Raw genomic sequence first — 72,089 nt, forward strand, 5'->3', positions numbered from 1 at the left:
CACACACACACTACACACACACACACACTACACACACATTGGTTTGTTATAAATTTTTCTGTTTTTTAGTTATAGAAATGTTAGAAATTATTCTGTTTTTTAGTTATATAAATATTAGAAATGTTAGTTATATAGAAATGTTATAATTTTTTTTGTTTTTTAGTTATAGAAATATTTATAGAAATGTTAGCAATTTTTCTGTTTTTAGTAATATAAATATTAGAAATGTTAGTTATATAGAAGTGTTATAAATGTTTTCTGTTTTTTAGTTATAGAAATATTTATAGAAATGTTAGCAATTTTTCTGTTTTTTAGTTATAGAAATATTAGAATTGTTATAGAAATGTTAGTTATATAATCAGGAAATTTTAGAATTAGTTTTAGTTAGATGAATTAGATTAATGTCAAATTGTTAGAATTTGCATATATATAGAATTTTAGTTATCACAATCCAATCATTTAAAAAATGTTACTTTTTGTGGGCATATAGTATTTGTTCTCGACGATATGCCCGGCCCGCATCCTCGCCATCGACCCATTCGCGACGACGTCCTGCTTCAGAGGACCCATGTCCGGGAATGGGCTCCGCTGGGCTAGCACTGGGAGGTGCTACCTGGAGGGGCGCGCCGCTTGGTGAGGAACCCGACCTCGGGTCCCGTCGTCGACCCTGATCTCCTTTGGTGGCGTTCGCGTGGGCCACATTTGGTGCAGAGGCAGCCGGCCCCGCCGGAGGTGGTGCGTCACCGTGTCAGGGAGGAAGATGAGCATGTCCATCGCTACATGGCTGCTATGGACGTCGTCAGGTTCTCCACTACTTGGCAGGTTCTTTGGGCAGATGACCGGAGATATGATCCAGTGATGGTTCCTTCTCTTTGGGTGTCCACCGCCCGCACCCCAGGAACCGCGAGTGACGCCCTAAATTCTTCTGTAGTACTCGATCTTTATTAGATTCCTAGCCAGTGATGTATTCGATATATAATATTCGAGACGATGTATTCGAGATTATATATATTAAGACGATGATGTATTCGAGATTATATATTCGAGACGATGTATTCGAGATTCAGTTTTTCCTTATTGATTAATTGCATCCATGCATTGTAATTTGAATACTAAATTGTTTTATATTTCTTCTGTATTAGTAAAGTAAAAGCTATGGCGGCCAATACCGGCAAAGAGAGAGAAGAGGAATTGTTCGACATCATACGCAGCCCTCACAGGCTAGATGATCTGAATGAAGCAGATGACGGCTCCCAATATCTGAACAATACCGGAGAGGGTGATGAAAAGATATTCGATCTCGACGACCGAGCTGATGAAGTCATGAACTATGATTATGATTATGATGACATAGACAATGTTTGTGATGACACAGACAATGCTGATCTTCAAATAACAAAGACTACTGGCAAGGTATATTTATATAAGCATACATCATGGTGATCATCACATGTTTTTTTATTGAAGATATATTAACGAATCAATCTTTCTTCTTTCAGCCCTCCGGATCGAGCAAATCTGCTTCTACAGATAGCAAGACAAAGCGAGGCCCGGGCAGATTGTTGGAGGATGGTGTAAAGTACCACATCGAATCCACCAAACTTAGTGGCGAACCCCTCACGCCTAAGAATGTTGCGGACAAGTGGACTCGTCAGTGCAGAGTTCTTTTGAAGGACAAACTCCCGATCTCCATTCAAGAATGGAAAGAGCCAAAGACTAAACGTCCAGGTGTTACTTGGGTCAACGACAGAGCAAAAAAAGACCTTTTGAAATCTCTGATGCAACATTTCACCCTACCAGATCATTTCACTGAAGCAGATGTGGAGAAAGTCAAGGCCGCTGCTCTTAAGAAGATGGCAATTGCATTCAACACCCACAAGAAAACTGTATGGGCCAACTACCTCGCTAATGAAAGGAAGACTCCAGATTTCACGGGAACACTGGTGAAGCAAAGAGAACGGTGGGACAATTTCGTGACCTTCAAGGATTCAGAATTATCTAAGGAACGGTTGATGAAAAACAAGGCAAATGCCGCAAGAAAGACGCAGTTCCATAGGCTGGGTCCAGGTGGCTACGTGGTGGGATTGCCTAAGTGGGATAAGTATGAGCAAGAGATGGAGGATGCAGGGGTCACTCCGGTTACTAGGAACTGCCCCCCCTAGGTGCAGAACTCGGTTCTATGCGCATGGGGGGGCGTTGGACCCGAAGACAGGCGAAGTTTCACGGAAGGCAAATCTAAAAGGAGCCGAACAAAAGATAATTGACGCAATAGAAGAAGCTCGAAGGGGGGGTGTTCACGCCCAACAAAGAGAACGACGAGCTTATGCGCGCCCTGGGAAATCCTGAACACCCGGGAAGAACACGAGGCAAGGGCGTTATTCCCTGGTATGAGGGCTTTTCAGAATGGAACGAGGACTACAGGACCCGTGCAAGAAGGAAGATGGAGGAGGAGAAGAAAAGGAAGCTGGAAGAGGAGCAGAGGAAGCAGGACGCAGAACGCCTTCAAGGTCTAGAAGCAAGGCATGCGGACCTGGCACTAAAATTCCAGCAGCAGCAACAGCAAATCGACTCACTTAGCCAGGAAAGGGGGTCTCAGCAGCGGCAGCAGCAAGCGGATGATCGTCCAGCATTGGATAGCACCGTACCATCCATGCCGAGAAGCAGCGTTGGTTCTGCCCCGAGCGACACACTGCTGGATACATACCCTGTGGATGACATCATAGAGAACACTAACTGTGAGCTACACTCCAAAATGAAGAACATATCCATGAAGGTGGCGGACGGCGTTGCTTTTCCAGTTACCCCCGAAGCAACCTTCCATTGCATCCCGATTCCAGAGGGCTATGCTCGTGTCATGGTTGATGAAGTGGTGGACCCATATTCGGGGCTACAGCTTGACATTCCTGGAGGTGAAGACGAGCACACACTGGGAGAGGCCATACATCGTATCATCCTATGGAGAAAGGATTGCATCATCTTTCGAAGTCCACCGACACCGTGTCGTCTGCCGACTCCTCCTCGAAGTCTGCCACCGAGTCAGCAGACTACCGCTCCTCCAAGTCCACGAACGCATGAGACGACTCCTCCTCGAAGTCCGCCACCTCCTCCAAGTCCCCGAACGCGTGAGCTGACTCCTCCGGTTTCAAGTCCGGCACAACGTCATGCCACTTCTCCGGTTTCATGTCCGGCACCGTGTCAGGCCACACCTCCTACTTCAAGTCCGGCACATCGTCAGGCCACTTCTCCTGGTCCAACTCAGCCACGTCAGCCGTCTCTGCCATCTCAGCAATCACAGAAGAGACATGCCGCAGCTTTGGTGCGTAGCGGTACGAGCCGAGGTAGTTCAGGAAGTACAGGAGGAGACAAGCGATATAAATATGGTCCAAGCCTCACTCCTCTTGCTCAGAGGCCTTACGACATGACTAAGGAGCAAAACGCAGCCATAGTGCAGGCCCAAGTGGACGCCCATTTGGGACCGAAACCGGCACCACCGCCAAAGGAGAAAGTGCCTGAGAAAGTAATTGACCACTTCATTCATATGGCTAGAGAACCAGCTCCCAAGCCTGTTGACTCGGACTATGAGGGCCAAATCAGGAAACTACATCGAGAACGGCTAAAGAAGTAAGCGAGCTCGAGCTCGAGCCAACAAGCAGCTGGCAAAAAATGCGGGAAAACCGTTCCCCAGTTGGGAGAACAAGCGGCGCAAGCGATCCCGCCGCTTGTTGTGCCAACAAAACATGAGAGGAGTATGCGCGCCAAATATTATTGTGGGCAAACCGTTAGTGTTCCCCAGCATGGCGATATGGTAATAACGGAGGATCATATAATGCAGGCTGAAATAATCAATATCTCTGTTGGACAACTCATCAAAATCGAGCCCATGCCTCCGCTTAGAGAATCGGAAATAAAATGGAAATATGTCCGGGGCCAACCTTTGGTCCATCCAGACAAGGTCAAGGACCTCCCAACGAGAATGTATGAATTGCATCAATGGTACATGAACATTACCAAGATTTCCAATCGAGAGTCCCTCATGGTGAATGTCAAGCATGAGCATTATTACCATGAGAAAGCTCTGGCCATTGAGTATCCAGAACTATTTCAGTTATACAATCATGACGCACTCGACAAGTCTATCGTCAGTTGCTATTGTCTGTAAGTGATTTCTTTCTGTAATTTAAGTCTCAAGCTAGTTATGTAGTGATAATTTTGATCAATCATTACATGTAATTATCATCACTATATTCTTTTTCTATGGTATTATATACAGGATGAAGATGTATGAAATGAAAAAATCTGGACGCTGTGGCATTGGGTTCATTGACCCAAATACCATTAATGAGGACATATGGCAGATTTCATATTATCAAGAAGGTGTAGAGGAAAGAATGCTAGAGTTCTTGAAGCGTCTCAATACCAATGAAGATATACTACTTCCTTACAACTTCCCGTGAGTCACACTGTCTTGTACTACAAATTCTATTTTTTCTTACTAGCTAGCTAGATGTTAATAATTAAGTGTATACGGTTTACGGTAGTTGATTAATTTTATGCATATGCCTGCTTAATTAAGACATGCAAACGTGTGCGCATGCAGTTGGCACTGGGTCTTGTTAGACATTAAAGTTGACGAAGGAAAAGTTGAATTACTGGACTCACTAACTAAAGCAGATAAAGACTTCACCATCATGAAGGGGATAGTCAACAGGTAATTTCAATCATTATTAACTATATCTCGGTCTATTATTAGTTTGTCATTTCCTGGTATGAACTATTTAATAACCCCTTTATTAATTTTCTTTGCCGGCTGGCAGGGCATGGGCAAAGTTCATCAAGGTGACTCCAGGCAAGTGGGCAAAAAAGTTGTTTTGGCATCGACCAAAGGTAAGTAATTAAGTAGTACTAGCTAGCTACCATCTCTTTAATTCTTGTTTCAATATCATTGATTAATTATCATGCTTGATTAATCATTATCTGATTCAATTCCATTCCCGTAAAGGCCCTGAAGCAGGCGCCGGGGAATAATCTGTGTGTATTCTACGTTTGCGAGAACATTCGCATGATGACGTGCGAAAGGAGCAGATCTGATAGACAGGACTGGGTACGTTTGTCAGAACACTATTCACACCATTATCGATATCTAGTCACACAACTAACACACATGCATATTGATCTCCTTCTTAACAGTTCAGAGAGGTGCGGGATAAGCTCCTATCATCGGACCGCATATTAGCACTTCAAAAGGAAATAGCCAGATTTTTGCTCGACCAGGTCATAGATCCCAAAGGAGAATACTATTACCCGCTACCGCCCCCATGAACCACTTGTCATCATGCTCCGGAGGCACCAAGGCAACATATGTAGGAGAAATTGTATATGTATATACATGTGTATGTGTGAATAATTAATGGTGTTGGTTGTGAGACATTCGATGATATATATATATATATATATATATATATGCGTTCTACGTACGAGAACATCTATTTATATATATGCATAACGTGTACAATTTGTAGTATCGTGAAATACCAGCAAACAAAAAAAAATTGAATGGAAAATAAAGCCACCCCCCCAAACATTTAGTACCGGTTGGTGTTATCAACCGGTACTAATGTCCTACGCGCACACGGGTCTGGCTCGTGCCACGTGGTGTCACTTTAGCGCTGGTTCGTAACGAACCGGTACTAACGGGGGGGGGGGGGGGGGAGGGGGCTTTAGTCCCCACTAAAGGCCGGTTCTGCACTAGTGCGCAGTATCTTTTCAACAATTCTCTTCCCCATGATGAAAGTTATCGCAGTATTTGTATCTAAGTTATCTGGTATGTGGTGCGTATATTATCATGCTACTTACAAAGACTTTACCGTGGGTATGTTTTCAACAACTTTTTTCTCGGGTCCAAAAATACCGTGCTGTTTGCACCTACATCATCAGGTCTGCATTGTGCATATTACCATGTTATTTACACAAAAGTTACCGTGTGTACTTTTTCTACAAATACAATAGAATATGGACATGGTTAATACGGGCAACATATGTTCATGGCACCTCAAGCAGAAACGAATAAAATATAATTTTGCTTGTTTAAAATGTCATGCTAAGATGCTAACCCAGGTCAAGTACTCTCACAAAAAATACTCTGACGTAAACATGTTACTTTATAGAAGGCTAATGCAGGTTCTGCATATGTACTAGATGAAAAATGTCACCATCTAGCATTGGATGGTTCTCTGAACAAGCAGCAGGATGGGATCAGATGGCCACATCCAGAACAAAGGTTGGACTTTCATTTTCTTGTTCAGAACATAAATTTAACCCACTATATAAACTATGAGCTAATCATGTGCACGTCGAAGACAATTAAAACTGTTGAGTACCGTATGGATGACTGAAGTGAATCATGTCCAGATGTGTGGGAGAAACCATACTCAATCAGACGGAACTATAATATTTGGGAAAAAGAACAATGGCAAATAATCTTGATTATAGTCTGTTCTATCAAGGCAGATTAGCAATAGATCATAATAATGTGGTTATGCCACTGATGTATGTGCTACATCCGTGCATGTATCAATCATTTTTGCACACCGGGATCAAGGGACACTTAGATGGCTTATTTTCTATACTAGTTACTCTGCTAAGTCATCAGAATTCAAAGAAGTCACCTACCTAGAGTTCATATTTACCTAGAATTTAAACCTTACGATTGACGCAATGGAGGGTTGCAGCCAGTGCCCGGGCCTATCAGTCCACCAAGGTGATGTCTAGCTTCCGCACCTACACCTTCAGAGTTCAGACTACTGTTGATATTGTATGGGATGAGCAAGACAAGGACGAGCTCGGACGTATGTAGAAGGAGGAGTCTCCTCGCTAATCTCAAAGAAACAAGAAGGACAAGTATGAGCATGGATGGGAACCAGGACAAGGAAGAGCTCGGAGGTCAGCTCGACGGGGAAAGAGGCCAGGCCGGCGGCGAGCGAGCAGAGGTGAGGTCGAGGACGAGCAGCGGAGTTGAGATCGAAGTCAAATTACTGGGTGTTGATGGCGAGGTCGACGGGGAGGACCGGCCCGGCCGGTGGTGGGCTCGAGGATGAGCTACGGGATTGAGGTGCAGACTCTTGGCGACGGCGGCGAACAGGAGTTCCATCTCTATCGCGGCATGGTGAGAGAGGAAAGGAACGGCGCGACTTTGATCGAACGAATCGGTACGCTAGGTTCAGTTTGTGGTGGGATGCATGCGTAAATATATCTCAACTTCATCTTCTCTGTTTGCAGCGCCCGAGTGGTGAGATCGAGACAGTGCCATCTACAAACGGATGACATCCAGGTCGGTTGGCAGTTTTGCAGAAACGATCTGGGTTGCCATATAATACATATTTCGTATATATACATGACACACACACATATAAAGAACATAAGGTTCTCATTTCATCTCTCTTCCCACCATCCTTCGTCCAACCTTTTCTGTACAATAATCAATCAACTGAATTTACTTACCTTCTGAAGCAATTTCACTTTAATTTGCTTACCAAACTTCTGATCAAAATATATGGTAATTCACGAGCAGAACTTAATAAACATTTATTTACACAATCACATTATAATGGACAGGTAAATCACAAGCTAATGTAGTAGAATATTTATATCCAGTTGCAACACATGAGCATTGTTCTATGCAATATTATATGTCGAAAAGATGGGGGCAATTTCTCCATATTATATATGCAATTATTTGTTGATGTTGAAACCCGTGTCGGCATATTCATTTGGAATATATAGCCCCCGTACGTCTCTCCTCCTAAGGAAAGACGGCTAGGGGTTTTGCCTCCTGTCGGTGGTGCCGCCGATCGGCCACGTCTTCTTCGGTGGCCTTAGGGCCATGGGTGCACGGTGGATACCTTTATTGGTGGGAGGGCTCAGTTTTTAGGTGTTTCTTCGAGTTTTGTTAGGGTTTCTGTCCTGCTCAGGAAGACGAGACGGCAACAGCTTCTTGAAGATGGAATCAGGTTCTTCCCGCCTAGCCCCCGTCCCGGTGGTGCGTCTAGCATCGTCGGAGGGCGTGTGGATGTGTCCATGGCGGATCATGCGGGATTCAGTTCGTGGTTGTCTTGGTGGATCTTCTCGGATGCGGTCTTTGTTCCTCTTTGTTCCCGTGCCTTCAGGTTAGAGCCTTTCAATCTAAGCTTCTGGCTCCTGCGAGGGAAGGGCGATGATGGTGGCGTACCTTCGGTTCGCTTCAGTACTTGTAGTCATCGCTTGGTGGTGTACAAGTCTACATGTAATTTTTATTATTTCTGGTGTTCGTTGTACTGCCATGATTCATGATTGAAGATGAATAGATCAAATGTTTCCTGGGAAAAAAGGAAACAAGTTCGGCATGACAAAATCTTTGTCAACTAGCAAGAAAAAGAGCACCATATAACAGCCGATAACAATAGTTAAAATACACAATAACATTGTACATGGTGCAGTTAAAAAAACATTGTACATCGTGCATTACATATAGAAAGTGAGATTAAAAAAATTACTCGGCCTTATTAGGTTTGAAGCCAACAAAAAATTGTACAGGAATTGAAGGTAAAACACTAAATCTTTTTTTTTAGTTGTTGATTGCTTTTGAGATAGCTATCCACTTATTTCAAGGGGTGGTAAAACACTATATCTGAACCGAACATTGACATGAGATGGTAGTCCATTGGCATAATATAGTCTCACTTAATTTGTGTAGTCACCTCAGACCCCAGTCACCATTTTGTGTCTTTTAAGACAAGGTTACTCATAATTTGATCTCCCCCTGCAGTATTCAATGATAATCCGCGCAAGGCTCGAGGGACCGTGTATAGGAGGAGATGTGAGCAACTCCCGGCTGCCGTCCTCAAGGTGGTACAAATACATCTGCATCTCTTTTTCCTTGACGTTGTAGTAGTAGATGCAGTTAGCTTCGATGGCAGGAAGATGGTTAGCGTCGATGGAGAGACAGTGCCCGAGACCTAGGAATATAGCACGGTTTCCGATGCTCTTGATCGGCTCCAAGGCTTTCCTCTCGAGGTCAAGCCTGAAGACGTGCATGCGCCTTACAAACGGCGAGTACCGTGGGTGGCCTGGCATCGATGGTACAAGCAATAGCTCCCCGACGTTATCCACGAGGAAGCTTCGCTCTGTTACACTATTGTGTTTGATGATGGTAGTGATCTCAGGGTTGGTATGCGGCCCCTTGGGGCAATCCACGGCCTTAACTGACCCACCGACATCGGCGATATATGCGTGGCCTTCGAAGGACAACACGTTAAATGAGCATGTTGACCGGACTGCGTTGGGCACTAAACCACCGGGGGAGAGGGTTACTCGGATCATAGCACACTCCGCTTAAACAGCCAAGAAAGAGAAAGACGAGTGGCGCCGTCGCGTCGGCGGTCACAGCGACGCGGGAGCATAGGCGACGAGACGAAAGGCCTGTAGGGAAGCGGAGGATCGAACCCGTGAAGGGGTTGAGGATACACATGTCGTAGCCATACCCGGTGTCCACTTCAAGGAGGATAAGACTGCTCACAGTGAGGAGTAACATAGAGTAGTAACTTGCCGATGTTACTAGTCTATGTTACTACCTTTATAGTGGGTAGTAACATATGAGTGGTATCATGAAAGAGTTCATTTATTAGGCTATAGACTCATTATGTCTTGAAATGTGTGATGTTACAGTAACTAGCTAAGTTATCACAAACCCCTCTCTCCTCATTAATTAGCTGCCACATAAGCAATCTTGTATTGAAATATGTGATGTTACTAGTCAAGTTACTCCCATTGTGACTAGTCTAAGACCATCCGCCGCGCCGACATAGGTGTAGGCCCCGTCGTTGAGGAGGGGCACGTTCTTCCGTAGGAAGCGCCCAGTGTCGATGTTAAGAAAGAGGCGGGAGTCGACGTGACGGGAGAGATCGTCAAGCATAGCCCATCTATGAGGACGGAAGCGGCGGCTTAGCCCGCACGGTTCATCGGTGGCGGCACGCCAGCTGCGACACACGGCACGGAAGGTCATGTAGGAGTCCACGTCACCGGCGGAGAGGAAGATTTCCCCAACGCAGCGGACGAGGTCGGGGGGGCAGCGACGACCAGCCCACGGACGCCGCCGGCATGGTCTTCGTGCGCGTGCGCCGCTGGCCCGGCATTGCTACTTTCTCTGTCTGGTTGTGTGGTTGATCTCCAGCTGAATCTACGTCCAGGCCACGGGGTACGTCTGCTTTTATTGTGCATCTGTGCCCGTGTCCAAGACAGAAACGGTCGGTCTTTCCTCTTTCTATTTGAATTTGGTTCTGTCTTTTTCTCTCCGTTACCGACGGAGGTTCTTCAAACAGTGTCCGGCTCGCACTATAATTAGAATTAATCACCGTTTCTTATCTACTCCCAGATTGAACGTGAGTTTGCTTGCCAGCGAGGCGATCCAGCGGCCTTTGTTGTGTCTGCTTGTGCGTCTCGCCGGAATCAACTCGCACACTCGCCATGTCGGCGTCCTTCACCGGTGTTTCTGTCGTCTCCGGCACCGGCGAGCTGTGCCCTTGCGCCGAGTTGTTGACCGACACCAACGCGGATTATGGGTACCACCTACTCGCGGTCCAAGACTACACCGCCACCAAGAGAGCGACACCCACCGGCCAGAGCATCAACTCGCGTCCTTTCATCGTAGGAGATCACGAGTGGTACATCCGGTACTTCCCTAACGGTGACAAGCCAAGCTGCGCCGACAGCTGCAGTCAGACCCCCGCGCCGCCCTTCCAGGGCGTCTCGGGGGCGAAACCCTAAATCGCCGCAGAGTCCTCCCCTTCCCGTCTCTCACCCCTCGCCGCCGCCGGGCAAGCCCTTGGCGCCACCGAGGAAGGTGGCAGCGGGGCATCTGCTGCTCTGCTTTTCGCAGGGAGCCACGGGATCTGGGGCAGCGGCCTCGGTCGGAGTGGTACCACCGGCTCTGCAGCGAGCGGTGGCGCGGGCGTGGTGGCGGTGTCCCTGGCCGCGAGGGCGGTGGGGATCCGGTGGGCGTGGACTTGGCGCGGTCCTGGCGGTCGGCGGCACCAGATCTGGCGTCCCTTGCATTCTCCGACGTGGTGCGATCCCTCCCCTCTGGCCTGGGTCGGCGTTCTTCTTTGATCTTCGGTCTCCATGCTGCGGGTGGGGTGGTGGTGTGGAGCCAGACCAAGAGAAATCCATGGGCGGCCATGGCTGGCCGCCACGGCGGCGGCGCCCGAGGGCACCATTCTTCCTCCTTGGAGGCGTTTGTCAGGTCTGACTCCCTCCACCCACCTTCCTCTAGCCTCCCGGGTGAAAGCCCTAACCACGGTGAGCGGCGCTGGCGCTCCCGCGTCATTCTCTCACTAGTAGAAAAGGGGGCAAAGGTCCAGGTCGGGTCAGCCCATTAGTCCCGGTTCAGTCTAGAACCGGGACCCATGGGGCATTGGACCCGGTTGGTGAGCCCCGGTGGCCGGCCAGGCCACGTGGGCCATTGGTCCCGGTTCGTCTGGACCTTTTGGTCCCGGTTGGTGGGACGAACCGGGACCAATGGGCCTCGCTCCTGGCCCACCACCATTGGTCCCGGTTGGTGGCATGAACCGGGACCAAAGGCAGCCTTTGGTCCCGGTTCATGCCACCAACCGGGACCAATGATGTGCCTATATATACCCCCTCGCGTAAGAGCAGAGCACACTGCTTTTTTTTCTGGCCGCCGAGGGGGAGAGGGCTTGGTGATGCTCTAGCTCACCTCCTATGCACACAAGGTGTTCGATGGAATGCCCAAGCCACATTACTTAAGCTTTCTCCATTTTCCTCAATATTTGTCTAGGTTTAGCGGTCCATCACGCCCCGTCCCCGTCTTCACCACAGTCGATCACTCACCTCGATTTCATCGCCGGCACCACCGTGGTGAGCCTCTTGTTCTTATCTTCTTTCTGAAAGGAAAAATATTCTTGTATGTTTAGATAGATACTTGTATTATTTTCTTACTTTTATTATTGCATCTTATACAGTGCGGTGGTTTTGGTATCCGCCCCCGTCGGCCCTCGTCCTGTCTATGATTCGGATGTGGTATATATTATCTTTTCATAACTATTGATTCATTTATTGTTTATGACAATTATGCCGACCAACGTGACATAGATTTTATTTATCTAGGAGGTTGTTGAACCGGAAATTCTAACCGACCCTATTGTCGATAGGTTAAATTTAGTTGCAGAAGAAAACAATTTCTTGAAGGAAAAAATAAGAAAAATTTAGGAGGAGAAGATGATATTGGAGTTGCATGTTGCGGATGTCGTCGATGATCACAAGAGCAAGATGGATGCAATGCGCTTGAAGATTAGAAAGATTAGAAAATATGTCATTCATACCAAGGCTTGGTATCATTATGCCGTTGGATCAGTTGTTACCTTGGTTGCGATTATGATCGCATTTGTTTTCGCATTGAAATGTTTTACATAGTTTCAATGTATGGTTTAATTAATTTAGATGCTCTGCAGAGCTTTATGTTGTTAGATGAGAACTATGTATGTACTTTGGTTTTAATGTGATGATGAAACTCTATTAATTTGGTCACTTAATTATCTATTCATGATGTTCTGTAATGGTTTTTGACACACTTAATTATATATAATACACACAGATGAACCGGCAATGGATGTACGGTGACAGACACACCTCCGAGTACATTAAGGGCGTGCATGATTTTCTCGAAGTGGCTGAGGCAAACAAGCAGAATGGTTTTATGTGTTGTCCATGCCCTATATGTGGGAATACGAAGTCTTACTCTGACCGGAAAATCCTTCACACCCACCTGCTTTACAAGGGTTTCATGCCACACTATAATGTTTGGACGAGGCACGGAGAAATAGGGGTTATGATGGAAGACGGCGAAGAAGAAGAGTACGATGACAACTATGTGCCCCCTGAATACGGTGATGCTACTGAACATCAAGAGGAACCAGACGATGTGCACGATGATGCTGCAACGGGCGAAGCTGCTGAAGATCAAGAGGAACCAGACGATGTGCCCGATGATGATGATCTCCGCCGGGTCATTGTCGATGCAAGGACGCAATGCGAAAGTCAAAAGGAAAAGCTGAAGTTCGATCGCATGTTAGAGGATCACAAAAAAGGGTTGTACCCCAATTGCGAAGATGGCAAGACAAAGCTCGGTACCATACTGGAATTACTGCAGTGGAAGGCAGAGAATGCTGTGCGTGACAAAGGATTTGAGAAGGTACTGAAAATATTGAAGAAGAAGCTTCCAAAGAATAACGAATTGCCCGACAGTACATACGCAGCAAAGAAGGTCGTATGCCCTCTAGGATTGGAGGTGCAGAAGATACATGCATGCCCTAATGACTGCATCATCTACCGCAGTGCGTACAAGGATCTGAATGCATGCCCGGTATGCGGTGCATTACGGTATAAGATCAGACGAGATGACCCTGGTGATGTTGACGGCGAGCCACCCAGGAAGAGGGTTCCTGCGAAGGTGATGTGGTATGCTCCTATAATACCAGGTTGAAACGTCTGTTCAGAAACGGAGAGCATGCCAAGTTGATGCGATGGTACAGTGAGGACCGTAAGAAAGACGGGAAGTTGAGAGCACCCGCTGACGGGTCGCAGTGAAGAAAAATCGAGAGAAAGTACTGGGATGAGTTTGCAAGTGACCCAAGGAACGTATGGTTTGCTTTAAGTGCAGATGGCAATAATCCTTTCGGGGAGCAGAGTAGCAATCACAACACCTGGCCCGTGACTCTATGTATGTATAACCTTCCTCCTTGGATGTGCATGAAGCGGAAGTTCATTATGATGTCAGTTCTCATCCAAGGCCCTAAGCAACCCGGCAACGACATTGATGTGTACCTAAGGCCATTAGTTGAAGAACTTTTACAACTGTGGAATGGAAACGGTGTACGTACGTGGGATGAGCACAAACAGGAGGAATTTGACCTAAAGGCATTGCTATTCGTGACCATCAACGATTGGCCGGCTCTCAGTGACCTTTCAGGACAGACAAACAAGGGATACCACGCATGCACGCACTGTTTACTTGACACCGATAGTATATACCTGGGAAGCTGCAGGAAGAATGTGTACCTGGGCCATCGTCGATTTCTTCCGACCAACCGTCAATGTCGAAAGAAAGAAAAGCATTTCAAAGGCGAGGCAGATCACCGGAAGAAGCCCGCCATGCATACCAGTGATCACGTACTTGCTATGGTCAATGATTTACACGTAATCTTTGGAAAAGGTCCCGGTGCACTAGCTGTTCCGAATGACGCTGACGGACACGCACCCATGTGGAAGAAGATATCTATATTTTGGGACCTACCCTACTGGAAAGACCTAGAGGTCCTCTCTTCAATCGACGTGATGCACGTGACGAAGAACCTTTGCGTGAACCTGCTAGGCTTCTTGGGCGTGTATGGAAAGACAAAAGATACACCTGAGGCACGGGAGGACCTGCAACGTTTGCACGAAAAAGACGGCATGCCTCCGAAGCAGTATGAAGGTCCTGCTGAAGGAAATATGCCCTAGAGGCAATAATAAAGTTATTATTTATTTCCTTATATCATGATAAATGTTTATTATTCATGCTAGAATTGTATTAACCGGAAACATGATACATGTGTGAATACATAGACAAACTTAATGTCACTAGTATGCCTCTACTTGACTAGCTCATTAATCAAAGATGGTTATGTTTCCTAACCATAGACATGAGTTTTCATTTGATTAACGGGATCACATCATTAGGAGAATGATGTGATTGACATGACACATTTCATTAGCTTAGCACTTGATCGTTTAGTATGTTGCTATTGCTTTCTTCATGACTTATACATGTTTCTACAACTATGAGATTATGCAACTCACGTTTACTGGAGGAACACTTTGTGTGCTACCAAACGTCACAACGTAACTGGGTGATTATAAAGGAGCTCTATAGGTGTCTCCAAAGGTACATGTTGAGTTGGCGTATTTTGAGATTAGGTTTTGTCACTCTGATTGTCGAAGAGGTATCTGTGGGCCCTCTCGGTAATGCACATCACTATAAGCCTTGCAAGCAATGTAGCTAAAGAGTTAGTTACGGATTGATGCATTACGTAACGAGTAAAGAGACTTGCCGATAACGAGATTGAACTAGGTATTGAGATACCGACGATCGAATCTCGGGCAAGTAACATACCGATGACAAAGGGAACAACATATGTTGTTATGCGGTTTGACCGATAAAGATCTTCGTAGAATATGTGGGAGCCAACATGGGCATCCAGGTCCCGCTATTGGTTATTGACCGGAAATGTGTCTCGGTCATGTCTATATAGTTCTCGAACCCGTAGGGTCCGCACGCTTAACATTTCATTGACGATATAGTATTATATGAGTTATGTATGTTGGTAACCGGAAGTTGTTCGGAGTCCCGGATGAGATCATGGACATGACGAGGAACTCCGGAATGGTCCGGAGATAAAGTTTGATATATGGGATAATAGTGTTTGATCTCCGAAAGGGTTCCGAAATTCACTGGAAGGGGTTCCGGATGTTTCCCGAAATGTTTGGGTACGAGAACACGTTATTTGGGCCAAAGGGGAAAGCCCACAGGGTTTTTGGAAAGCGCAAAAGGAAGTTTTGCAGAGTCCAGGGGCCAGACGCCAGGGTCCCTGGCGTCTAGCCCTAGAGTCCGAGAAGGACTCTTGCCTTTTGGGTGAAACCGACTTTGTGGAGGCTTTTACTCCAAGTTTCGACCCCAAGGCTCAACATATAAATAGAGGGGCAGGGCTAGCACCAAAGACACATCAAGAAACACCAAGCCGTTTGTCGGCAACCCCGTCCCCTCTAGGTTATGCTCCGTCATAGTTTCCGTAGTGCTTAGGCGAAGCCCTGCGGAGATTATCCTTCACCAACACCGTCACCACGCTGTCGTGCTGCCGGAACTCATCTACTACTTCGCCCGTCTTGCTGGATCGAGAAGGCGAGGACGTCATCGAGCTGAACGTGTGCAGAACTCGGAGGTGCCATGCGTTCGGTACTTGGATCGGTCGGATCGTGAAGACGTACGACTACATCAATCGCATTGATAAACGCTTCCGCTTAGCGATCTTCAAGGGTATGAAGATAAACTCCCCCTCTCGTTGCTATGCATCACCATGATCTTGCGTGTGCGTAGGAATTTTTTTAAATTACTACGTTCCCCAACACCTGCCAGCTACGCTCTTACGAAAGAAGAGAAAGAAATCTTCTTTGAATGCCTGCTCAGTATGAAGGTCCTGACTGGCTTCTCATCGAATATAAAGGGAATAATAAATATGCCAGAGAAAAAGTTCCAGAACCTAAAGTCTCATGACTGCCACGTGATTATGACACAACTGCTTCCGGTTGCATTGAGGGGGCTTCTACCGGAAAACGTCCGATTAGCCATTGTGAAGCTATGTGCATTCCTAAATGCAATCTCTCAGAAGGTGATCGATCCAGAAATCATACCAAGGCTAAGGAGTGATGTGGCGCAATGTCTTGTTAGTTTCAAGCTGGTGTTCCCACCATCCTTCTTCAATATCATGACGCACGTCCTAGTTCATCTAGTCGACGAGATTGTCATTCTGGGGCCCGTATTTCTACACAATATGCCCCCCTTTGAGAGGTTCATGGGAGTCCTAAAGAAATATGTCCGTAACCGTGCTAGGCCAGAAGGAAGCATCTCCATGGGCCATCAAACAGAGGATGTCATCGGGTTTTGTGTTGACTTCATTCCTGGCCTTAAGAAGATAGGTCTCCCTAAATCGCGGTATGAGGGGAGACTGACTGGAAAAGGCACGCTTGGAAGGGACTCAATAATATGCAGTGATGGATATTCTTGGTCTCAAGCACACTACACAATTCTATAGAACTCTACCTTGATGACCCCGTATGTTGATGAACACAAGAACAGTCTGCGCTCCAAACACCCGGAGCAGTGTGACGACTGGATTACATGTGAACACATCAGGACTTTCAGCAGTTGGTTGGAAACACATCTCAGAGGTGACAACACTGTTTGTGATGAGTTGTACTTGTTGTCAAGGGGACCATCTTGGACTGTATTGATTTACAAAGGATACAAGATAAATGGGAATACATTTTACACGATTGACCAAGATCAAAAGAGCACCAACCAAAACAGCGGTGTCCGCTTTGATGCAACAAGCGAGAGGGGAAATGACACATATTATGGTTACATAGTGGACATATGGGAACTTGACTACGGACATGATTTTAAGGTCCCTTTGTTTAAGTGCAAATGGGTCAATCTGTCAGGAGGCGGGGTACAGGTAGACCCACAGTACGGAATGACAACAATGGATCTGAAAAATCTTGGGTACACTGACGAACAGTTCGTCCTAGCCAATGATGTGGCACATGTTATCTATGTGAAGGACATGTCTACCAGACCAAGAAAAAGAAAAGATAAGGAAGCGAATACATCATACGATGAGCCAAAGCGCCACATAGTTCTTTCAGCAAAAAGGAACATCGTGGGAGTGGAGGGCAAGATAGACATGTCTGAAGATTATGAAAAGTTTCATGAAATTCCTCCCTTCAAAGTCAAGGCTGACCCAAGCATCCTGATAAACGATGAAGATTATCCATGGTTACGGCGCAGTAAGCAAATGACACAAGCAAAGAAAAAGTGAAGACTTTCTCCCGCAACTATTATGATGATATCATGCCAACTTTGTAACAGACGAGTATGATACCATTGTGCGTTTTGTACATGCACATGCTATGTGGGTGAAATTATGATACCATGCCAACTTTCAACTTCTTCAGAGTTTATTTGAAATGCTTTAATGTCTTATGGTTCGGCCCTCGTAATACCATTAATCCCGGCTCGCTCCTTGTCAACTATGTTCTCACCAAGAACACTCTCAAGAGGGCAGCCACGTGGGCCATTGGTCCCGGTTCGTCTGGACCTTTTGGTCCCGGTTCCACGCATGAACCGGGACCAATGCGCCTCGCCCCTGGCCCATGACCATTAGTCCCAGTTTGTGCCACAAACCGGGACTAAAGGGTTGATCCTCGTTGCGCTCAGAGTTTAGTCCCACCTCGCCAACCGAAGGGCGCTCACACCGGTTTATAAGCCCGTCCCTCTCTGCCTTGTTGAGCTCCTCTCAAGGTGAAAATAGTTGCCCCTATACAGGGAATTTGACCTAAATTCATAGTGAATTTCTCTGAAATTCATAGAAATTTATTATGAATTTAGGTTGAATTTTCTCTATAGGCGCATCTGTGTTCATTTTTTAGTAAAGTTAATCACAAACTTGTGATTCACACAAATTTCAAAGAATTCAAATTTTAACTATTCAAATTTGAAAACTAATGGCACTAACAGAAAGTTTATAATTTTTCTAAAACTAATGGCACTAATAGAAAGTTTATAATTTTGCTGACCTAAAAGCAAAAAAGAATTAAAAAATAAAGCAAAAAACAAAAGAAAATAAATAATGCAAAAAAAACTGGAAACAAAATAAAAATAGAAACAATAAGTATTTTGTTGTAAGTAGAAACAAAATAAAACAAATAAAGCAACAAAGAAAACAAAAAAAACAAAAAAGTGTTTTCAAATTTGAAAACTAATGGCACTAACAGAAAGTTTATAACTTTTCTAAAACTAAAAGCAAAAAGGAATTAAAAAATAAGGCAAAAAACAAAAGAAAATAAATAATGCAGAAAACAAAACAAAAAACTGAAAAAAAAATAGCAACAATAAGTATTTTGTTGTAAGTAGAAACAAAATAAAATAAATAAAGCAAGAAAAAAACAAAAAAAAGTGTTTTCAAATTTGAAAACTAATGGCACTAATAGAAAGTTTATAACTTTTCTAAAACTAAAAGCAAAAAGAATTAAAAAATAAAGCAAAAAACAAAAGAAAATAAATAATTCAGAAAACAAAACAAAAAAACTGGAAAAAAATAAAAATAGTAACAATAAGTAAAAAAAAACAAAAAAATTGCCTCCTACTAGGCCCCCACGGGCCAGGATTCAGGCCCGCAGAAGGCCCAGCAGGCCCACAGGCAAAGCAGTGTCAGATTAGGCCCATAGGCCTGCAGTTCAGAGGAGTTCGAGAGAGAGGAGGCAGCAGTGCTTATAAGCAGGTGGTCGACGCTCTCAACTAGCGAGGTGGGACTAAACTCCCACCACCACGCCGCTGTGTAAGGCCATCGGTCCCGGTTGGTGCCACGAACCGAGACCAAAGGGTGGCATTGGTCCCGGCACGAACCGGGACCAAAGGGTGGCATTGGTCCCGGTTCGTGGCACCAACCGGGACCAATGCCCCCCCTTTAGTCCCGGTTCATGCCACCAACCGGGTGTTGGAAATATGCCCTAGAGGCAATAATAAATTAGTTACTATTATATTTCCTTGTTCATAATAATCGTTTATTATCCATGCTATAATTGTATTGATAGGAAACTCAGATACATGTGTGGGTACATAGACAACACCATGTCCCTAGTAAGCCTCTAGTTGACTAGCTCGTTGATCAATAGATGGTTATGGTTTCCTGACAATGGACATTGGATGTCGTTGATAACGGGATCACATCATTAGGAGAATGATGTGATGGACAAGACCCAATCCAAAGCCTAGCACAAAGATCGTGTAGTTCGTATGCTAAAGCTTTTCTAATGTCAAGTATCATTTCCTTAGACCATAAGATTGTGCAACTCCCGGATACCGTAGGAATGCTTTGGGTGTACCAAACGTCACAATGTAACTGGGTGGCTATAAAGGTGCACTACAGGTATCTCCGAAAGTGTCTGTTGGGTTGGCACGAATCAAGACTGGGATTTGTCACTCCATGTGACAGAGAGGTATCTCTGGGCCCACTCGGTAGGACATCATCACAATGTGCACAATGTGATCAAAGAGTTGATCGCGGGATGATGTGTTATGGAACAAGTAAAGAGACTTTCCGGTAACGAGATTGAACAAGGTATCAGCATACCGACGATCGAATCTCGGCCAAGTACTATACCGTTAGACAAAGGGAATTGAATACGGGATCGATTGAGTCCTTGACATCGTGGTTCATCCGATGAGATCATCGTGGAACATGTGGGAGCCAACATGGGTATCCAGATCCCGCTGTTGGTTATTGACCGGAGAACGTCTCGGTCATGTCTGCATGGTTCCCGAACCCGTAGGGTCTACACACTTAAGGTTCGATGACGCTAGGGTTATAAAGGAAGTTTGTATGTGGTTACCGAATGTTGTTCGGAGTCCCGGATGAGATCCCGAACGTCACGAGGAGTTCCAGAATGGTCCGGAGGTAAAGATTTATATATGGAAAGTTGTTGTTCGGGTTCCGGGAAAAGTTCAGGTTTTTCCGGTATTGTACCGGGAAGCTTCCAGAAGGTTCCGGAGGATTCCGGAGGGGTCAGGAGGTCCGGAAATTGTTCCACCACATCCAATACAGTAGCATGGGCTGTAGGGGGCGCCCTAGCCTTAACGGGCCAGGGGCACCAGCCCCCCCAAGGCCCATGCGCATGGGAAGGGGAAACCCTAAGGGGAAGGGCCTCCACTTGACTTGGGAGGCACTCCTCCCCCCTTGGCCGCCGCCCCCAACCATAGATGAGATCTAGGGGGGCCAGCCCCCTCTTCCCCCCACCTTTAAATACTGGAGGGGTGGGAGGGCAGCCGCACCAAAAGTAGCCCTCCCCCTCTCCCAAGTACTCCTCTCCTGCGCGCGGTGCTTGTCGAAGCCCTGCAGGATTGCCACGCTCCTCCATCACCACCACGCCGTTGTGCTGCTGCTGGATGGAGTCTTCCTCATCCTCTCCCTCTCTCCTTGCTGGATCAAGGCATGGGAGACGTCACCAGGCTGTACGTGTGTTGAACGCGAAGGTGCCGTCCGTTCGGCACTAGGATCTCTGGTGATTTGGATCACGACGAGTACGACTCCTTCAACCCCGTTCTCTTGAACGCTTCCGCTTAGCAATCTACAAGGGTATGTAGATGCACTCTCCTTCCCCTCGTTGCTAGTCTCTACATAGATAGATCTTGGTAACTCGTAGGAAAATTTTGAATTTCTGCTACGTTCCCCAACAGTGGTATCATGAGCTAGGTCTATTGCGTAGATTCTTTGCACGAGTAGAACACAAAGTAGTTGTGGGCGTTGATTTTGTTCAATATTCTTACCGTTACTAGTCCAATCTTGATTCGGCAGCATCGTGGGATGAAGTGGCCCAGATCGACCTTAAACGTACTCTTACGTGAGACAGGTTCCACCGACTAACATGCACTTGTTGCATAAGGTGGCTAGCGGGTGCCAGTCTCTCCCACTTTAGTCGGATCGGATTCGATGAAAAGGGTCCTTATGAAGGGTAAATAGCAATTGACATATCACGTTGTGGTTTTTGCGTAGGTAAGAAACATTCTTTCTAGAAACCCATAGCAGCCACGCAAAACATGCAAACATCTTAGAGGACGTCTAACTTGTTTTTGCAGGGTATGCTATGTGATGTGATATGGCCAAGAAGAATGTGATGAATGATATGTGATGTATGAGATTGATCATGTTCTTGTAATAGGAATGACGACTTGCATGTCGATGAGTATGACAACCGACAGGAGCCATAGGAGTTGTCTTTATTTATTGTATGACCTGCGTGTCATTGTACAACGCCATGTAATTACTTTACTTTATTGCTAACTGGTAGCCATAGTAGTAGAAGTAATAAGTTGGCGAGACAACTTCATGGAGACACGATGATGGAGATCATGGTGTCATGCCGGTGACGATGATGATCATGGAGCCCCGAAGATGGAGATCAAAAGGAGCAAAATGATATTGGCCAAATCATGTCACTTTTTGATTGCATGTGATGTTTATCATGTTTATGCATCTTATTTGCTTAGAACGACAATAGTAAATAAGATGATCCCTCATTAAAATTTCAAGAAAGTGTTCCCCCTAACTGTGCACCGTTGCGAAAGTTCGTCGTTTTGAAGCACCACGTGATGATCGGGTGTGATAGATTCTTACATTCACATACAACGGGTGTAAGCCAGATTTACACACGCGAAACACTTAGGTTGACTTGACGAGCCTAGCATGTACAGACATGGCCTCAGAACACAAGAGACCGAAAGGTCGAGCATGAGTCGTACAGTAGATACGATCAAAATGAAGATGTTCACCGATGATGACTAGTCCGTCTCACGTGATGATCGAACACGGCCTAGTTGACTCGGATCATGTAATCACTTAGATGACTAGAGGGATGTGTATCTGAGTGGGAGTCCATAAGATGAACTTAATTATCCTGAACATAGTCAAAAGATCTTTGCAAATTATGTCGTAAGCTCGCGCTTTAGTTCCACTGTTTAGATATGTTCCTAGAGAAAATATAGTTGAAAGTTGATAGTAGCGATTATGCGGATAGTAGAAAGCTTATGTCCTTAATGCACCGCTCAGTGTGCTGAACCCCAAACGTCGTTTGTGGATGTTGCGAACATCGGACATACATGTTTAGATAACTACGTGATAGTTCAGTGAAACGGTTTAGAATTGAGGCACCAACGACGTTTTTGAAACATCGCGGAACATATGAGATGTTTCAAGGGCTTAAATTGGGATTTCAGGCTCGTGCCCACGTCAAGAGGTATAAGACCTCCGACGATTTTTTTAGCCTGCAAACTAAGGGAGAAAAGCTCAATCGTTGAGCTTGTGCTCAGATTGTCTGAGTGCAACAATCACTTGAATCGAGTGGGAGTTGATCTTCCAGATGAGATAGTGATGTTTCTCCAAAGTCATTGCCACCAAGCTGCTAGAGCTTCGTGATGAACTATAACATATCAGGGATAGATATGATGATCCTTGAAGCATTCGCGATGTTTGACACCGCAAAAGTAGAAGTCAAGTAGGAGCATCAATTGTTGATGGTTAATGAAACCACTAGTTTCAAGAAGGGAAAAGGCAAGAAGGGATACTTCATGAAATGGCAAATCAGCTGCTGCTCTAGTGAAGAAACCCAAGGTTTAACCCAAACCCGAGACTAAGTGCTTCTGTAATAAGGGGAACAACAACTGGAGCAGAATCACCCTAGATAGTTGGTAGATGAGAAGGCTGACAAGGTTGATAGAAGTATATTGGAAATACATTATGTTAATGTGTACTTTACTAGTAATCCTAGTAACACCAGGGTATTAAGATACTGGTTCGGTTGCTAAGTGTTAGTAACTCAAAATAAAAAGGGCTACGGAATAAACGGAGACTAGCTAAAGGTGAGCTGGCGATATGTGTTGGAAGTCTTTCCAAGTTTGATGTGATCAAACATCGCACGCTCCCTCTACCATCAAGATTAGTATTAAACCTGAATAATTGTCTTTTGGTGTTTGCGTTGAGCATAGACATGATTGGATTATGTCTATCGCAATACGGTTATTCATTTAAGGAGAATAATGGTTACTCTATTTATTTGAATAATACCTTTAATGGTCTTGCACCTAAAGGAATGGTTTATTGAATCTCGATCGTAGTGACACACATGTTCATGCCAAAAGATATAGATAGTGATGATAGTACCACCTACTTGTGGCACTGCCATGTAAGTCATAAAAACGCATGAAGAAGCTCCATGTTGATGGATCTTTGGACTCACTCATTTTGAAAAGTTTGAGACATGCGAACCATGTCTATTGGTGTATATGCATGAAGAAACTCCATGCAGATGGATCGTTTGGACTCTCCTTATTTTGAATCACTTGAGACATGCAAATCATACCACATGGGCAAGATGACTGAAAAGACTCGTTTTCAGTAAGATGGAACAAGATAGCAACTTGTTGGAAATAACACATTTTGATGTGTGCAGTCCAATGAGTGCTGAGGCACGCAGTGGATATCATTATGTTCTTACTTCATGGATGATTTGAGTAGATACTGAGTATATTTACTTGATGAAACACAAGTCTGAATTATTGAATGGTTCAAGTAATTTCAAAGTGAAGTTGAAGATCATCGTGATAAGAGGATAAAATGTCTATGATATGATCATAGAGATGAGTATCTGAGTTACGAGCTTTGGCACACAATTAAGACATTGTGGAAATTGTTTCACAGTTAATACCGCCTAGAACACCATAGTATGATGGTGTGTTCGAACATCATAGTTGCACCCTATTGGATATGGTGCGTACCATGATGTCTCTTGTCGAATTACCACTATCGTTCATGGGTTAGGCATTAGAGACAACCACACTCACTTTAATAGGGCACCACGGAATTCCGTTGAGATGACACAGTTTGAACTATGGTTTGGAGAAACCTAAGTTGTCGTTTCTTAAAAGTTTGGGGCTGCGACGCTTATGTGAAAAAGTTTCAGGTTTATAAGCTCGAACCCAAAGCGGATAAAATGCATCTTCGTAGGACACCCAAAACGGTTGGGTATACCTCCTAATTCAGATCCGAAAGCAATAGGGATTGTTTCTTGAATCGGGTCCTTTCTCGAGGAAAGGTTTGTCTCGAGAATTGAGTGGGAGGATGGTGGAGACTTGATGAGGTTATTGAACCGTCACTTCAACAAGTGTGTAGCAGGGCACAGGAAGTTGTTCCTATGGCGCCTAGACCAATTGAAGTAGAAGCTTATGATAGTGATCATGAAGTATTGGATCAAGTCACTACCGTACCTCGTAGGGTGACAAGGATGCTTACTACTTCAGAGTGGTACAGTAATCCTGTCTTGAAGGTCATGTTGCTAGACAACAATGAACCTACGAGCTATGGAGAAGCGATGGTGGGATCAAATTCCGACAAATGGTTAGAAGCCATGAAATCCGAGATAGGATCCATAGTATGCACTTTGGTGGACTTGCCCGTTGATCGGCAAGCCATTAAGATAAATGGATCTTTAAGAAGAAGACGGACGTGGATGGTAATGTCACCATCTATGAAGCTCGACTTGTGGCGAAGAGTTTTTCACAAGTTCAAGGAGTTGACTACGATAAGATTTTCTCATCCATAGCGATGCTTAAAGTCCGTCGGAATAATGTTAACACAAGCTGCATTTATGAAATCTGGCAGATGGATGTCAAAACGAGTTTCCTTACCAGTTTTCATAAGGAAAGGTTGTATGCGATACAATCAGAAAGGTTTTGTCGATCCTAAGGATGCTAAAAGGTATGCTAGCTCTAGCGATCCTTCTAAGGACTGGAGTAAGCATCTCGGAGTTGGAACGTACGCTTTGATGAGATGATCAAAGATTTTGGATTTATACAAAGTTTATGAGAAACTTGTATTTCCAAAGAAGTGAGTGGGAGCATTGTAGAATTTCTTATGAGTATATGTTGTTGACATCTTGTTGATCAGAAATGATGTAGAATTCTGGAAAGCATATAGGGTTATTTGAAAAGTGTTTTTCAATGGAAAACCTGGATTGAGCTACTTGAACATTGAGCATCAAGATCTATGAGGATAGATCAAAACGCTAAATGGTACTTTCAAATGAGCACATACCTTGACATGATCTTGAAGGTGTTCAAAATGGATCAGTCAAAGAAGGAGTTCTTGGCTGAGTTGTAAGGTATGAAGTTAAGACTTCAAGCTCGACCACAGCAGAAAAGAGAGAAAGGACGAAGGTCGTCTCCTATGCTTTAGACGTAGGCTCTACAGTATTCTATGCTGTGTACCGCACCTGATGTGTGCCTTGCCACATGTCTGGCAAGAGGGTACAAAGGTGATCAAGGAGTGGATCACCAGATAGCGGTCAAAATTGTCCTTGGAGTAATAAGGACATGTTTCTCGATTATGGAGGTGATAAAGAGTTTGGCGTAAAGGGTTATGTCGATGCAAGCTTTAACACCTATCCGAATGACTCTGAGTAGCAAAACGGATACGTATAGTGGAGCAACCATTTGGAAATAGCTCCAAGTGGAGCGTGGAAGCAGCATTTACAATATGACCTAGAGATTTGCGAAGTACATACGGATCTGAATGTTGCAGACCCGTTGACTAAAACCTCTCTCACAAGCAAAACATGATCAAACCCAAGAACTCATTGAGTCTTAATCACATGATGATGTGAACTAGTTTAGAGACACTAGTAAACTCTTTGGATGTTGGTCACATGGTGATGTGACCTGTCAGTGTTAATCACATGGCGATGTGAACTAGATTATTAACTCTAGTGCAAGTGGGAGACTGTTGGAAATATTCCATAGAGGCAATAATAAATTAGTTATTATTATATTTCCTTGTTCATAATAATCGTTTATTATCCATGCTATAATTGTATTGATAGGAAACTCAGATACATGTGTGGGTACATAGACAACACCATGTCCCTAGTAAGCCTCTAGTTGACTAGCTCGTTGATCAATAGATGGTTATGGTTTCCTGACCATGGACATTGGATGTCGTTGATAACGGGATCACATCATTAGGAGAATGATGTGATGGACAAGACCCAATCCTAAGCCTATCACAAAGATTGTGTAGTTCGTATGCTAAAACTTTTCTAATGTCAAGTATCATTTCCTTAGACCATGAGATTGTGCAACTCCCGGATACCGTAGGAATGCTTTGGGTGTACCAAATGTCACAACGTAACTGGGTGGCTATAAAGGTGCACTACAGGTATCTCCGAAAGTGTCTGTTGGGTTGCCACGAATCGAGACTGGGATTTGTCACTCCGTGTGACGGAGAGGTATCTCTGGGCCCACTCGGTAGGACATCATCACAATGTGCACAATGTGATCAAAGAGTTGATCGCGGGATGATGTGTTACGGAACGAGTAAAGAGACTTGCCGGTAACGAGATTGAACAAGGTATCAGCATACCGATGATCGAATCTCGAGCAAGTACTATACCGTTAGACAAAGGGAATTGAATATGGGATTAATTGAGTCCTTGAAATCGTGGTTCATCCGATGAGATCATCGTGGAACATGTGGGAGCCAACATGGGTATCCAGATCCCGCTGTTGGTTATTGACCGGAGAACGTCTCGGTCATGTCTGCATGGTTCCCGAACCCGTAGGGTCTACACACTTAAGGTTCGATGACGCTAGGATTATAAAGGAAGTTTGTATGTGGTTACCGAATGTTGTTCGGAGTCCCGGATGAGATCCCGGATGTCACAAGGAGTTCCGGAATGGTCCGGATGATGAAGTCATGTACCTAGGGTAGGGTCATAGGCCCGTCCAGAGGACCCTCCCCAAGGACATCTTTAGAAGAAACAGCGTTCCAGTCGACCAAGAGGGATTCCACTCGACAGACTCGAAGGCATTTGACGACGAAGACTCACTCGACCACCAGGAGATTAAGAGTCACTCTATATCCAAACGGTCTGTAATTAAGTAGTCTTTATTAGCATGATGACACTTTATGTAGGGCGTTACCAGTAACGCCAATCCTTTATGTACTTTAAACCCCGCATAACTGAGGGTCGGAGGGGTCGGGCAGACACTATATAAGCCACCCCCCTCCTCAGTGTAAAGGGTTCGCACCCCTGTAACTCATATGCACATAATCCAGTCGACCGCCTCCGGGCTTCGAGACGTAGGGCTGTTACTTCCTCCGAGAAGGGCCTGAACTCGTAAATCCCTTGCGTATACAACTACTCCATAGCTAGGATCTTGCCTCTCCATACCTACCCCCCATTCTACTGTCAGACTTAGAACCACGACAGTTGGCGCCCACCGTGGGGCAGGTCTCTTAGCGTCTTTTTGGAGAAGTTGCAATTTTTCCGATTGCCTTCATCATGGTTTCTGGCGGAGTTCTGGTCGAGGGCTGCGAGATCCGTCTCGGTGCGCTCACTTTCATTGCCGACGACTCCGCTTGGCTCCAGGAGGCACCACTCGACATCGATGCGCTCCCCGTCCGCGGTGCGACGCATTTTCGGGCATGTGTCCGCGGCGTCCTGCTGCGGCAGCCGTCGACTCCGTACCGCTCGACTCTTCTGCCGTTCTCCCTCCCTGTCTCCCGCCAGCGCAAGCGCTCTGGTCGGTCGAGGCTTCAGCGGTGGGTGAGACACGCAGTAGCTCGCCAATCGGCCACCACCCAAGTCGCGGCAATTGAGCACTACAAATCTCTCTACGGCCTGTTCGATCTGTCGACTGGCTCCGTAGAGACTGCATCCGAGTGCGACAGCAGTGATCCTGCGGCGGAGGTCCTGATGGTCAATGGGCCTTGTAGCCCTCCCGGCTTCCTCCGCATCGACGGGATGGATGATGGAAGCGACCCCGCTCAGGCCCATGAGGAATATCAACCGGAGCCACTCACTCTCAGCAAAGAGAAGATCTTCGCCGCCGGAACATGGATACCCTGCATACTCATATCGCAGGAGAAACTCCCAAGGCTCGTTCCTTGGAAGAGGCACGTTTGGCCAACTTGGCTGAACGCACTCGACTGGAGAACCTCCAGCGAGCACTCGACGAGCGTGCGTGGCAACGAGTACCCGACTCCAGTCGACGTCAGCTCTTTCCGCAACCAACTCAGGTATATCGAACCCCGATTCAGAATTTAGCAGCTCCAGCCCGTATAGCAGAGTCAATTCAGCCCTCCCAGTCGGAGGCTGGCAGAGGTTTGACGCAGATCAGGGATTTGCTCCAAGCCGCAGGAGATCAGAATTCCGCTGTGTCACAGTCGCGCAACAGGATTCACAGTCGATCCGTCGCTGCGAATACAGTTCAGTCGGCTCATAGCCCAAGATCGCCTCCGCGGCGCGAGGGACGTGAAGGTCGGCGGGACCAGTATGATGACCGATTTGATCGTGATGATAGGCGTCCAGTGCCCACTCCTCCCCCAAGGGGTGGGTCTTACGCCCATCGGCAGCAAGATGACAGGCGTCAGCTCAGTGTTGGGCGGAGAGCTTCGGTCGACCCCAGGGAACCAGGCTTTGACGCGAGATCCATCATCGTGCAAGGTTTAGTCGATTGGAAGATAGCTCATCGAGGTGGCCATGACAGAGATGCGCCCACTAGCAGCCGAGTCCATGTTTCAGGTCCAGAATGTTTTAGCAGAGCCATCAGAGCCGCAGTTATACCCCCCAACTTCAGGTTAGCGACTGGGGTATGTAAGTTCACCGGTGAGTCCAAGCCTGAAACTTGGCTTGAAGACTACCGAGTGGCGGTACAGATTGGCGGCGGAAATGATGAGGTGGCCATGAAGCATTTACCACTCATGTTAGAGGGTTCGGCCAAGGCGTGGTTGAATCAGTTAGCTCCTAGCAGCATTTACACTTGGGAAGATCTTTCGCGAGTGTTCGCCAGGATGTTCGAGGGAACTTGCAAGTGACCGGCCGGATTGACAGAGCTGCAAGTCTGCGTGCAAAAGCTGAATGAAACAACGAGAGATTACATCCAGAGATGGATCACTTTGCATCATACCGTGGAAAATGTGTCTGACCATCAGGCAGTCTGTGCCTTCAAGGATGGTGTCAAGAACAGAGAGTTAAGTCTGAAGTTTGGTCGAACCGGGGATATGACCCTGAGTCGAATGATGGAGATTTCCACCAAATACGCTAACGGTGAAGAAGAGGACAGACTCCGGAGTGGCAAGTATAAGCCGAGTCAGTCGGAAGAAGGAAACTCCAATCGGAAGCAGAAGCAGAAATCCGAGCCAACTGCTCCTGGAGAGGCTCTAGCTGTGACGCAGGGCAAATTCAAAGGGAAGCCCAAAGGATCTTAGAACCCCAAGAAGGTGAAGGATAAGGAAGGAAATGACGTGATGGATCTGCCGTGTCACATCCACACGAAGAAAGACGAAGAGGGTAACTTCATCTACCCGAAACATACCACTCGCCAGTGTCGGCTCTTAATCCAGCAGTTTCAAGGGAAACAGCCCAAGGACAAAGAAAAGGAGTCGGACAAGGCTGAGGAGAAGGAGGATAGTGATGGAGGCTATCCTCATGTCAATTCCACCCTGATGATTTTTCCTGATGTGGAGAGCAAAAGTCGATTGAAAGTTATCAACCGTGAGGTAAATATGGTCGCCCCGGCGACACCAAGCTATCTGAGATGGTCTCAAACTCCCATTACGTTCGACCAGTCCGATCACCCGACTCACATAGCCACCCCTGGGAGGCAAGCTTTGGTGGTCGACCCAGTCGTCGAAGGCACTCGATTGACGAAGGTGCTGATGGATGGTGGAAGTGGGCTGAATATATTATATTTGGAGACGCTAAAGGGAATGGGCATTCCGATGTCCAGACTCAGCTCCAGCAACATGAGTTTTCATGGAGTCATTCCTGGAAAGAAGGCTGAGTCACTCGACCAAATAGCTCTAGATGTGGTGTTCGGCGACTCAAAGCATTTCCGCAAAGAGAAGCTGACATTTGAAGTCGTGGATTTCCAAAGTGCTTACCACGCTATTTTGGGGAGACCGGCTTATGCACGGTTCATGGCTCGACCATGTTATGTGTACCTCAAATTAAAGATGCCTGGCCCCAAAGGTGTGATCACTATCACTGGCAACCGGAGGAAGGCAGAAGAGTGTTTTCAGAAAGGCTCAAAGATTGCGGATGCCCAGATAACAGTGGTAGAGCTGGAAGGATACAAGAAAAATGCAGATCCAAGTGATTTGTTGCGGGCCAAGAAGCCTGCTACATAGTCAGCGTTCCAGTCATCTGGTGAGACGAAGCCCATTCATATTCATCCGACTAACCCTAGCGCAGTTCCGACCCATATTTCCACAACACTCGACTCTAAATAGGAAGAAGCGCTCATCCAGTTCCTCTATGAGAACTGGGACATCTTTGCATGGAAGCTTGCTGACATGCCGGGTGTTCCCAGGAGGCTGGCTGAGCATCGCCTTAGAGTCGACTCAAAAGCAAAACCTGTCAAAGAACATCTTCGATGGTCCGCCGTTCAGAAGAGAAAAGCCATTGGCAAGGAGGTGGCTCGACTCCTTGCAGCAGAGTTTATCCGAGAGATATACCGCTCCGAGTGGCTCGCCAATGTCGTCATGGTCCCCAAGAAGGACAAGTCACTTCGCATGTGCATCGATTTCAAACATATCAATCGGGCCTGCCCGAAAGATCATTTGCCTCTCCCTCGCATCGACCAAATTGTCGACTCGACTGCGGGGTGCGAGAGATTGTCTTTTTTAGACGCCTATTTCGGGTACCATCAGATCCGTCTGTATGGACCCGACGAGATCAAAACAGCTTTCATCACTCCATTCGGGTGCTTCTGCTATGTCACCATGCCATTCGGTCTCAAGAATGCCGGAGCCACGTTCATGAGGATGATTCAAAAGTGTTTACTCACTCAAATCAGTCGGAATGTGGAAGCGTACATGGATGATATCGTGGTCAAGTCGCGAAAGGGTTCTGACCTATTGACTGACCTCGCTGAAACATTTGCCAATCTCAGGAGGTATGATATCAAGCTTAATCCATCAAAGTGCACATTCCGAGTTCCTGGCGGAAAGTTACTCGGTTTTCTCGTTTCAGAACGAGGAATCGACGCTAACCCAGAAAAGTTGGCACCATACTCCGAATGAAACGCCCTGTGCGTGTGCACGATGTCCAGAAGCTTACTGGATGCTTGGCCGCGTTAAGTCGATTCATCTCTCGCCTCGGTGAAAAGGCATTACCTCTTTACCGACTGATGAAGAAGGCAGACAAGTTCGAGTGGACTCCAGAAGCTGATGCAGCGTTTGCCGAGCTAAAAGCTCTGCTCTCCACCCAGCCGGTGCTTGCTGCTCCAATCAGCAAAGAGCCTCTGTTGCTTTACATTGCAGCCACAGGACAAGTCGTCAGTACAGTACTTACGGTCGAGCGGGAAGAAGAAGGGAAAGCCTTCAAAGTTCAGCGCCCAGTGTATTATCTCTCTGAAGTTTTGACTCCATCGAAGCAAAGATATCCTCATTATCAGAAGCTTGTATATGGGATCTACATGACCATGAAGAAGGTTGCTCATTATTTCTCTGATCATTCCATTACAGTCGTCAGCGACGCACCACTGTCAGAGATTCTGCACAACAGAGATGCAACTGGTCGAGTGGCTAAATGGGCAATTGAGCTCCTTCCCCTTGATATCAAATTTGAGGCAAAGAAAGCCATTAAGTCCCAGGCGATAGCAGATTTCCTTGCTGAGTGGATTGAACAACAGTAGCCGACTCAAGTTCACTCGGAGCATTGGACCATGTTCTTTGATGGCTCTAAGATGTTAAATGGTTCCGGTGCTGGGGTGGTTTTGGTTTCCCCCCGAGGAGATAAGCTCAGTTATGTGCTCCAGATCCACTTTGATTCCTCCAATAATGAAGCAGAATATGAAGCACTTTCGTATGGGTTGCGCATGGCCATTTCACTCGGCATCCGTGGCCTTATGGTTTATGACGACTCAGATTTGGTGGTCAATCAGGTGATGAAGGAGTGGGACGTTAGAAGCCCAGCCATGACTGGATACTGCAATGCAGTGAGGAAGCTTGAAAAGAAATTCGAGGGGTTAGAGCTCCACCATATACCCCGACTGAAGAATCAAGCGGCTGATGATTTGGCGAAGATAGGTTCCAAGAGAGAAGTCATTCCCAATGATGTGTTCTTGGAACATATCCATACTCCATCAATCACAGAAGATCCTTTTACCGAAGAAGCTCCGCAGCCTAAGAGTATCAAAGATCCGACTGAAGTTGAAGTTCCAGTGGTGGTCGACCTGATCATGGAAGCATTGGTGATCACTCCTGATTGGACAGTACCGTATATCGCGTATATCTTAAGGAAAGAGCTCCCAGAAGACAAAGAAGAGGCTCGACAGATCGTCCGCCGATCTAAAGCATTTACCATGATAAGGGGACAACTGTACAGAGAAAGCGCGACTGGAGTTGGTCAGAAATGCATAACGCCAGAAGAAGGTCGAATAATCCTTGACGACATCCACTCGGGGACCTGTGGCCATCATGCGTCCTCTCGGACCATCGTGGCCAAAGCATACCGAGCCGGATTTTACTGGCCAAGAGCGAATGAAATGGCAAAGGAGATAGTCGACAAGTGTGAGGGATGTCAATTTTACTCCAATATGTCACACAAGCCCGCCTCAGCTTTAAAGACCATACCACTCGTCTGGCCCTCTGCAGTATGGGGGTTGGATATGGTTGGCCCTTTGAGAACAGGCAGAAGCGGTTTCACCCATGTGCTGGTAGCAGTCGACAAGTTCACCAAGTGGATTGAGGCTAAACCCATCAAGAACCTTGATGTCGGTACTGCTGTCAGCTTCATCAGAGAATTGATATTCAGATATGGAGTCCCACACAGCATCATCAATGACATCGGGTCAAACTTTGATTCCGAAGAATTCAGAGCTTTCTGCACATCTCAAGGCACACGAGTCGACTATGCTTCAGTCGCCCATCCTCAGTCGAATGGACAGGCAGAATGTGCCAACGTCTTGATTCTCAAAGGATTGAAACCCCGTTTGATGCGTGATCTCAAGCATGCGGCTGGTGCATGGGTCGACGAGCTTCCGTCTGTGCTTTGGGGGTTAAGGACCACGCCTAATCGGTCGACTGGAAGAACTCTGTTCTTCTTGGTCTACAGAGCTAATGCGGTCTTGCCAAGCGACCTGCTTCACAACGCTCCCCGAGTCGAGCTTTACACTGAGTCTGAAGCAGAACAAGCCCGGCAGGACGCAGTCGACCTTCTGGAGGAAGAAAGGGAGATGGCTTTGATCCGATCGACCATTTACCAACAGGACTTGCATCGCTTCCACGCCAAAAAACGTAACGAGTCGAGCCTTCCAGGAAGGAGATCTGGTTCTCCGAGTGGATCAGCAGAAACCACACAAGCTTGCTCCTTCTTGGGAAGGCCCCTTCATCGTCACCAAGGTTCTCCACAATGGAGCATACCGTCTTTACAATGTCGAGCATCAGATCGACGAGCCCCGAGCTTGGAACGCGGAGCTTCTCCGCCCCCTTTTATACTTAAGTATTCACTCGGATGGATTGTAATAAAAGCACTTCTGTAGTTTATTTATCAAAGACTAGAGCTTTATAATTTTCCCAGTAATTGTCATTACTTTTGTCCACATAAAGCAATCCCCCAGTGGGTGGCTTGGCTGCGAATCCGATTCGCCCAAGTCTGTAAAAAAAAATCCTTACCGAGTGGTGAGCCAGCCTCCCACTCGGGGGCTTAGCTGCGAATCCGTTTCGCCTAAGTTAAACAAAATCATACCGAGTGGTAAGCCAACCTTCCACTCGGAGGCTTAGCTGTAGTCCAAGTACTCGCCTAAGTTAAACAAAATCCTACCGAGTGGTAAGACAGCCTTCCACTCGGAGGCTTAGCTGCAGTCCAAGTACTCGCCTAAGTTAAAACAAAATCCTACCAAGTGGTAAGCCAACCTTCCACTCGGAGGCTTAGCTGCAGTCCAAGTACTCGCCTAAGTTAAAAAAAATCCTACCGAGTGATAAGCCAGCCTTCCACTCGGAGGCTTAGCTGCAGTCCAAGTACTCGCCTAAGTTAAACAAAATCCTACCGAGTGGTAAGCCAGCCTTCCACTCGGAGGCTTAGCTGCAGTCCAAGTACTCGCCTAAGTTAAAACAAAATCCTACCGAGTGGTAAGCCAGCCTTCCACTTGGAGGCTTAGCTGCAGTCCAAGTACTCGCCTAAGTTAAAACAAAATCCTACCGAGTGATAAGCTAGCCTTCCACTCGGAGGCTTAGCTGCAGTCCAAGTACTCGCCTAAGTTAAACAAAATCCTACCGAGTGGTAAGCCAGCCTTCCACTCGGAGGCTTAGCTGCAGCATTGCGCTCGCCTAAGTTCAAATACAACATGCGCTACGCAAGGAGGATGAGGTGCAGGTCGATTGCTACCCTTCCCTTCCGAGCTACGCCACAAATACAACGTGCGCTCTGCAAGGAGGACGAGGTTCAGGTCGACTACTACCCTCTCCTTCCGATCTACGCCACAAATACAACGTGCGCTCTGCAAGGAGGACGAGGTTCAGGTCGACTGCTACCCTCTCCTTCCGAGCTACGCCACAAATACAACGTGCGCTCTGCAAGGAGGACGAGGTATAGGTCGATTGTTACCTCCTTCTCCAGAGGTACGCCTTGAAAATCCTATCGAGTGGAGAGCAGACCTCCCACTCGGGGGCTTAGCTGCAGCCTCGTGCTCGCTTAAGTTTTTGAAAATCCTACCGAGGGGAGAGCAGACCTCCCGCTCGGGGGCTTAGCTGCAGCCCCGTGCTTGCCTAAGTTTTTGAAAATCCTACCGAGTGGAGAGAAGACCTCCCGCTCGGGGGCTTAGCTGCAGCCCAGTGCTCGCCTAAGTTTTTGAAAATCCTACTGAGTGGAGAGCATACCTCTCACTCGGGGGCTTAGCTGCAGCCCAGTGGTCGCTTAAGTTTTTTAAAATCCTACCGAGTGGAGAGCAGACCTCCCACTCAGGGGGCTTAGCTGCAGCCCAGTGTTCGCCTAAGATTTTGAAAATCCTACCGAGTGGAGAGCAGACCTCCCACTCGGGGGCTTAGCTGCAGCCCAGTGCTCGCCTAAGTTTTTGAAAATCCTACCGAGTGGAGAGCAGACCTCTCACTCGGAGGCTTAGCTGTGGCCCAGTGCTCGCCTAAGTGTGTTGAGGAACAAGTCGATTGCAACAAGCGCTTCGCCCTAGCCTGCAAAAGACACCTCAAACCAAATGCAAACATATTCAACGTCGAATCCAAGTTCAGATAACATCCAACGGGACCGAAAGTGCTCGGGCGCTAAGCCCGTTAAGGTTTATCGGTTACAAAAATCACTCGGCATACCGAGGCAAATTTAAAAGTATCAAGCATAGAAGTTTTTTACCCCTCCTGTGGAGGGCTGGAAGGTGCAACAAATTCATCCAGGTCGATTCCGTCTGCAATCCGAGTGGCAGCGGCGATGAAGGTCTCCATGAAAGATCGGAAATCATGCTTCTTGGTATTAGCCACCTTAAGGGCTGCCAGCTTGTCCTCTCGTGCCTCCTTGCAGTGAACACGGGCCAGAGACAGAGCAACTTCCACGCCGCATCTAGCAGAAGACTTCTTCCATTCTTGCACTCGACTTGGAACCTCGTTCAGTCGAGTCATTAGAGACTCGAGGTCATTCTGAAGCGTCTCTCTTGGCCAGAGTGTTGTGTCGATGTGGGAAGTTGCAACCTTCAGCCTTGCAAGATAGTCGACAACAGCAGCAACGCGAGATTCGAGTCGGAACACATTTATGGCGACTTCATCTTTCACAGGAGAGTTGATGGGATCCAGGTTTTCCAGTCGAACAGTCTCCTCTTCAAAGTTCTGGCAGAACTCTATGAGCACAACCCCAGAGTCAAGACAGCAGTCGGATGGAGAGATCATAGTTAAAATGCCTATCTGAGACAAAAGATTACCTTCAAGTATAAGGAATAGCTTTTTGGCGAGTCCTCCCAGATAAGCCTCCAGATCATTCTTCTTTCCCACCAACTCACTGGCCTTGTCACTCAAGGCAATCTTGTCACTTTTCAATCGACTGACCTCCTTGTTGGCCGCATCAAGAGCAGCTTTCAGATTGGCATTTTCCTCTTCAAGCTTGGTGATTGAAGCCAGCTTATCATCTGCGAGCTTGGTCTTCTCTAAAGCCGCTTTCTGCATCTCAGCCAAGTCAAGGCCTTTCTTCTTGAGAGCATCCCTCAGTTTGTCTACAAAGTCACAGTAAGATTAGACTATGAAACGGACGAGAGGAAAAAAGCAGTCGTCGAAGTTCTCACCAAACATACCTTTTGCTTCCTCCTTCGACTTCGTGAGGTTCTCCTGGACCAGTTTCAGATCAAGCCCGAGATGGATTTGCTTCTTCTCCAACTCAGTGTAATGAGCCGCAAGCTCGCAAGATTTCTGTGAAGAACCAATCGACAAATGTCAAAGACAGTTCACTTCCGAGTGACTAAGGAAAAATCATATCATTTCTAAGACTACAACTGAATATAAACATTCGACCATAGTCTCGGAGACTACACCCAGTGGGTGCACTCAGCGTGCCCCCACTAGTTCTATCAGTTAGAGTCGATCAGTCGACCAACAGGTAGCAAAAAAAAGAAAAAAAGAGAGGTTATCTTCTGACTGTCGTCGACTGCCAGCACTCGACCACAGTCTCGAGGACTACACCTAGTGGGTGCACTCAGCGTGCCCCCACCGATTTATCAACCCATTCGACCGGATCGAATAAAGAAAAAGCTTAAGACATAAAGACTATGGTCGACTGCCAGCAGTCGACCATAGCCTCGGGGACTACACCCAGTGGGTGCACCCAGCGTGCCCCCACTAATCCGGAAAGTCAATCAACACACCCAGTGGGTGTACGGCAGATACTGAAATTTTCAGAAAGAAGGATTTCAAGATATCATATCCTAACAGAACAGGCAGTGATCGACTGACCTGAACATTACTCTGAAGAGCTGAACTGGCGTCATAAGCCGCCTGACTGACGTCTCGGATTGCCTTCACTTGCTCCATCATGATCCCTGCCTGGCGTATTGCTTCTTTAGCAGCATTGGCTTGGTCTTCTGGGATGTGGTGGGTCGAGAAAAGTGAAGGCTGAGCAGCACTCGACGATGGAGGGCGAGCACTCATCAGCAGCACCGCAAAAGATATGGTAGGCCGAGTGACGTTGTCCCCCTCTACGGCCAACGTCTCGGGTGCTGGCACGTCCTGAGTCTCCTTGCCAGCAGACGCCTTCCTGTTCCTCCTCTGCCTCAATGGTTCCTCATCATCGTCGTCGGGAAGGTCAATAACGACGTTAGATGGGGCTGCAGAAAAGAGTCAAGATTAAAGACAAAGAGCCAACCGGCTGAAGACAGAACTAGAAAAGTCATACCAGGTTTTGAAGTAACAGCATCTTCCATCTCGTGATCTTCAGCCCTGGCCGAGGTATCAGAAGTAGTAGCACTGCAACTCCAGAAGTCAGTCGGTCAGCTCACGAATCGGCCAAGAATAAATTCATGTGAAACGAGGAAACTCAAGTTACACTATTACCCTGAGATAGTGGGGATCACCATCTTCATCTTCGGCAAGACCTTCGTCGGCTTTGACGGCGCCACTCGAGATTGCTTCGGAGCTTTTTCAGTCGGCGCCGGAGAAGTCGTCCGAGGACGCTTGGTCGACTGCACGACGGGCGCAACCCCCTTACCACGCTCGGCTGCAGGGTCATGGACAAGCTTCGAGCATCTTTCTGAATGAGGAGGTGCAACTTCCTCCTCCTCCTCCTCTTCCTCCTCATCAAAGTCATCGTCTTCATCATCGTCATCAGCATCCGAGTCCCACTCTTCTGGGCTTTCGCCTCCACTTACTTCTTCCTCCTCAGTCAGCGCTTGCGCTCCATTGGGCATCGAGTACAACTCAGTGGTGGCCTGACGGACAACAAGACAAGACAAAGGTTAATCGACCAATTTGCAGTAAAGCAGAACGAATAAAGCAAGATCACAACCAGAGATAAGTGGTCATACCGTGTCCGGTGTGTAGGAATGGTCGAGTGGTGGGATCCTCCTAGACCCTCGAGGGTTATCTTTATTCCCTGTGATGGCAGCCATCCACCTCTCCAGTGTGGCGTCATTGACCGCCTCTGGGTGGACCCGAGTGGTATCTTCGATGCCGCAGTACAGCCCCATCGGGTGGCCTCGGTATTGGAGCGGTTGAATATGCTGTCAAAGGAAAACCTCCAAAAGGTCCATGCCAGTCACTCCGTCCCGAATGAGTTGGACTACGCGCTCCATCAACATTTTTACCTGAGCCTTCTCCTCCGGGAGCACCTTCAGAGAAGATGGCTTGTTCACTAGGTCCATGGAGAATGGAGGGAGACCAGTCGACTGCCCCGGCGTCGACTCGTCTTGGCAGTAGAACCAGGTTGACTGCCACCCTCTAACCAACTCGGGAAGGGTCATGGCTGGAAAAGCACTCTTACTCCTCACTTGGATCCCAAGACCCCCGCACATCTGGATTACTTTAGTCCTATCGTCATCCGGACTCGCCTTTTTCACCGTCTAAGAGCGACAAGTGAATATGTGCTTAAAGAGACCCCAATGTGGTCTACAACCCAGGAAGGTTTCGCACAGAGACACAAAGGTGGCGAGGTAGTCTATGGAATTGGGAGTGAAATGGTGGAGTTGCGCCCTGAAAAAGTTCAGAAACCCTCGGAAGAAAAGACTCGGTGGCAGGGAGAATCCACGATCTACATGAGTGGCTAGGAGAACGCACTCACCCTCCAGTGGCTGCGGTTGCCACTCGGTCCCCGGAAGCCTTGCTGACCCGTGAGAGATCAGTCCTTTATTGGCCAGGTCGTTGAGGTCCGCCTGGGTGATGGTCGAGCGGATCCAATCCCCTTGGACCCAACCTTGCGGCAGGCGAGACCTCGACAAAGATCCACCCCGACTAGTTGCTCTTCCCTTCGCTTTCGCCGTCGCCGTCGCCTTCTTCACTCGCTCCAAGGCCGCCGTCTTCTCCTTCACCATCGTCGCCGGCGAAGAGCGCGAGGAGTGGATGGGCGGAGGCAAAGGCGGGCGCAGCAGGCGGAGGTGAAGAAGGCTGAAAGGGGGAATGGGGAGGCACTGTTCAAAAAACCCTCGCCCGGCACCTTATATAGGGACGCTTCCGAGTGGCTGACAAGTAGGCCCGGGCGGACCTGTCAAATCCCGAAACAGCCACGCGCATGTGATACATGGCGAAAAAGGCGGCGCGGAGATCGAGGCGTCTACGCCTTATCCCATCCGAGTACCACGGTCCACCCCGCTTCGTGCGCTTCCCAAAATTCGGATCCCGCAAAATCCGCTAACAGCAGATCAACTTGTCAGATGGCAGATTTCCTACGATCCGTCACTCAGAAGTTCACCTAGTTCAAAAGTTCACTCGACAGAAGAAAAGAATGGATCAAGGCGACTGAAAGAAAAGTTGACGCCATCATAAAAAAAGAAAAGGTCATTGATCCAGGATGAGACACACACAGAACACAAAAACAGGTCGGAAAGATTATCAACTCCTTCCTCATTCAAACCTCGATCCATTCGGGGGCTAATGATGAAGTCATGTACCTAGGGTAGGGTCATAGGCCCGTCTAGAGGACCCTCCCCAAGGATATCTTCAGAGAAACAGCGTTCCAGTCGACCAAGAGGGATTCCACTCGACAGACTCGAAGGCATTTGACCACGAAGACTCACTCGACCACCAGGAGATTAAGAGTCACTCTGTATCCAAACGGTCTGTAATTAAGTAGTCTTTATTACCATGATGACACTTTATGTAGGGCGTTACCAGTAACGCCAATCCTTTATGTACTTTAAACCCCGCATAACTGAGGGTCGGAGGGGTCGGGCAGGCACTATATAAGCCACCCCCTCCTCAGTGTAAAGGGTTCGCACCCCTGTAACTCATACGCACATAATCCAGTCGACCGCCTCCGGGCTCCGAGACGTAGGGCTGTTACTTCCTCCGAGAAGGGCGTGAACTCGTAAATCCCTTGCGTATACAACTACTCCATAGCTAGGATCTTGCCTCTCCATACCTAACCCCCATTCTACTGTCAGACTTAGAACCACGACACCGGAGGTAAAGATTTATATATGGAAAGTTGTTGTTCGGGTTCCGGGAAAAGTTCGGGGTTTTCCGGTATTGTACCGGGAAGCTTCCAGAAGGTTCCAGAGGATTCCGGAGGGGTCCGGAGGTCCGGAAATTGTTCCACCACGTCCAATACAGTAGCATGGGCTGTAGGGGGGCTCCCTAGCCTTAATGGGCCAGGGGCACCAGCCCCCCAAGGCTCATGCGCATGGGAAGGGGAAACCCTAAGGGGGAGGGCCTCCACTTGACTTGGGAGGCACTCCTCCCCCCTTGGCCGCCGCCCCCAACCCTAGATGAGATCTAGGGGGGCCGGCCCCCTCTTCCCCCCACATATAAATAGCGGAGGGGTGGGAGGGCAGCCGCACCAAAAGTTCTGGCGCTGCCCTCCCCCTCTCCCAAGTACTCCTCCTCTCCCGCGGTGCTTGTCGAAGCCCTGCAGGATTGCCACGCTCCTCCATCACCACCACGCTGTTGTGCTGCTGCTGGATGGAGTCTTCCTCAACCTCTCCCTTTCTCCTTGCTGGATCAAGGCATGGGAGACGTCACCGGGCTGTACGTGTGTTGAACGCGGAGGTGCCGTCCGTTCGGCACTAGGATCTCCGGTGATTTGGATCACGACGATTACGACTCCTTCAACCCCGTTCTCTTGAACGCTTCCGCTTAGCGATCTACAAGGGTATGTAGATGCACTCTCCTTCCCCTCGTTGCTAGTCTCTCCATAGATAGATCTTGGTAACTCGTAGAAATTTTTTGAATTTCTGCTACGTTCCCCAACACCGGGACCAAAGGCCGCCACTTCCCGCCCTTTGGGCTGCTGAAAAGGGGCCTCTGGTCCCGGCTGGTGGCACCAACCGGGACTAAAGGGGGGCATTGGTCCCGGTTTGTGCCACGAACCGGGACCAAAGGCCTGGGTATATCTTAGGAAAATTTGACGAACTCATCGCCAGTTGCCCCCCAGCCCGCCCGACAACGCCGAGCTCATCGACGCCGCCAGGCTGCCCAAATCGACGCCGTCCGCTGCCCTGACGCTACCCGCCGCCCAGACGCCGTCCGCGCGCCGCCCCGACGCCGTCCGCGCGCCTCCATCATCGACCCTGCCTCGTCGTCGCCAGGCTGCCCCGACGCCGCCCGCCGCCCCCGCCAACGCCGTCGTCGTCGCCCGCGCCCGTCGTCGCCGTCGCCGTCGCCCGCGCCCATCGTCACCGTTGCTGCGGGGAAGCACCACGCTGGCTCCCGCGACCCATTCATCCCCGTGGCCATTCTTCCACCGCCGCACCGATTCTGGCCGGCGACCTCGACCCCTCCCCGCACTGTGAGCCCCTGCCTCCTCCCCTTTCCTTCTCATTGCCGTCCCCGCACGCCATCCATAAGCGCGCGCCACTGCCAACCATCATCGTCGTCGCCGTATAATGCTTTGTATATGCTCACTGTATGTATGTATGTATGTATGTATGTATGTATGTTCACTGTATAATGCTCTGCGAACCGCTTGAACCCATCCGGACAAAGAACGCATTTGCTGCTCAGTGCGGGGTTCTTGTTAGCGACAAGATCCCGATCAGCAACCACCAATGGTATAAGCCTAATAACGAAGACCGTGAGGTGTCTTATGTCAATGACATGCAGAAAGATGATCTTTGGACTGAGCTGAAGACAAATTTCACCCTACCGTGAGAGGAGGATCCGGAGAAGCCAGTTACAGAGCAATTAATCAAGTCTTTTGCTCTTAAGAAGATGGCAGGCCTATTCAGGAGGTGGAGGAAAGAGCTGAAAAAGTTTGTCAACAAAGAAGAGACACTAGAATTCATCGGCAAATATGAGAAGATCAGAGATCACTGGCGCGCATTTGTGGCCCACACGACAGCAGAAAAGAGTAAGAAGATGTCGGCGACAAACAAGCAAAATGCTGCGAAGAAGCAGTTTCACCATCGCACGGGGTCAGGTGGCTACCTCAAAGCCCGGCCTAAGTGGGCCAAGGCTGAGAATGATCTGCTTGATAAAGGGATTGAACCAGAGACAATGAACTGGCCAGAGCGTTGCCGGACTTGGTTCTTCGGGGCTGGCGGAACCTTGGACCCTATATCAGGGAAGTGCCATTGGACAGACGAGCAACTGAAAATACCAGTCAAGAGGCTTCGACACTATATCAATGCAGCGTAGCAAGGGACGTTCATTCTAGACAGGGAGAACGATGAGCTCACAATGGCCCTCAGGAATCCTGAGCACCCTGGACGGACACGAGGCATGCCAGGCTCCATTCCATGGAAGGTTGGTTTTCCGGACGCAGGGGGTTACAAAACCCAGGAGAGGAGGAAGAAAGTGGAGCATAGGCAACTGCAGGCACTGCACGAAAGGGTACAAGGGCTAGAGGAACGAGAAGCAGATCGCAGCAAATGACCTGCCGAAGCTTCCCCCGAAGCTACCCCACCATCTCAGCGGAGAAGCAGCGTGGCTTCCACCGAGCTGCTTCAGCTGGAGCATGTCTTGACGGCTCCTGCTAGCTACCACGTGGGTTTTATCACGGAGTCTCAAAATTGCCACCTTATGGCGCAATGGCAGAACTTAAAAGTCAAGGCGGCTGTCGGCCAAGTTTGACCTTCTGAACCCGACGCAACTTTTCACTGGCGTCCGATTCCAGAAGGATATGCTAGGGTGACAGTGCACGAAATAACGGAGGGATTTGAGGACCTCCAGCTTGACCACCCTACCGGTGAAGGGGAGACTCGGCTGGGTTATGCTCTGAAGACTCCATGCCTATGGCTGAATGAGTTCATCAAGCTTCCGAACTGGACGCCTCCTCCTTCTCCCCCGCCGAGTCAGGGCACTCCACCTCCTCCACCGCCTCTTCCACCGCCTCCTCCTCCGGCGAGTGACAATCAGGGCACTCGGCCTCATTCTTCGACGTGTGGCGGCACTCCACCTCCTTCTCCGCCTGCGCCGGCGCGCCCGAGCAGCCAGCAGCCTCCTCCTTCTCTGCCTCGCTAGCAAGGGCGGAAGAGACCCGCCGCCGCCCCGGCTGCTCTGGCGCGTTGTAGTCCTTCTCCTCCGCCTGTAAGCAAGTATGAAAGAAGACAGACGCCGTAGCCGCTCCGTCTGCTCCGGCGTCTAGCAGTACAGCCAGAGGTGGGAAGCAATACAGATACAGTCCTTCTCTCAAGCCTCTAGAGATGTTACCGTACGAGAGGACCGAGTAGGAACACGCGAAGATCGTGCGGGCCGAAGTGGACGACTTCTTTGAAGGGTTGAAAGCAAAGAGACATCCACCTCCAGAGGAAAAGGTAGATCCGGTGAAAGCAAAGCGCACTATCGATGCCCTGAGGAAACCACCGAAGTCTTCGCCGAGAACCAACTATGAGCGCATTACTGAACAGACATATCTCGAAGCGGAGTGGTCAGGAAGTACTGTCAGACATCAAAGGTCAAAAGAACGAGTAGCTGCCAAAAAAAATTGCCCAGCTCGGCGAACAACCAAATCAATCGTGCCCCCCGCTCAATGCGTCTAGCGGCGACATCGTTGCTAATGCTCCAGGGACGGTGGCCGGTTATGGCAATCTTACAGATTACCTGCCTGACGATAAACTTCCTGATTTCATGGAGGTGGACGAACACAAATACGAGTACGGGAAGTCTCTCGTCAAATATGAAAAATCTCTAACAACGATGATGCAAAGATTCCATAATTGATACATGAAAACCTGCAGAGAGTCTGGGGGGACGAATACTTTGTATCTGAGAATTAAACAGGAGCACGACCTCGTTGGAACTGATCTGTTGTCTGTTCCATTTGAGGAGTTCTTCGAGTTCTTCAATCAAAAGTCCCTCGATAAATTAATGCTCTTTTGCTACTGTCTATAAGTACTATTTCTATCATTAAGTCTCTATATATAGCTCGGCTCTTTCATTGCATGTATTTATAATTAATTATCCTCACTATATTATGCAGATTGAAGATCGTCGAGTGCAGAAAACAAGAAATGTATGATATTGGGTTCATTAACACAAATATCATAGATGAAATTCAGGTTAAAAAGCACGCCAAAGAGGCCAAGGCCAACTTGCTACAATCGTTGATCAAAAATTAAAACAAAGATACCATACTCTTTCCTTACAACTTCGAGTGAGTGTTACTGTCGTGTGCATATTCGGTTTCCCTTATTACTCGAGCGAGGTCATAGTAATATAATTGATGAGTTATGCATGCGTGCGTAGCTTCCACTATGCTCTTCTGCAGATTAAGCTTGAGCGGGGAATAGTAACCGTCTTAGACTCGAGATGAAAAGATCCAGAAACCTATGCGGACATGACTAAAATGCTCAACAAGTAAGTTCAATCGATCATTATCGCACCATATCGGCAACTTTTTGTTCATTTCCTGATATCTCAAGTAATAATAATTATTTTCTTTGTCCTGCAGGGTTTGGAAACAGTTCACCGCAGAAGCTCCGGGACTGCCGAAGGAGCTGCGATATACATCCCCGAAAGTAAGTATTACTGGCTAGCTAGTTGCGCGCATCTCCCGTTGATTTTATAGCTATACTTTCATCAATGCCATTTATAATGCTTCATTATCAGTTTGATTGACCTCTATTTCTCGTAAAGTGCTTGTGGCAGGAACAAGGGAATGATTTCTGTGGATACTACGTGTGCGAGTTCATCTACAACGTGAATTTGAAAAATAAGCGAGGCTACTCTAAAAGACAATATGAAGTGCGTAAGCAATAATATTCACAATTTCATTTTCTTACACCATCATTTCTGTTGAGTTACATTCATATATATGTATTAACCCCCTTCTTTAAATTAGACGTGGCAGATGCGGAATGAACTCCTACCACAAGATCGCATGAAAGCAATTCAAGAGGAATTGGCAGGATTCTTTCTTGACCACGCCATCAATAAAGCCGGAGAATACCATGTGGAATTTGATTTCAATTGCTAGGGGATTGTAAGAGATCTTACATATTGTATATGTATGTAGCCAGTAGCGTCGGATAGATAATACAAAAACTTGTTGTTCGACCAATCTCTCGGAGAAGGAGAGGTCGATCAATCACTTCTCTCAGTATGCATGACGAACTTCTGTACTTAATGGTTTCCTTCATTTTCTTACTAGCTAGCGTGTCGAGGGCCTCTCTATGTATAGTACGTAGCGTCAACGAAGCACGGAGATAAGAGAGGACACTTCGCCCTATTAATTAGCTAGCTAACACAATATATGAAACACCTAAATTAACCCCCCAAAACCCCCAACCCCCCCCCCCCCTTCAAAAAAAACAAAAACCCCAGCCCCTGAAATGCTGACGCGTGGATGCCTTTTGGTCCCGGTTGGTGCCACCAACCGGGACCAAAGGCCCTCCTGCCTGGGCTCGGCGCACCGGCCACGTGGAGGCCCATCTGTCCCGGTTCGTGTAAGAACCGGGACTAAAGGACCAGGGCATTAGTAACGACCCTTTAGTCCCGGTTCAACAACCGGGACAAAAGGCCCATATGAACCGGGACAAATGGCCCCTTTTCTACTAGTGTCCTTCTTGAAGGTGCCGCCTTTGGGAGCTGTTTGGTTGGTTTGCGCTGTTGGGGTGCATTCGGCGACGTCAGTGGTGTGTCCTCTTCGTCCAAGCTTGGTGCTAACCGTCCTCTGCGGCCGGGCCATGGGCAATTCTGCTTGAGGGAAGCTTTGGCGGCTCGTCCGGAGTGCGGGGATCCTCTCTATGTGGCCATCCTCCGGCGGCATCCATTATAGTTCTAGGTGGAACATTATATCTTTCGACGGTACGACGCCTTTCGAGCCAGGCAAGGAGGTTGTGGCCTTCTTCGGAGATGGAATTGGATGGATGTGCCGTGCCGGGGTCCATAGCTGTTTGGTGACCACACTCCCTGGTGATGCCGGTCATCCCCTTCTCCTCAGTGCCAGCTTGGTCCTAGCTCCCTGGTGCTTCGTTCTCGGAGGAGGGCCTCGATGTCTGCAGTTGTGTGCTTATCTGTTTTATCTTCTAACTTGTAGCTTTGAGGCTAGTTAGATGCTTACCAGCGTCTATGTATCTTACCGTGTTGTTTTTTTTTCTTTGGTTCTTGTGTTCTGTAATCCTAGCCGGTTGATGACTTTGTTAATTCAAAGCCGGGCTAGGCTCGAGCCCCATCTCGGGCTCGGTTGATGCCTTTTCTCTAAAAAAAGCTGCACTAACTTCATATCTCTCTACCTTTGTCGTCTCATAGACGATGACGACGATGACAGCGATGATGAAGACGAGACTGTGGAGGCCAAGTTCAGTTTTAGTTTCATCGACCAGATTGAGAAGCACAAGCCAGTGTACATTCCTGGAACTAAGACCTACAGCTTCTCCCGCAGTGAGACGTCCCAGGGCAACGACAAGTTCACAAGGAAAGATGTCCTTGAACAATCACGTAATATGAAGTGTGGTGGTTTCAACATCCGATGCGATGTCATCGTTTGCAATACCGAGGTCGCCGCCACCCTTCCTCATGATATATGTCAACATTTCAACAATCTTCTTCAAACCAAGGTGGGTGCCGACGTGATGTTTGACGTCAGCGGCGAGACGTTTGCTGCACACCGGTGTGTGCTTGCTGCCCGATCAACAGTCTTCATGGCGCAACTCTTTGGCCCCATGAAGGAAGGCACCACTACGTCTAGCGTAATACAAATCAAAGACATGGACGCAACAATATTCAGCACTTTGCTTAGCTTCATCTACACTGACTCGTTTCGAGAAATGGAGAAGGATGACATGGAGGAGGACGAAGCACAAGCCGTTGAAGAAGAGGATGAAATGAGGTTGCAATGGCTACAAGACTTGTTTGCAGCCGCAGACAGATATGACCTCCGGCGGTTCAAGTTCATATGTGAAAAGCACTGGTCTGAGGAGGTACACGTGAGCTCGGTGGGGTCCACTCTTGCTCTGGCCGAGCAACACCATTGTCACGGTTTGAAAGAGGCATGTTTGAGGTTCATCCAAGCCCAATCTCTCTCATGTCTGCAAAGAATAATGGAAACTAATGGCTGGAAGTATTTGATCATGACCAATCCCTCTGTTTTGAACGAGCTCATTACCAAGCTTGCTTCGAACCAGCGCAAATAGCACTCTATATATTTTACGCATGGACCCTTAGAGCTAGATGAGAGAGGTTGTGTGTGCGGGCGGGTGCGTGTGCGTGTGTGATCCTATATAGTTACGTGTCTTGATTTTGTCTCATCGTGTAATTTGCATATATGCTCCTGAATCAACAAGATCCAACACATGGGCAAATTGTCTCTCCATGAAATGGACTATTAATTCGGGTGTAAGCGTCAACATCAATGTGCATTGCAGCACAGTGCAAGTTCCGTGCATTTTTTTGCGAGTGGATTTCTCCGTGGATTAATCATGTCGTACATTGTTCCTTCAACTCGGACGGTGGCTATACTGGTTATTTATATTCTCGCTCGCAAAGTTCATATGTCTATTACTTTGTCTGACTGTTGTATATAATAAGTAACGTGTATTTGCTTTTGGCAAAAAAATAACAATGTAAGATGTATTTATCTTTTTCTCTCAGTTTTTTGTGCGTGCCCTTTCACCATCCAGCACGTGCCTTAGATAAAAAGTAGCACGTAGTCCCCAATAGGAAGGTAGTAAAAAAATAAACTCTCTCCTGATTGTATGAACTGGCATTTCTTTCTCCCTCCCATCCCATGGATTGATTTTATTCTGGTGCAACAAGATTTAGTTGATTTTTATTAGGTCGTTGGTTATTTAGCTGCCGCTAATTAAGCTGCTAAGTGTTAACTAACTAATTTAGTTAAGGGTATTTTCATCCAAAATTCTTCTCAATTTAGTGCCTTGGTCACCACGCCCTGTCACTAATCGGTCACGAGAATCTAACCCAGACGGGCGCCTCAAACGCCCGGGCTGACCGGCACCCCTTATATCCAACCCAAATATGGGGCGGATACGGCATCGCCCAAGCGTGCCTGCCACGTCGCACTGGCGGCGGTGTCCCACGCGAAATCCCTCGGAAACCCAGTGGTCCGAACCTCGTCTCCTTCGTCGGGCCGATGTATCGCGTGGCGCTGCTCTGGCGGGCTGCGTAGTGCCTAGCCCGGCTGTTTAAGTTGACCACTGGCGTCGAAATCCTACCATCCATATTTCCTTCCACCTGCCTGCTGTCGTTGCCACTTTTCAGTCCTCTTCCGCCAAGTAGCCATGTCCCTACGCCGTCGGGTGAGAAACTACCCATTTCTAATGCCAAAGCACCAGCTAGAGCTCCTTGAGCAGACTCGGGCAAGGCGCGAAACCCGGATCTCCGCGGGGCTACCTCCAAATGCGGCGGATCAGAAAGAGGAGTTGGAGGAGGAGGAGGAGGAGGAGAAGGAGGAGGAGGTTGAGGAGGAGGAGGAGGAGGAGGAGGATGTCGGGGGCGCTGGCGACGCGGATCTGCGGGATGGGCACCAGGCGATCCTCGATTCCCTCCACTCGGAGTCGACTGCGAATGCCAGATGCCATCACTGGCAGGAGATGGAGGTGTAGCAGGCCGCGGAGGAGGCAGAGATGCTCGCCTACATGGCTGAGGTCGAGTCGGAGGGGGATGAGCCGGAGCCCTCCTACGCGCCTGTCCACCGGGCGCCAGGCATCGACGTCGTGGACATATTCGACGACGAAGATTAGGTAGGGTAGTACGTAGGATTTATTTTGCATGTTTTGTATGGATCTAGGGTTTGAAATATGAGACACTCGGATGCAAAGTGGCTAATTTGAGGTGTGACAGATCACCTGGCGCGTCCGCGGGTGTTTGAGTGATCGGATTTGTCAAGTATGGCTGTAGAATGCTCTTAGACAACAAGTCGGGACAAAACCTATAGTCAAGCACTCGGCGTGCAAGGTTTCACTTCAACCTAGACGCAGCCGAGCGTTGACAAGCTCTAGGGCTATTGACGTTATCACATACCGTCGGTACATCACTTGAAGGCAAGTTGGCCCACTAAACCGACCTTAGGGCCCAAAAGGCCACGACCCTTGGCCCTTAACTTGCCAGTAGGCCTCTCTAGAAGGTCTGCATCAACTTGCCGCACAAGACAACCATAAGGGATGCGGTGGACTCTTAAAGGGTGTTTGTTTCCAAGGATTTATTGGTTTAGGGACTTAAAAAGTCCATATAGGTCCCATCTAAACCAAACAGGAGGGACTTATAAGGACTTATAGTGGGCATTTGGGACTTATGAAATAAGACTCTCAAGGAGAGTCTTATAGGGACTTATAGTTGTAATATGGTCTTATAGGAACTTATAAGTCCCAGGAACCAAACAGGTAGGGACTTTTTAGGGACTTGAGACTTATAAGTTGGGACTAAAAAAAAGTCCTATGACTTATGAACCAAACAGTGCCTCAGATCGTCTGTATAATTATGTTCCTGGCGGTGAGAACATTTAAAACAAATACAACCCTGAATATACTTCAACAAGTTTAAAAAATGTGAATACTGAAACACGGTGAAACACTATGGAACTATACGAAACCATGATATTCTGTTGAACTCGTTTTAGGCCCCGAGCGCAATGTTACACTCTAGAATAAAACGACACCAGATGAAACAGTGTATAAAATGTTGTTGTCTACATACTTTTCATACTTTCATGAAATAGCTCAAAGCGCACTGACACATGCAGACACAGGCTGACACAATAAGATTTACTCTGGAACATAATAGACTACAATGAAATTTAAACTTTTGTTACAATAAAACCTATTGTCATTTACAAACTCTGAGATTCCTCTGAATCAATTTGGTCCGCTCTGAAACATATGTAGCATTATGATACACTAGAAGAACGCTCGTGCGTTGCAAAGGGGTCACATTAACTTTAAGAGTTCAATATTACGACATTGACTACTTTTTTACCATCAAATCCTCACACACACTCTCTCCCCCTCCCTCTTCCTCACTCTCTCTCCCTCTCTCTCTAACACACACACACACACATAGCCTATTCTCCCCGCCAATAAGCCTTACTCAATTGGCAATATTGTGTGGACTTGTGGTGAGCTTGACTGGACTAATGGATAGTGTGATATATTCCCCAATCATTTAACAATGCAATTTCAGAAATTGGGAAGATTATGTAACACCTCAAGTCGTTAGCTATAGTAACCTCCCCCTAATGATGACATGTCATCAGACTTGCTAAGCCAAACTGCCACATGATAAAAATCAAAGCCCAATTCAAATTTAAAATAAAGTCAAATAAATTATTTCGTCAAACAGTAAAACTAAAATGTTCACCATATTCTATAAATTCCACTGATCTTTGACATGTTCACTCTCTCTCCCTCTCCCTCTAACACACACACACACATAGCCTATTCTCCCCGCCAATAAGCCTTACTCAATTGGCAATAATGTGTGGACTTGTGGTGAGCTTGACTGGACTAATGGATAGTGTGATATATTCCCCTATCATTTAACAATGCAATTTCAGAAATTGGGAAGATTATGTAACACCTCAAGTCGTTAGCTATAGTAACCTCCCCCTAATGATGACATGTCATCAGGCTTGCTAAGCCAAACTGCCACATGATAAAAATCAAAGCCCAATTCAAATTTAAAATAAAGTCAAATAAATTATTTCTTCAAATAGTAAAAATAAAATGTTCACCATATTCTATAAATTCCACTGATCTTTGACATGTTGAGCCCAACATTATTTGACCCAAAAATTAAATCTTGTCAAATTAATAAGCTGTCCAACGGTAGTTAAAATAACCAATTAAATATAAACCAAATTTTATGTATTTTCTTTTGGCCCCAAACTTTTTGTGCCACCTAAAAATATTGTGCTCGAATTGTGCATAGTTTCACAATTAACAAAATCCATTTAGTTGATATAAGAATAAATAGAAAACAGTGTTAAAAAGGAGAAACGGATTAGAATACATTAAAAACCAAAAGAACGATGAAAAAGGGGATTCCCCTACCCCCAGGCCTTGCCACCGAACCGGCCCAGTGGTCCAGTCCCCGCACGGTCGTCTTCTCCTATTCCCCGAGCCCGTCGCTACAGAGCCGGGCTCCCGCCCGCCACCTCGCCGGCATCGAAGGGGAATGGATAGGGGTGACGCCCTGCCTCCCCTGCCCCCATGGCATCACTCCTTCTCGACAACCCCCTTCCAGATCCACTTCTCCTCCTCGCTCGCTCGATCCCGGTGATCTGGACAAAGTCAGATGCCACGGCCACCATGACCGACCCTGTCCACACGGCCACTGCCCTCCCTGCTGGCTAGGAGCTTGTCGAGGAGCGCCGAATGCCTCCGCTACTTCGTCTGCACCAACGAGATCAAGTCCAGCACCCCCAGATCGACGTTGTTGCCATCTTCCTCAACTTTCGGCCCCTGCGACATTGCCATTCGTTCCACGCCGCCCCGAGCTTTCCTGTCTTCCCCTAGGGTGCCATTGACACCGCCGTGATCTCCTCTTGCCTTTCCCCAAATTCCCCTCTTGTTTGCTCTCGTTAGGTAATTCATCGTGGCCGAGAACCACCGTCCGCCATGGCCATTGCAGGGGTAGCCACTGAGCTCCTCGGATTAACCCCGTGGCACATGTCCGCTCCTATGCGCGCACATGCCCGAGCCTTCCGCTCTTCTTCCGCGCCCGCGGGGCCACTCCCTCTCTGGCTCTCCATGCCCACGCACGTGCCACACTGCGTCCGTCGCGCCCGCCGTTGCCATCACGCTTGCCACAGCCACCACACCACTGTGCCCCACGCGACGCATACCCTGGCCGTGCGTCACACTCTCGCTGGCTGCACTCGCCCCGTCTGCTGCCGCCTATCCCTTCGCTCGCCCCGCTGTCGCGCCCTAGCCTCGTGCCGCCTCCTGTCGCGGCCATCTTCTGTCGGCCGCCCCATCAGCCACGTCGGCCGCATCTTTGCCCTCCATCATCGGTCGCTCGCCTCGCCTGCTGCGGGCTTCTTCCTGCTGCTATGCGCTGCTCTACCACTAATATGTTGTTTCTCCATGCCCTTGACACCGCCGTGGACAAACGTGGCGGAGGGATTGTCAATGGAGTATGAGGAGGAGGTGGCAGAGAAGGTGTGGAGAGGCAAGAGGTCTAGGGTGGCGTCAGCTGGCTGTGGTGGAGGTGATTATGCGAGAAGGAGCCGGAGTGGAAGGAGAGGTCACAATTGGAAAGAATCACAAAAAAATCATAACCCGGAGATCTCATTCCAAAAAAATGCTAATATCGATGGAGGGGTGATTTCCTTCAATAGGTGGAAAACATAGTAAATATTGGATGTTATCAAGGACAGGTAAAAATTTAGGAAAGTTAGGATTTTGAACTGATTTCTATGCAAATGGAGTTTTATTTTTTGGTAACATGATATCAGTACCTGCCCGTTTGTGACGTGTTTGATTAGGAAAGTTTGCAAATGTTAAGAAACTATTTATTGGGAAGAAAGTTTGTGACGTGTCTGTTATTTGTTTCCTAAAATAAATTTCACTAATGAGAGAAATCGATTGATTTAGATAAGTTAGGAAAGTTAGATTCAAATCTATTATTTGTTTCTTAAAAATTTATAATTTGTTTCCTAAGACAAATTGAACCAATAAAAGAAATCAATTGATATGAATAATTTAAGGAAGTTAGATCCATGATTTGTTATACGTAAGGGAAGTCATGGTTGTAATAAAGAGTGAAGAGAAAAATAAACCGATGGACCAGGATGGGAGGGGGTGGTGGGAGGAGAGACGAAAAAACTCAGTGAAAATAAACCGTGGAGACTATTCACCAACTGCTTCATTAGGAGTAGAGACTATGGAACAAGACGTACCCTAGTGAAATGATATGATCTTTTTTAAGCTGAGTGAAACAATATTGATTCTGCTTTTCATACGAAAATGTTGAGTTTAGATGAATCAAGTTTTAGAGTAGTGTAATACAATGGTGAATCATGTGTATAGTATCATAAAGTTTCTATAGTGTCATAAAGTTTTACCGTATTTTAAAATCCTAATTTTAAATCTTGTCAAAATATATTCATAATTGGTCTTGTTTAAAAGGACTCGTTGCATGAACGCAGAATGGTTTGAAGCACACAAAAACACTACCATGTTCTAGTGCACATCGGAAACAGGAAAAAACAAGGTAGCACGATGACACAATGAAACATTAACATGCACTCTAAACAAAATATAGAACATTACGGTACACTAAGAAACATGATATTAATAAAAATTAGTCTTTCTCTTTATACTTGAATTTGGAGCATAACATCATATTAATAAATCAACAATTTGAATTTGGAGTACTATGTACTACTGGTACGTTTGGGCTACGACAGTTTGTTTGAATAACTCACAAAGCCAAATGGATGGGATCGACTATCTAGTACGCTTGGGCGCTTTCTTTCTTCCAGGAGAAGAAAAGAAAGGCGATCTCGCCTCCTGCCGCTAGGGCGTCTTCCTCCGCCGCCGTCCTCCGGCGGCTCCCCTCCGCTGACGACCTCGGTCGTCGGTGGTGAGGGGGGTCGCCGGATCCACGTGTGTGGATTGCTTTAGGCATTAGTTTTTTAGGATTTTGGGTTGTTCATCGTCATGGCTTCGGCAGTGGTGATGGCGGCGCCGACTAATAAATCTTCAGATCCTTCTCCAACGAGGCGATCCGCTTTTGTGGTGGATTTGGAAACCAGACTGTTCAAGCAAGGATGGTGCGGCGGCGGCGACATCCTCGTGGTGGTCCTGTGTCCTCGGGCTCCGCTGTTGCAACGGCGTTTGCTCCATCGCCGGCGTGGAGCTTGGGAGGTATTCCAGGAGCAGATGCAGATTGTAGTCTGCATCGACAGCATCTGGAAGATGGTGAATCTGGGTTCGTGGTTCGTGCCAGGCAGGTATGGTTTCCTCCTCCAACATCTTAGTTGGGCGGGGGTGCCATATCTGGAGTTCGATGACGTATCCGGGGTGTTGCCCCGGTCTAATTCGTTCAACGGCAATGGCTTCGCCTTTATTGGCAAGCCACCTTGGAGGTCCGCAAAGCTGCATATCAGCGATGGAGCCGCGTCGAGCTCGGATATGGAGGTGATCCGTCATGTTCTCCTTTGGTGGCTGCTATGGTGGCGCCAGAGGCAGGTGACGGGCGTTGGTGTCAAGCTCAGAGGATCCTTTAGTCTTGTTTGTAATTTTACTTTTTGGCTGGTGTTCCTGTGTGCAAAGGCTAGCGTTCTACTGTCTTTTCAGTTTTGTCAGGTCGGTATGTACGTGGCTTGTACTATGATCCTTATGATATAAATGAGACACGTATTACCATGCAAAAAAATGAATGGGATCGATTTCACAGCAACCATGGGTTACCTCAAATCTCAACCCACTCGATCAAGGGAAATGGATTAGCCATATTCAGTAAACAAATCTTTCCCGAGAACATTACAGAAATTCATGAAGGAAAAATAATAGTGAAAAATTATCAAAGCAGCAGTGTAGCACTTTTTTTGGAAAAGGAGGATGACCCCCGGCCTCTGCATCTGCGCTATGCATACGGCCACTTATTAATTATTCTTACAAGACCTTACAAAGTCATACAACAGCAAAACTAAAGCCACCGTCTAAGCAACAGCTATCGCTATAACTATCCAATTGATGAAGGGGCGCAGATAGTCTGGGCCTAATACCAAACAGACATCACAGCCAAACCTAAACATCTAAGACATGAGGTCCCAACCAGGACGCCTGCCGGGTATGGGGCACCTACCAGTCCGGCGCACTCCTCAACCAGGATGCCTGTCGGGTATGAGACCGCCGCAGCCACCTGCCACCAATCCATCTTCAGAGTTGTATTGTTGCATGTACTGTGTCAGGTCTCTGTGCCATCAACGCCACCACGACGTCTGACAGCGTCGTGCTCCTGCGCGAGTCCATCCTCCCACAGCGAACTCGAAATCTGCACTGCGCCACACCATCAAGATCCATCGCCATCAGTGTGTAGGATGAAGCACCGCTTCACCAAAGAATCCGTCCTCTGGTCCCTCTATCACGTGTGTACCTCCAAGAATGACGCCCCCAAGAGAGGAACAACACCAGAGCGCCGCCGTCATCGGATCATCCGATCTAGGGTTTTCCCCAGAGGTAGCAGAGAGTGGCATTAAACTTCTCCACGGCGATGCCTTCAAGAAGGGAACGACGCAGATAGTGCCGCCACCGCTGGCTTTAGCATACGCCGAAGGCTAGTTTTCACCCAGATCAGTTCGAAGGAATCCAACTCTCGTGCACGGGCCGCCGTCACCACCAGCACCACCAGGTAGAACCCTAGAGCACTAGCAGATCAGCGAGCCGCCGGCACCACCGCATCCGGTCGCCGGCCATGCCGGGCCGCCACCATCCCCCGCGCCGTCCGGGTCATAGATGGAGCCTCCGATCGTGCACAGGGACCGCCACCGCCTGCACACGCCGGAGCGCCGTCCAGAGCCCAGCGCCCGCCACCGCTTGCCGAGGGCCACTGTCGCGCGCCCCGAGCGGACTCCCATGCACGCCAGGGGAAACTGTCGTCGCCCCCAAGCCCGCGCCGGCACGCCCCGCCTCCAGCGTGCCGCCAACCACCACCGTGATCCGCCCGCGCCAGATCCAGCGAGTCGTGGGAGAAGAGATCCCGCCTCCGCCGACGCCTACTGGGCTTTGCCCGGCTGCGGAAAGGAGGATAGGTCGGGGGACGGACGAGGATGCCGCGGCGCTAGGGTTCCCCCCGGTCGCCGCGCAGGGGCGACATGGAAGGAGTCGGGGAGAAACGAAAATCCTTCAGCACTTGCCTAGCAATTGTGTTGACACTAGTAGAAAAGGGGGCAATGGTCCAGGCCAGGTCAGCCCATTACTCCTGGTTCAATCCAGAACCGGGACCAATGGGGGCATTGGACCCGGTTCGTGAGCCCCGGGGGCCGGCCGGGCCACGTGGGCCATTGGTCCCGGTTCGACTGGACCTATTGGTCCCGGTTGGTGGGACGAACCGGGACCAATGGGCCTCGCTCCTGGCCCACCACCATTGGTCCCGGTTAGTGGATTGAACTGGGACCAAAGGCTACCCTTCAGTCCCGGTTCTTGCCACGAACCGGGACCAATTAGTTGCCTATATATACCCCTCGCCCGCGAGCAGAGCACTCCCATTGCTCTGTTTTTCGTGGCCGGCGAGGGGAGAGCTTTGTGGTGCTCTAGCTCACCTCCTATGCACACGAGGTGTTCGATGGAATGCCCGAGCCACACTACTTAAGCTTTCTCCTCTCCAAGCTCGACCTCCAAGCTCCATTTTCCTCAATATTTGTCTAGGTTTATCAGTCCGTCACATCCCGTCCCCGTCTTCACCGCCGTCGATCGCCCGCGCTGATCTCATCGTCGGCACCACCGTGGTGAGCCTCTTGTTCTTATCTTCTTTCTGAAAGGAAAAAAAATTCTTACTTGTATGTTTATATAGATACTTGTATAATTTTCTTACTTTTATTATTGCATCTTATATAGTGCGATGGTTTTGGTATCCGCCCCCGTCGGCCTTCGTCCTGTCTATGATTCGGATGTGCTATATATTATCTTTTCATAACTATTGGTTCATTTATTGTTTATGACAATTATGCCGACCAACGTGACATATATTTTATTTATCTAGGAGGTTGTTGAACCAGAAATTCCAACGGACCCTATTGTCGAGAGGTTAAATTTAGTTGAAGAAGAAAACAATTTGTTGAAGGAAAAATTAGAAAAATTGAGGAAGAGAAGATGATATTGGAGTTGCATGTTGCGGATGTCGTCGATGATCACAAGATCAAGATGGATGCAATGCACTTGAAGATTAGAAAGATTAGAAAATATGCCATTCATACCGAGGCTTAGTATCATTATGCCGTTGGATCAGTTGCTACATTGGTTGCGATTATGATCGCATTTGTTTTCGCATTGAAATGTTTTACATAGTTTCAGTGTATGGTTTAATTAATTTAGATGCTCTGCAGACCTTTATGTTGTTAGATAAGAACTATGTATGTACTTTGGTTTTAATGTGATGATGAACCTCTATTAATTTGGTCACTTAATTATCTATTCATGATGTTCTTTAATAATTTTTGACACATTTAATTATATATAATGCACGCAGATGAACCGGCAATGGATGTACCGTTCAAGACACAGCTCTGAGTACATTAAGGGCGTGCATGATTTTCTCGAAGTGGCTGAGGCAAACAAGCAGAATGGTTTTATGTGTTGTCCATGCCCTATATGTGGGAATACGAAGTCTTACTCTGACCGGAAAATCCTTCACACCCACCTTCTTTACAAGGGTTTCATGCCATACTATAATGTTTGGACGAGGCACGGAGAAATAGGGGTTATGATGGAAGACAGCGAAGAAAAAGAGTACGATGACAACTATGTGCCCCCTGAATACGATGATGCTACTGAACATCAAGAGGAACCAGACGATGTGCACGATGATGCTGCAACGGGCGAAGCTGCTGAAGATCAAGAGGAACCAGACGATGTGCCCGATGATGATGATCTCTGCCGGGTCATTGTCGATGCAAGGACGCAATGCGAAAGTCAAAAGGAGAAGCTGAAGTTCGATCACATGTTAGAGGACCACAAAAAAGGGTTGGACCCCAATTGTGAAGATGGCAACACAAAGCTCTGTACCATACTGGAATTGCTGTAGTGGAAGGCAGAGAATGCTGTGCGTGACAAAGGATTTGAGAAGCTACTGAAAATATTGAAGAAGAAGCTTCCAAAGGATAACGAATTGCCCGACAGTACATATGCAGCAAAGAAGGTCGTATGCCCTCTAGGATTGGAGGTGCAGAAGATACATGCATGCCCTAATGACTGCATCCTCTACCGCAGTGCGTACAAGGATCTGAACGCATGACCGGTATGCGGTGCATTATGGTATAAGATCAGACGAGATGACCCTGGTGATGTTGACGGTGAGCCCCCCAGGAAGAGGGTTCCTGCAAAGGTGATGTGGTATGCTCCTATAATACCACGGTTGAAACGTCTGTTCAGAAACGGAGAGCATGTCAAGTTGATGCGATGGCACAGTGAGGACCGTAAGAAAGACGGGAAGTTGAGAGCACCCGCCGACGGGTCGCAGTGGAGAAAAATCGAGAGAAAGTACTAGGATGAGTTTGCAAGTGACCCAAGGAACGGATGGTTTGCTTTAAGCGCGAATGGCATTAATCCTTTCGGGGAGGAGAGCAGCAATCACAGCACCTGGCCCGTGACTCTATGTATGTATAACCTTCCTACTTGGATGTGCATGAAGCGGAAGTTCATTATGATGCCAGTTCTCATCCAAGGCCCAAAGCAACCCGGCAACGACATTGATGTGTACCTAAGGCCATTAGTTAAAGAACTTTTACAGCTGTGGAATGGAAACGATGTACGTACGTGGGATGAGCACAAACAGGAGGAATTTCACCTAAAGGCGTTGTTGTTCGTGACCATCAACGATTGGCCCGCTCTCAGTAACCTTTCAGGACAGACAAACAAGGGATACCGCGCATGCACGCACTGTTTACTTGACACCAATAGTATATACCTAGGAAGTTGCAGGAAGAATGTGTACCTGAGCCATCATCGATTTCTTCTGACCAACCATCAATGTCGAAAGAAAGGCAAGCATTTCAAAGGCGAGGCAGATCATCGGAAGAAGCCCGCCATGCGTACCGGTGATCATGAAGGTCCCGACTGGCTTCTCGTCGAATATAAAAGGAATAATAAATATGGCGTAGAAAAAGTTTTAGAACCTAAAGTCTCATGACTGCCACGTGATTATGATCCAACTGCTTCCGGTTGCATTGAGGGGACTTCTACCGGAAAACGTCCGATTAGCCATTGTGAAACTATGTTCATTCCTCAATGCAATCTCTCAGAAAGTGATCGATCCAGAAATCATACCAAGGCTAAGGAGTGTTGTGGTGCAATGTCTTGTCAGTTTCGAGCTGGTGTTCCCACCATACTTCTTCAATATCATGACACATGTCCTAGTTCATCTAGTTGACGAGATTGTCATTCTGGGCCCCGTATGTCTACACAATATGTACCCCTTTGAGAGGTTCATGGGAGTCCTAAAGAAATATGTCCGTAACCGCGCTAGGCCAGAAGGAAGCATCTCCATGGGCCATCAAAAAGAGGATGTCATCGGGTTTTGTGTTGACTTCATTCCTGGCCTTAAGAAGATAGGTCTCCCTAAATTGCGTTATGAGGGGAGACTGACTGGAAAAGGCACGCTTGGAAGAGACTCAATAATATGCAGGGACGGATATTCTTGGTCTCAAGCACACTACACAGTTCAACATACCTTGGTGACCCCGTATGTCGATGAACACAAGAACAGTCTGCGCTCCAAACACCCGGAGCAGTGCGACGACTGGATTACATGTGAACATATCAGGACTTTCAGCAGTTGGTTGGAAGCACGTCTCAGAGGTGACAACACTGTTTGTGATGAGCTATACTTGTTGTCCAGGGGACCATCTTTGACTGTATTGATTTGAAAAGGATACGAGATAAATGGGAATACATTTTACACGATTGACCAAGATCAAAAGAGCACCAACCAAAACAGCGGTGTCCGGTTTGATGCAACAACCGAGAGGGGAAAGGACACATATTATGGTTACATAGTGGACACATGGGAACTTGACTACAAACATGATATTAAGGTCCCTTTGTTTAAGTGCAAATGGGTCAATCTGTCAGGAGGCGGGGTACAGGTAGACCCACAGTACGGAATGACAACAATGGATCTGAAAAATCTTGGGTACACTGACGAACCGTTCGTCCTAGCCAATGATGTGACACAGGTTATCTATGTGAAGGACATGTCTACCAGACCGAGAAAGAGAAAAGATAAGGAAGCAAATACATCATACGATGAGCCAAAGCGCCACATAGTTCTTTCAGGGAAAAGGGACATCGTGGGAGTGGAGGGCAAGACAGACATGTCTGAAGATTATGAAAAGTTTCATGAAATTCCTCCCTTCAAAGTCAAGGCTGACCCCAGCATCCTGATAAACGATGAAGATTATCCATGGTAACGGTGCAATAAGCAAATGACACAAGCGAAGAAAAAGTGAAGACTTTCTCCCGCAACTATTATGATGATACCATGCCAACTTTGTAACAGACGGAGTATGATACCATTGTCCATTTTGTACATGCAGATGCTATGTGGGTGAATTTATGATACCATGCCATCTTTCAACTTTTTCAGAGTTCATTTGAAATGCTTTAATGTCTTATGGTTCGGCCCTTGTAATAATTAAAAATAGCAACAATAAGTATTTTGTTGTAAGTAGAAACAAAATAAAATAAATAAAGCAAGAAAGAAAACTAAAAAACAAAAAAGTGTTTTCAAACTTGAAAACTAATGGCACTAACAGAAAGTTTATATTTTTTCTAAAACTAAAAGCAAAAAAGAATTAAAAAATAAAGCAAAAACAAAAGAAAATAATAATGCAGAAAAGAAAAAAAACTGGAAAATAATTAAAAATAGCAACAATAAGTAAAGAAAACAAAAAAACAAAAAAATGCCTCCTACTGGGCCCCCACGGGCTGAATACGACTAGAAACCCTACCATGGGCCAGGATTCAGGCCTGCGGTAGGCCCAGAAGGCCCATCAGGCAAAGCAGTAGCAATTAGGCCCGCAAGCCTGCGATGGAGAGGAGCTCGAGAGGGGTGCGGCAGTGGGGCTTATAAACCACTGTGCGCCCCTCTCAACTAGCGAGGTGGGACTAAACTTTGGCCCCGACGCAGGCAGCACAGGGGTCTTTGGTACCGGTTGGTGCCACGAACCGGTACCAAAGCCCACCTTTTAGTCCCGGTTGGTGCCACCAACTGGGACCAAAGGCCGCAGCTTCCCGCCCTTTGGGCTGCTGAAAAGAGGCCTTTGGTCCCGGTTGGTGGCTCCAACCGGGACTAAATGGGGCATTAGTCCCGGTTGGTTTCACGAACCGGGACCAATTCTCTTCATATATAACTAGCACTTAGGAGTTTCTCCAAAATCCGTCCCTTTCTTCTCTGCCCGACACCCGCTGCTCTGCCTCGTCGCCGTCGCCGCCGAGCCGTCAGGCTGCTCCACCTCGTCGTCGCTGCCGCCTCCGACGCCGTCAGGCTGGTCCACCTCACCGTCGTCGCCGCCTCCGACGCCGTCAGGCTGCTCAACTTTGCCGTCGCCGCCGCCCTCGACGCCATCTGCCCCTGCGCCGGCGCCGCTCCCCGCGCCCCGACGCCGCCCGCCGCCTCGCCACCCCCTGTGAGCACCTGCCTCACGCCCCTGCCTTGCCTCGCTCCCGCACCCCTGCCCTGCCTCGCGCACCTGCACCCCTGCCCTACCCTGCCGGCGCCACCGCTGCCGCCATGCCCCTCTGCCCGCCTCTGTTTTTCTGTTAGTTCAATTTTTTTATTTTTATTAGTTTTTTTTGTTCATATGTGATGTATATGTGTGTATGTGGCTATAATGTATATGTGTATGTGATGTATGTGGCTAGAATTTGCTAAATATATATGTTAAAAATGTTTTTAGTTCATAGAAAGTTTTTTTTTCATATATAGAAAGTTACAATTTTAGAAAAGTTTTATATATGCAAAAGTTACAATTTTAGAAAAAGAAAGATAGGAAAGAAGAAAAGAAGAAGAGGAAATAAAGAAGAAGAGGAAATAAAGAAGAAGAGGAGAGGAAAAGAAGAGGAGAAATAAATAAGAAGAAGAAAAAAGAAGAAAAAGAAGAGGAGAAGAAGAAAGGAATAGAGGAGAAGAAGAAAAAATAAAAAAATCTATTTTTTCTTCTTCTTCTCCTCTATTCCTTTCTTCTTCTCCTCTTTTTGTTTTCTTCTTCCTTCTTCCTTCTTCCTCTTTTCTTCCTTTTCCTTAATTATTTTCCTTTCTCGAGGGAGAAGAAGAAAAAAAAGAGGAGAAGAAGAAAGAAAGGAATAGAGGAGAAAGAAGAAACTTCAACACGAGGGGGGGGTACCGATACCCCCTCCCCGATAACATTATTTTCCTATGTATATGTATGTCGCGTCGTTGTCGATATAACCCCCTCGAGATAACTTCGACATGAGGGGCGGTCGATATATATACCCCCTCTCGACCGTGATAACTTATACAACGGCAGCAACCCCCTCGGTCCTCTCACTCGACCAAAACTCTCGAGGACACCGAAACCCTAGAGAGAAAACGATGTTGGTCTCCTACCCCCTCCCGCCGCGCCCCTACCCGACAAATTAACTCTCTCGAGGCCACCCAAATTTACAAAGTTAAAAGAGCGTTGTCATCGAGGCCACCCCAAACCCTTGAAGCGTTGTGTCGAGGCGACCCCAAAGCCTAAAGAAGCAGCGTCGAGGCCACTAACATGATTCCTTATTGTGATTAGCTAGCTAGTTCTACATTTGCCACTAATATATATATATATATATATATATATATATATATATATATATATATATATATATATATATAATCATTATTATATACTACATACTAATGTACATACTCTCGGTTTCGACAGATACTACATACAACATACAAAACGCAAGTGGTGGTAACTACCACTACTTGTAGGAAACATTTGTCATATATATATATATATATATATATATATATATATATATATATATATATATATATATGTACCATTTTTTGAGTATGCTATTTTTTACATACAAATATGTACGTATTTCACAAATATAACAAAAACTATGGGCTCATGTGCAATTTTTTCATGTAACTTGTTTTGAAATATCTTAGATATAGTATATGAACATATTTAAAATAATAAAATAATATATATAGTATCACATGCTAGTATATGAGACATATGGGGTAACTACCACCGGGTGGTAGGATGGATTTTCCCTATATATATATATATATATATATATATATATATATATATATATATATATATATATATATATATATATATATATATATCCATCTGTACCATGTTTGAATAATAATTGACATGTTGTAAATATTTGCAGAAACTATGGAGCACTCCTGAGACGAAGAAACAGAAGCGATGTTGGGGGACATAATCGCACAAGGAAGTGATGAAGTTGCATCATTTCTCAACGACACTAATGGTCGGGAAGGACTAAGTGAAGGAGAGGGCTATGTTCATGATGACTTCGGCCCATTAATGCCGGTACAAGAAGAGGACTATGTTCATGATGGCTCCGGGACACAATGGAGGTACAGGAAGGAGACCGTGATGACTGCTCCGGTGACCAAACCGAGTCCGGCCAGGTATATATATATATATATATATATATATATATATATATATATATATATATATATATATATATATATATATATATATATTAGTTAAGCCCGTGCTGACTAGTTAATTGATGCATCCATTGTTTTGATATATGTACACACATTAATTACTCTCGTATTTCTTCCTTATAATTTCTAGCCTTCCGGATCGAGCACAACTTCGGTAAGGAGATGAGGCCCGAAGAAAAAGTTGAGCTCGGATGAAAAGTTTGAGATCATAGAAATCGCGTCCGACGGTGAACCGATTGAACCCATCCGGACAAATAAGGCATTTTCTGCTCAGTGCGAGGTTTTTGTTAGGGACAAGATCCCGATCAGCATCCAGCAATGGTATAAGCCTAAGGAGGAAGACCCTAAGGTGTCTTATGTCAATGATATGCAGAAAGAAGATCTTTGGACTCAGCTGAAGGCAAATTTCACCCTACCGCCAGAGGAGGATCCGGAGAAGCCAGTTAAAGAGCAATTAATCAAGTCTTGTGCTCTTAAGAAGATGGCAACCCTATTCAGGAGGTGGAGGAAAGAGTTGAACAAGTTTGTCGACCAAAAAAAGACACCAGAATTCATCGGCAAATATGAAAAGATCAAAGATCACTGGCCCGCATTTGTGGCCCACAAGACATTGGAAAAGAGTAAGAAGATGTCGGCGACAAACAAGCAAAATGTTGCGAAGAAGAAGCTTCCCCATGGCACGGGGTCAGGTGGCTATCTCAAAGCCCGGCCTAAGTGGTCAAAGGTTGAGAATGATCTGCTTGAAAAAGGGATTGAACCACAGACAATGTACTGGCCAGACCATTGCCGGACTTGGTTCTTCGGGGCTGGCGAAACCTTGGACCCTGTATCAGGGAAGTGCCATTGGACGGATGAGCAACTGCAAATACCAGTCAAGAACCTTTGACACTATATCGATGCAGCGTAGTGAGGGACGTTCGTTCTAGACAGGGAGAAGGACGAGCTCACAATGGCCCTCGAGAATCCTAAGCACCCTGGACGGACACGAGGCACGCCAGGCTCCATTCCGTGGAAGGTTGGTTTTCCGGACGCAGGGGGTTACAAAACCCACAAGAGGAGGAAGAAACTGGAGCAGGGCCAACTGCAGGCGCTGCACGAAAGGGTACAAGGGCTAGAGGAACGAGAAGAGGAACGAGAAGCAGCAGATCGTAGCAAATAACCTGCCAAAGCTTCCCCCGAAGCTACCCCGCCATCTCAGCGGAGAAGCAGCGCGGCTTCCACCGAGCTGCTTCAGCCGGAGCATGTCTTGACGGCTCCTGCCAGCTATCCCGTGGATGCTATCACGGAGTCTCAAAATTGCCACATTATGACGTGATGGATGAATTTGAAGGTCAAGGCGGCTGTTGGCTCTGTTTATCCTAATGGACCTGACGCAACTTATCACTGCCGGCCGATTCCAGAAGGATATGCTAGGGTGATGGTGGATGAAATAATGGAGGGATTTGAGGCCCTCCTGCTTGACCACCCTACCGGTGAAGGGGAGACTAGGCTGGGTTCTGCTCTGAAGACTCCATGCCCCTATGGCGGAAGGAGCTCATCAATCTTCCGAACTGGACGCCTCCGCCTCCTCCTCCTCCTTCGGCGAGTCAGGGCACTCCGCCTCCTCCACCGCCTCCTCCTTCGGCGAGTGACGATCAGGGCATGCGTGGCGGCACTCTGCCTCCTTCTCCGGCGCGTGGTGGCACTTCGCCTCCTTCTCCGCCTGCGCAGGCGCTCCCGAGAAGCCAGCAGCCTCCTCCTTCTCCGCCTCGCCAGCAAGGGCGAAAGAGACCCGCCGCCGCCCCGGCTGCTCCGGCGCATCGTAGTCCTTCTCCTCCTCCTCGTAAGCAAGAACGAAAGAAGACAGACGCTGCAGCCGCTCCGTCTGCTCCGGCGTCCAGCAGCACAACCAGAGGCGAGAGGCAATACAGATACGGTCCACCTCTCAAGCCTCTAGAGAAGTTACCGTACGAGAGGACCGAGGAGGAAAACGATACGATCGTGCGGACCCACGTGAAGGAGTTCTTTGAAGGGGTGAAAGCAAAGAGACATCCACCTCCGAAGGAGAAGGTAGATCCGGTGAAAGCAAAGCGCACTCTCGATGCCGTGAGGAAACCGGCAAAGTCTTTGCCGAGAACCAACTATGAGCGCATTACCGAACAGACATATCTCAAAGCGGAGCGGTCGGGAAGTACTGTCAGACATCAAAGGTCAAGAGAACGAGCAGCTGCGAAAAAAATTGACCAGCTCAGCGAACAAGCAAACCGATCGTGCCCCCCGCTCAATGTGTCTAGCGGCGACATCGTCGCTGATGCTCCAAGGATGGTGGCCGGTTATGGCAATCTACAAGATTACCTGCCTGACGATGCACTTCCTGATTTCATGGAGGTGGACGAACAAAAATACGAGTACGGGAAGCCTCTCGTCAAAGATGAAAAATCTCTAACAACGATGATGCGAAGATTCCATACTTGGTACATGAAAACCTGCAGAGAGTCCGGGGGGACGAATAGTTTGTATCTGAACATTAAAGAGGAGCACAACCTCGTTGGAACTGATCTGTTGTGTGTTCCATTTAAGGAGTTATTCGCGTTCTTCAATCAAAAGGCCCTCGATAAATTAATGGTCTTTTGCTACTGTCTGTAAGTACTATTTCTGTCATTAAGTCTCTATATATAGCTCAGCTCTTTCATTGCATGCATTTATAATTAATTATCCTCAATATATTATGCTGATTGATGATTGTCGAGTGCAAAAAAAAGAAATTTATGATATTGGGTTCATTAACACAAATATCATAGATGAATTTCTGGTTAAAAAACATGAAAAAGAGGTCGAAGACAACTTGCTACGATCGTTGATCAAAAATCAAAACAAAGATACCATACTCTTTCCTTACAACGGCAAGTGAGTGTTACTGTCTTGTGCATATTCGGTTTCCCTTATTACTCGAGCGAGGTTATAGTAATGTAATTGATGAGTTATGCATGCGTGCGCACGTACCACTATGTTTTTCTGGAGATTAAGCTTGAGCGGGGACTAGTAACCGTCTTAGACTCGAGACGGAAAGATCCCAAAACCTATGCGGACATGACTGAAATGCTCAACAAGTAAGTTCAATCGATCATTATCGCACCATATCGGCAACTTTTTGTTCATTTCCTGATATCTCAAGTAATAATAATTATTTTTTTTGTCTTGCAGGGTTTGGAAACAGTTCTCCGGTTTGGAAACAGTTCACCGGAGAAGCTCCGGGACTGCCGAAGGAGCTGCGATATACATACCCGAAAGTAAGTACTACTGGCTTGCTAGTTGCGCGCATCTCCCATTGATTCTATAGCTATACTTTCATCAATGCCATTTATAATGCTTCATTATCAGTTTGATTGACCTCTATTTCTCGTAAAGTGCTTGTGGCAGGAACAATGGAATGATTTCTATGGATACTACGTGTGCGAGTTCATCCATAACGCGACTTTGAAAAACAAGCGGGGTTACTCTCAAAGACAATATGAAGTGCGTAAGCAATCATATTCACAATTTCATTTTATTACACCATCATTTCTGTTGAGTTTCATTCATATATATATATATTAATTAACCCCCTTCTTCAAATTAGACGTGGCAGATGCGGAATAAACTACTAGAACCAGATCGCATGAAAGCAATTCAAGAGGAATTGGTGGGATTTTTTCTTGACCACGTCATCAATAAAGTCGGAGAATACCACGTGGAAGTTGATTTCAATTGCTTGGGGATTGTAATTAAGAGATCTTACATATTGTACATGTATGTAGCCAGTAGCTTCGGATACATGATACGAAAACTTGTTGTTCGACCAATCTCTACGAGAAGGAGAGGTCGATCGATCACTTCTCTCGGTATGCATGACGAACTTCTGTACTCAATGGTTCTCTCAATCACTTATGTATATAGTACGTAGCGTCGACCAAGCACGGACATAAGAGAGGATACTTCTCTCTATTAATTAGCTAGCTAACACAATATATGAAACACCTAAATTAACCCCCCAAAACCCCAACCCCCCCCCCTCCTTTCAAAAAAAAAACAAAAACACCAGCCACTGGAATGCTGATGCGTGGATGCTTTTTGGTCCCGGTTGGTGCCACCAACCGGGACCAAAGGCCCCCTGAATGGGCTCGGCGGACCGGCCACGTGAAGGCACATCTATCCCGGTTCGTGTTTGAACCGGGACTAATGGGTGGAGGTATTAGTAACGACCCATTAGTCCCGGTTCATGAATCGGTTCTAAAGGTCCTTACGAACTGGGACTAATAGGTGTTTTTCTACTAGTGTGCGGACACAAAACTAACGCTTGCCCATGCAGTAGGACACGAGGACATGCGTGAGGCTCTTGGGGCACGAGGCTCTTGGGTCGATAGGTTTCCACATATCTCTAGTGTGCGGGATAATCCTCTCATCTCCCCATATGTCAATAAAACATCGGTCGTCCCCGAGGAGATGCGCGCAAACCCCCGCTTCAGACATTAGACCCTCGCCGTAGTAGATGAAATTGGCGTCGACGGCAGGGAGGCGATCCGCATTGATGGAGAGAGAGCACCGTAGGCCGAGGAAGAGGGCACGGTTTCCAATACTGTTGACTGGCACCAGGGTATGATGACGTGATCTGAGGCTTGTTGTATCGCCGTGAGAGCTAGACGAGCGCAACCGTGCCGCTGGAGTGGGCAGCGTATACGCGGCCCTGGAAGGCCACCACGACGGTGAACCCGCGAAGGGCCGGGGTGGGCTTGACAAGCGGCGGAAAGAAACGCTAGTGAAGAACCGGACAATAGCACCGGTTCGTAAGGCCCTTTAGTGTCGGTTCCATAACCGGCACTAAAGTGTGGGCACTAAAGCCCCCCCCCCTTTAGTACCGGTTCAGCACGAGCCGGTGCTAAAGGGCAACCACGTGGTACGAGCCAGCTCCGGGGGCCTGGAGCCCTTTAGTACCGGTTGGTAAGACCAACCGGTACTATAAGGTTTGGGGGAGTTTTAGTTTTATGATTTCTTTTTCATATAATTTTGTGTTTCCATTTTAATTCTTTTTCGTTTGCTGGTATTTTACGATACTACACATTGTACACATTATGCATATATATATATATATATAGAATTTCTAGTAGAACCAATCATGCATATATATATCATCAATGTCTCACAAATCACCATATTAATTAATTCACACATACACACATGTATAGCTATATACAATTTCTCCTACATATGCATGTTGCCTTGGGAGCTAGTGGCATTAGCCTAATTGGTGCCTTCGGAGCACGGTGACAATTGGAAGTGGTTTTCATGGGGGCGGTAGCGGGTAATAGTATTCTCCCTTCGGATTTATGACCTGGTCGAGCAAAAATCCCGCTATTTCCTCTTGAAGTGCTTCTACGCGCTCCGTTTCTAGGAGCTTCTACCGCACCTCTTTGAACTGTTAAGAAGGAGATCAATATGCATGTGTATTAGTTGTGTGACTAGATATCGATAATGGTGTAAAAATCGTGAATAGTGTTCTGACAAGCATACCCATTCCTGTCTTTGAGATCTGCTCCTTTCGGACGCCATCATGCGAATGCTCTCGCAAACGCAGAATGCACACAAATAAGTCCCCTGCGCTTGCTTCAGGGCCTTTACGAGAATGGAATTTGATCAGATAATAATTAATCAAGCATGATAATTAAAGAGATGGCAGCTAGCTAGCTAGCTAGTACTACTTAATTACTTACCTTGGGTTGAAACCATTTAAGCTTTTTTTTCCATTCGCCTTCCGTGACGCTGATGAACCTTGCCCAAGCCCTGCCCGCCGACAAAGAAAATGAATAAAGGGGTTATTAAATAATTCATATCATGAAATTACGAACTAAATAGGCCGAGATATATAGTTAATAATGATTGAAATTACCTGTTGACTATCCCAAACAAGATGTTATAGTCAGTATTTGCTTTGAGTAGTGAGTCCAGTATTTCAACTGTTCCGGCGTCAACTTTAATGATACACAAGATCCAGTGAAATCTGCATGCACACACGTTTGCATGTCTTAATTAAGCGGGCATATGTAAGCAAAAACATGTAGCTAGCTAGTAGGCAAAAACAGAGAATTTGTAGTACAAGACAGTGTGACTCACTGGAAGTTGTAAGGAAGTAGTATATCTTCATTGTATTTGAGGCGCTTCAAAAACTCTAGCATGTTGTCCTCTACGTTCTTTTGATGATGTGGATTTATTAGCCATGTGTATTCATTAACGGTGTTTGGGTCAATGAACCCAATGCCAAAGCGTCCACCTTTTCTCATTTCATACATCTTCATCCTGCATAATACCACAGAAATGAATATAGTGAGGATAATTACAGGTAATGATTGATCAAAAGGATCACTACAGCTAGCTTGAGACTTAAATTACAGAAAGAAATCACTTACAGACAATAGCAACTGACGATAGATTTGTCGAGTGCGTCTTGATTGTATAACTGAAACAATTCAGAATACTCAACGGACAGAGCTTTCTCATGGAAGTAATGCTCCTCCTTGATATTCACCATGAGGGACAATCGATCTGAAATCTTGGTAATGTTCATGTACCATTGACGCAATTCATACATTCTCGTTGGGAGGTTCTTGACCTTGTCTGGCTCGACCAAAGGTTGGCCCCGGACATATTCCGTTTTATTTTATCCTCTCTAAGACAAGTAGGGTCACGTAAAGATTCTTCGTCACGTGCATCACGTCGATTATGGAGCGGACCTCTAGGTCTTTCCAATATGGTAGGTCCCAAAATATAGATTTCTTCTTCCACATGGGTGCGCGTCCGTCAGCGTCCTTCAAAACAGGTTGTCCGCCAGGACCCTTTCCAAATATCACCTTCAAATCCTTGACCATATCATGTACATCAGCACCAGTACGGTGGCGAGGCTTCGTCCGGTGATCCGCCTCACCTTTGAAATGCTTGCCTTTCTTTCTTACGGGATGCCTGCTCGGAAGAAATCGACGATGTCCCAGGTACACATTCTTCTTACAACTATTCAAATATATACTGTCGGTATCATCCAAACAGTGCGTGCATCCGCGGTATCCCTTGTTTGTCTGTCCTGAAAGGTTACTGAGAGCAGGCTAATCATTGATGGTCACGAACAGCAACGCCTTTAGGTCAAATTCTTCCTCCATGTGCTCATCCCACGCACGTACACCTGTTCCATTCCATAGTTGTAAGAGTTCTTCAACTAATGTCCTTAGGTACACATCAATGTCGTTGCCGGGTTGCTTAGGGCCTTGGATGAGCACTGGCATCATAATGAACTTCAGCTTCATGCACAACCAAGGAGGAAGGTTATACAAACATAGAGTCACAGGCCAGGTGCTATGGTTGCTGCTCTACTCCCCAAAAGGATTAATGTCATCTGCGCTTAGACCAAACCATACGCTCCTTGTGTCATCTGCAAACTCCTTCTCGTACTTTCTTTCGATTTTTCTCCACTGCAACCCGTCAACGGGTACTCTTAACTTTCCGTCTTTCTTACGGTCTTCTCTGTGCCATCGCATCGCCTTGGCATGCTCTTTGTTTTGGAACAAACGTTTCAATCGTGGTATTATAGGAGAATACCACATCACCTTGGCAGGAATCTTCTTCCTGGGGCGCTCGCCCTCGACATCACCAGGGTCATCGCGGCTGATCTTATAGCGCAATGCACCACATACCGGGCAAGCGTTCAAATCCTCGTACTCACCGCGGTAGAGGATGCAATCATTAGGGCATGCATGTATCTTCTGCACCTCTAACCCTAGAGGGCAGACAACCTTCTTTGCTTCGTACGTACTCTCGGGCAATTCGTTGTCCTTTGGAAGCATATCCTTTATCATTACCAGCAACTTTCCAAATCCCTTGTCAGATACACCATTCTCTGCCTTCCATTGCAGCAATTCCAGTGTGGTGCCCAGCTTTTTCTTGTCACCTACGCAATTCGGGTACAAGAATTTTTTGTGATCCTCTAACATGCGCCGCAACTTCTTCTTCTCCAAATCACTTGCGAAATTTCTCTTTGCATCGGCAATGGCCCGACCTAGATCATCAACGGGCTCATCTGATGCCTCTTCTTCAGCTTCTTCCCGCATTGCCGGCTCAGCTTCTTCCCGCATTACCGGCTCAGCTTCTTCCCCCATTATTGTATCATCGTATTCAGGGAACCCATGGCCATGATAGCTGTCTTCGTCCTCTTCTTCTTCATTGTCTTCCATCATAACCCCTCTTTCTCCGTGCTTGGTC

The 72,089-nt window shown here is 47.1% G+C and overlaps 1 protein-coding gene across 1 annotated transcript; it reads left to right on the forward strand.

Annotated features, from left to right (window-relative positions):
* The first annotated feature begins 10,449 nt into the window (after nt 1-10,449).
* On the forward strand, nt 10,450-47,620 carry LOC123114979 (BTB/POZ and MATH domain-containing protein 2-like). The gene is made up of 2 exons (XM_044536313.1): nt 10,450-10,738; nt 46,704-47,620. Exons 1-2 carry the CDS (start codon nt 10,498-10,500, stop codon nt 47,618-47,620), a joined length of 1,158 nt encoding a protein of 385 aa, XP_044392248.1. The 5' UTR covers nt 10,450-10,497.
* The last annotated feature ends 24,469 nt before the right edge of the window (nt 47,621-72,089 follow it).

Source organism: Triticum aestivum, chromosome 5B, assembly GCF_018294505.1.
Source record: "Triticum aestivum cultivar Chinese Spring chromosome 5B, IWGSC CS RefSeq v2.1, whole genome shotgun sequence".
Lineage (NCBI taxonomy): Eukaryota > Viridiplantae > Streptophyta > Magnoliopsida > Poales > Poaceae > Triticum > Triticum aestivum.

Bases quoted from the DNA above. Each gene is read 5' to 3' on its own strand.
- LOC123114979 (XM_044536313.1), top strand. From the start codon at position 10,498: ATGTCGGCGTCCTTCACCGGTGTTTCTGTCGTCTCCGGCACCGGCGAG. The intron at 10,739-46,703 runs ACAGCTGCAGTC...AAAGCTGCACTA, and splicing joins TGACAAGCCAAGCTGCGCCG to ACTTCATATCTCTCTACCTT.